Source organism: Elaeis guineensis, chromosome 8 (assembly GCF_000442705.2).
Source record: "Elaeis guineensis isolate ETL-2024a chromosome 8, EG11, whole genome shotgun sequence".
NCBI classification, from domain to species: domain Eukaryota; kingdom Viridiplantae; phylum Streptophyta; class Magnoliopsida; order Arecales; family Arecaceae; genus Elaeis; species Elaeis guineensis.
In genome coordinates this window covers 20,059,931-20,132,019 of record NC_026000.2, presented here as the reverse complement: position 1 = coordinate 20,132,019, position 72,089 = coordinate 20,059,931, and the positions used below count along the sequence as shown (strand labels likewise).

The window sequence follows — 72,089 nt, the reverse complement described above, 5'->3', positions numbered from 1 at the left end:
ACTTTGGGGACAGAATGAAGAGAGATGGGGCGAGAGATGTTACACGCACTGGAGAATGCGACTGAGAAGAACAGAGACGGGAAAAGGAATTTGCAGCTTGGATCGGCCTCCGGTTCATCCTGCCTGAACCGTGCTTTGCGAGACATGTATTTTCTTTTTCTCTTTTTCCTGACCCGCCGGGTCCTGTAACGTGTGCTTCTATCAAATAAAATAGTGATTTCAGTACCTTGTTTACCTCTCGTGTCAAATAATTGTCTGCCGAACTTCTTTCCTTCTCTTTGCCTGTGTCATGCCGTTCCAAGACCGTCGGCGACCTTTTCAGTTTATGTGGGGTCGTCTTTCGTCGGGCTTCTTTTCGGTTTTTTGTGCTGTTGGGAGATGTCCACTTGTCGGGTTTGCTGGGATCTTTCTCCGCTGGAGTTGGGGCTAGGTTCGAAGAAGCTCCTGGAAGTTGAAGCAGCATAGTTTTCATAAGAAGTAGGGCAAAGTTTTTCTGTAATCAAAGTCATAAGTAAAGTCTAGCTTCCGTAGAAGTCCGGGCGGAGCCTTTTCGTGGCGGAGCCCGGCTCCCGTAGGAGTCCGGGCGAAACCTTTTGGTGACGGAACCCGGCTCCCGTAGGAGTCCGGGCGAAACCTTTTGGTGGCGGAACCCGGCTCCCGTAGGAGTCCGGGCGAAACCTTTTGGTGGCGGAACCCGGCTCCCGTAGGCGTCCGGGGGAAACCTTTTGGTGGCGGAACCCGGCTCCCGTAGGAGTCCGGGCGAAACCTTTTGGTGGCGGAACCCGGCTCCCGTAGGAGTCCGGGCGAAACCTTTTGGTGGCGGAACCCGGCTCCCGTAGGAGTCCGGGCCTTACTCTCCGCTCATGTCAGGACGAGGTTCTCCTCCTGTTCCTGACAGGGCTGCGGGGGCACGTATGGGCGCTGCGAGGCCTCTCCCCCCATCTGGTCTAAAGGAACCGGGCCTTCGACTTTGCTCAAGTTAGGACGAGGTTCTCCTCCTGTCCCTAACAGGGCTGTGGGGGCACATATGGGCGTTGTGAGGCCTCTCCCCCCATCCGGTCTAAAGGAACCGGGCCTTCGACTTTGCTCAAGTTAGGGCGAGGTTCTCCTCCTGTCCCTAACAGGGCTGTGGGGGCACATATGGGCGTTGTGAGGCCTCTCCCCCCATCCGGTCTAAAGGAACCGGGCCTTCGACTTTGCTCAAGTTAGGGCGAGGTTCTCCTCCTGTCCCTAACAGGGCTGTGGGGGCACATATGGGCGTTGTGAGGCCTCTCCCCCCATCTGGTCTAAAGGAACCGGGCCTTCGACTTTGCTCAAGTTAGGGCGAGGTTCTCCTCCTGTCCCTAACAGGGCTGTGGGGGCACATATGGGCGTTGTGAGGCCTCTCCCCCCATCCGGTCTAAAGGAACCGGGCCTTCGACTTTGCTCAAGTTAGGGCGAGGTTCTCCTCCTGTCCCTAACAGGGCTGTGGGGGCACACATGGGCGTTGTGAGGCCTCTCCCCCCATCCGGTCTAAAGGAACCGGGCCTTCGACTTTTGTAAGATTGCGTTCTCGTTTTTGATACCGTCTGCTTGAATTGTCCCTAGACAAGTGGGCACACATTTTTCGATTAGGATGAAATCACTGGTAGTATATCCGTAAGTTTTCTGAGTTCCATGGTCGCGGGAGGTCGGCCCCTCCGAGCTCCTTAAGATAATAAGTCCCAGGTCGGACTACTTCTTTGATCTCATAAGGTCCTTCCCAATTTGGGGCTAGCTTCCCCTGGGCCTACGGCTGTGAAACAGCAGCTCGTCGGAGTACAAGATCCCCCGCTCTAAATGTCCTATTCTTGACTCGGGCGTTATAATATCGGGCAACCTTCTGTCTGTAGGCCGCCACTCAGACCTGAGCGATCTCCCGCCTTTCTTCTAGTAGGTCGAGGTTGGCCCTGAGATCTTGTGTATTCTGGGGTTCGTCGAATGCCACGACTCGTGCCGACGGGAGTTTAAGTTCGATCGGGATGACGGCTTCTGTACCAAAGGCTAGAGCAAAGGGAGTCTCTCCCGTAGGCAACCTCCGGGTAGTTCGGTACGCCCATAGCACATGGTAAAGCTCGTCCGCCCAAGTTCCTTTCGCTTTTTCAAGCCTTGTCTTGATTCCCTGCAAAAGGGTTCTGTTCGTTACCTCGGCTTCACCGTTTGCCTGGGGATGGGCCACTGATGTGAACTTGTGGGAGATGTTTAGGTCTTCACAGAATTCAGCAAATCTGACTCCCGCGAATTGCCGTCCATTATCAGTGATCAGTGTTCGAGGTAAACCGAACCTGCACACTATTGATTTCCAAACGAAATCCTGCACTTTCGCTTCTGTGATTTTGGCTAGTGGTTCGGCCTCGACCCATTTGGTGAAGTAGTCGATTGCCACAAGGAGGAATTTCCTTTGACCGGACGCCATGGGAAAGGGGCCAAGAATATCCATCCCCCATTGCGCAAAAGGCCATGGGGCACTCAGGGGTGTGAGCTCGGTAGCAGGTTGTCTCTGGACGTTGGCGTACCTTTGGCATCAATCGCATTTTTTGACATATTCGATTGAATCATGATGCATTGTGGGCCAGTAGTACCCTTGGCGGAGTAGTTTGTGGGATAGAGATCTGGCACCTAAATGGCTTCCGCAAACTCCCTCGTGCACTTCCCATAAAGCGTAGTCGGCTTCTGAGGGTCGGAGACATCTCAAGAGAGGCAAGGAGTACGATCTCTTGTACAATTTGCCCTCATAGAGGATGTACCGGGATGCCTGATTTCGGAGTTTCCGAGCCTCTTTCGCGTCTTGGGGGAGAATCCCATCTCTAAGATAGGTTATCAGCGGGTCGACCTAGCTGGGCTCGTGGTCAATATCCATTACGAGCTGCGGTTCTTCCGTACTTGGGTGCTTTAAAACTTCAAAGAGGACGCCTTTGGGTAATTCGGCCGGAGCCGATGTTGCTAGCTTGGAGAGAAAATCGGCTCTGGCATTCTCCGATCTTGAAATTTGCTTGATGTCGAAATTGTTGAAGGCGGGGGTGAATTCCTTCACCTTCTCAAGATATTTGGCCATACTGTCCTCCCGCGCTTCAAAGCTCCCGCTGACTTGTCCCACTATAAGTTGGGAATCGCTGTGCACCCGGAGTTGGTTTATTCCAAGCTTCTTAGCGACCCTCAATCCTGCGATTAGAGCTTCATATTCTGCTCCATTGTTTGTTGCGGGGAATCCGAAACGCAGAGCGTACTCCGCGATGACTCCCTCCGGGCTGGTCAAGATCAGGCCTGCACCAGCGCCCGCCATGTTGGAAGATCCGTCCACGTGGAGGGTCCAAAAGCCATCGAAGGAACTGGCTTCTTCGTCGGAGGAGTCCGGTTGAGTCTTCAGGTCGTCAATTTTGCTTTGCTCAGGTTCGGCCTCCTCAGGGACGGTGCATTCTACTATGAAATCCGCCAATACCTGGGCCTTTATTGCCGGCCTAGGCTGGTAGTTGATGTCGAATTCTGTGAGCTCGATTGCCCATTTCGCCATTCTCCCAGAAATATCAGCTCGGTGCAAAACCGCTTTGATCGGTTGGTCGGTGAGCAACGTCACCATGTGCCCTTGAAAGTAAGGTCGGAGTCTCCGAGCTGCAATCAACAAAGCGTAGGTCAGTTTCTCTAATTTAGTATACCTGGTCTCGGCGTCCCTTAGCACGCGGCTAATGTAGTAGACCGGCCGCTGGATTTTTATTTCTTCCTTGACAAGGACTGCCGCGAGGGATGTGGGAGAGACTGCCAGGTACAAAAATAACTCCTCCCCAGGTTCGGGCTTTGCCAGTAGTGGAGGTGAGCTAAGGTAGCTCTTTAATTCCTCGAATGCCTGTTGACATTCAGGGATCCAACAGAAGTTCTTCGGCTGTTTGAGGGTTTGGAAGAAGGGCAAACATCGCTCAGCCGACCTCGCGACAAAGCGATTAAGAGCTGCGATCCTCCCAGTGAGGCACTGAACCTCCTTGATCGACCGCGGGGCGGCCATCTCCTGGATGGCGCAAATTTTCTCCGGATTGGCCTCAATCCCACGCCCCGACACCATGAAACCCAGGAACTTTTCTGAGGTTACCCCAAAAGCACATTTGGTCGGGTTCAGCTTCATTCTGTATTTTTGAAGAGCGCCAAAAGCTTCCTCGAGGTCGGCAACATGATTTTCGGAAGATCTACTTTTCACGAGCATATCGTCCACGTACACCTCCATGTTTCGGCCGATTTGTTCTTTGAAGATTTTGTTTACCAACCGCTGATAGGTTGCGCCTACGTTCTTGAGGCCGAACGGCATAACCCTGTAGCAGTAAAGGCCGCGACTAGTGATAAAAGCAGTCTTTTCTTCATCTTCCGATGCCATCCTAATCTGGTTATAGCCGGAGAATGCGTCCATAAAAGTGAGAAGCTCGTGGCCCGAGGTAGCGTCCACCAGTTGGTCGATCCTGGGCAGGGGGTAGCTGTCCTTTGGGCAAGCTTTATTCAGCTTTTTGAAGTCGATACACATCCTCCACTTGCCGTTTGCTTTCTTGACCAAGACAACATTGGAGATCCACTCTGGATAATTGACCTCCTTGATGAATCCGGCCTTGAGAAGTTTATCCACTTCCTCGGCTATCGCCTTCTGCCTCTCTGGGGCATGACTCCGGATTTTTTCTTTTGTTGGCCGATGTTTAGGGTCGACCGCCAGATGATGTTCCATGACCTCTGTTTCGATCCCCGGCATATCCGCCGGGACCCATGCGAAAACGTCCGCATTACTTCGGAGAAAGTCCATGAGATGCGTCCGCACCTCCTCCTCCAGGTTGGAGCCAATCAACACCACATGCTCCGCGTTCCCATCATTCAAAGGAATTGGTATCAGGTCCTCGATTGGGCCGCCCCTCTCTTCAGTGAGGTCGTCGCGCGCATCCAACCCGTCGACTGGACAAAGATCCGCTTGATCGCTTCTTTGCAGGGCAATATTGTAGCAGTGCCTGGCCAGCGCCTGGTCTCCCCGAACTTCTCCAATCCCCTTGTCAGTGGGGAACTTCAACTTCAAATGATAGGTTGAAACAACGGCTCTGAGGGCATTGAGGCCGGGACGGCCAAGAATTGCATTGTAGGCAGATGGCGCCTTTACCACCAGAAAATTCACCAGAGCCCTGGACTGCTTTGGATGCTGACCCGCGGTCACAGTTAGAGCTATCGTTCCTTCCGTAGGAACGGCGTCACCAGTAAACCCTATCAAGGGGGAGCACATCGGCCTTAGATGACCGCCAAGAGTGGTCATTCTTGAAAAGGCGTTGTAGAACAAGATGTCAGCCGAACTTCCGTTGTCGACGAGAACGCGACGGACATCATAATTTGCTATGTTCAAGGAAACTACGACTGCGTCGTTGTGAGGGAATTGGACTCCCTGGGCGTCTTCTTCAGTGAAGGCTATGGGTTCCTCGACATTTTGCCGCTTGGGGGGTGCAGCTGATTTGCCGATCGCCTCCTACTGGGATTCCCCCAAGACGACATTAACGGAATCCCGCGGAGACTGGTCGCCCGACCACCCTTTATCGACGGTCATAGCCAGAGGTAGTTGTGTAGAAACCCCGCGAGAAGGCATCGGACAGGGAAAGGAGGCTTGGGTGCCGGAAAGGATGGCCGGAAGCGGATCCGTTGAGTGCTCCTTTAAGAACAAGGGTGCTGCGAAGATTCGCCCCCTTCCTCTAGCGCCAATCCTGTTGGTGCAAAAATCCGCCTGCACCGGAGAAGTTGGAGTTGAGGAGGCCGCGGTCACCGCCGGGACCTGCAAGGGAAGTCTAAACCGGAGGTGGGGTTGCTCCGGCAAGACCCTCCGACGCTCAAGTCAGTTCTCTGCCTCAACAAGAATGGAGTGCTCGAACGGAGAATTTAGCAGAGTTTTGAGATAAGAAAAATGAGCTTAAAAAAATAACGTATCTGAGTCCCCCCTTTTTATAGGTGGGGGAGGCAACGGACTGATGGCGACGTGTGTAACCGTCTGGTAATGGGCCGCCCACGGTCAGGGAAATTAATTGTGGAGAGTGGTGGGGTAGACTCGTGGCTGTTGTCATAGTCTGCCACGTATGGCCTGTTGCGGATAGTGGGGCGGCGTCCGTTGCCGCTAGCTGTCAGTGAGTAGTGGGATCGTGCAGCACCTGCCGTAGGGAGTGGGACAGAATCGTGGTCGTTTGCTACAGCCTGTCAGGGAGTAATGGGTCCGTTGCTGGAGTCGCGTAGAATCCGCTGTAGGACCTGGAACAGGATCATGATTGTTGTCGCGATCTGCCGAGGGGGTGCGGATCTGTCGATTGAGGTTCGGCCGTGGTTGGAGTCCGGCCTCCGTAGGAGCCCGGGCGGAACCGCTCTGATGTCGAAGGTGGAGCCCGGCTCCCGTAGGAGTCCGGGCGGAGCCGCTCTGATGTCGAAGGTGGAGCCCGGCTCCCGTAGGAGTCCGGGCGGAGCCGTTCTGATGTCGGAGGTGGAGCCCGGCTCCCGTAGGAGTCCGGGCGGAGCCGTTCTGGTGTCGGAGGTGGAGTCCGGCTCCCGTAAGAGTCCGGGCAGAGCCGCTCTGATGTCGAAGGTGGAGCCCGGCTCCCGTAGGAGTCCGGGCGGAGCCGTTCTGGTGTCGGAGGTGGAGTCCGGCTCCCGTAGTCCGGCTCCCGTAGGAGTCCGGGCGGAGCCGCTCTGATGTCGAAGGTGGAGCCCGGCTCCCGTAGGAGTCCGGGCGGAGCCGTTCTGGTGTCGGAGGTGGAGTCCGGCTCCCGTAGGAGTCCGGGAGGAGCTGCTGCAAACAAAGTCAAGGGTGAAGTCCGGCTCTGATAGGAGTCCGGATTGAGCTTACCAGCGATTGATATTGAGAGCGGAGCCCGGTTCCCGTAGGAGTCCGGGCGGAGCTGTTTTGATGTTGGCGGCGGAGCCCGGCTCCCGTAGGAGTCCGGGCGGAGCAGCACTTGCTGATGGCGGTGGAGCCCGGCTCCCGTAGGAGTCCGGGCGGAGCTGTGCTGATGCCGTCGGTGGAGCCCGGCTCCCGTAGGAGTCCGGGCTGAGTCTTTCTGATGTCGGAGGTGGAGCCCGGCTCCCGTAGGAGTCCGGGCGGAGCCGTTTTGATGGGAATTTCGGCCGCGGGTATTTTATACCCAACAGATAACATGAAGGGAGTAGTTGGACACATGTTGAGAAAGGAGAGGTGCCCCATGCGTGGGCATCAAATCTAACGGAGATATTTCTTACGAGGCCATGTCATCCTCTCCCTCCATGCATGTACTAAAAATGCAACAAATCGCTTTGTGTTGAGCACATGTGCAAAATTTGTTGTCCTCCTTTGTAAGCCCAACGCACCCCACATGATATGTCATGAGAATGGCACAATTACATCCTATACTTCATGCACCGTATGATCATGCATACAGCCAATTATAATTATTTATTTTTATAAATCTCATTCATTAAATACTCATTTCATTACATCTCTATAAAAAAAAATGGTTATGATTAACTGTGTGTATGACATATAATGCATATAATAGGATATAATTTTTCTATAAGAATGGGCGAGCCCTACTCCCCTGCACAAGCTTGCTTTCTATTTTCCCCAAAATACATCTATCTCAGCTACTCATACAACTCTCTCACAATCAAGACAATCCCTACATGCACCATAATGTGTCCGTACATTTGCTACTGTTGTTATCTACGTTGGCAGTATATTCATACCGGTAAGAAAGCAAAAGTATGTTCTTAAGGTTGTCAAGTGCTCATCAGCTCGTGACGGTCACATCAATTTCTTTTTCTAGGAGGTAATGCCGAAGAGAGGTTTTGCAACTTGCAAGGCATATTCATCAAAAAAAAAAAAAAATTGCAAGGCATAATTCCAAATATGAACCAATGTACTAAGTTTGCAGTGTTGAGCTTCAAAGTCTTAGAAACAAACCTGATGGAAACATGGAGATAATGGTGCTAGGAAATGTACAGTTGCATGCAATGGATGTCTGGATTGATAGAGAGCTATATGTGTAGCACAAGATGTCAACTCTGTCACATTCTAAGACTATGCTCTAAGAAATAATATGAAACCATTAATATAACGATGAAATATAAACAACATTAGTTTGTGGTAATGCTGTTGTCATCTTGTGGCGGACTCACGATCAGGCGCTGCATTAGCTTGGGGCCGGCGTGGTCGGGAAAGGGAAGAAAACGGAACGCGTCCAAACGTCTCCCAGACGGCTCCGTCACAAGCTTGACGGCACTGGACGAAACGCCGTCCCGTCCTCCGTCCGCGCCGCGACAAAACCCCGCCCACTCGGCGGGGACCACTGCAGTCGCACGTGAGGTCCATCCCACCCCTCACGTGCCTCCTCACCATGACGGCGACAGAGCGCCCTCTGCCCCTCTTTCCGCCTCTCGAAAAACCGCCACGAACCCGGTTTTCAAACCCCCAGGCTTGTGGGCCCCGCGGCGCCACCCGCCGTGAGTTGGCCACGTGATTCGGGTGGCGATGGGGCGGTGGGCGGGTCCTTTTTCCCGGTCGACTTTTTACTGACGTGACTTGTGGCCGCGGATCCGCTGGCCACCTGCCGGACCGCGAGATTAGCGGAAAACATGAGCTGGGGGTTAATGATTATTTACTGATCCCTAAGTGGATATACCTTACAAAGAGCAAGGGAATGTCCTTGGATCCAAACAAATTAAGAAGCCCCACCCTACGTTATTTATCAACTTTTTGAGACTCTTACTACTTTGTTTTCCATTTTTCTGTCTCATGACTTGAGGAGCCTTCCTACCTGTGTCCATGAATGTGGTGGTGTGCTTGTTGTAGGCATAATTGGTATCTTCATCTCTACCCTTTGTTTAATCTTTTCTCTCCTTTTTTTAAAAGAAAGTTGCGTGACTCTTTTGTGTGCCTTCCTATACTTTTTTTTAGAGAAAGATGTGAAGCAATAAGGAAAGAATTGCTTGATTAAATATGTGTAGATGGATGTATATATTTTCTGTTATTTGAGGTTCCGTTGGTAGGAGCCATGTGAATCTATTATTGCTAGCAGGGAGTTTGTTGTTGTTATAGAAGGGTGTTAGGGTGGGAATGTGCATGCTTGGACTCATGTTAACAAATGAATATTTACATGGGCAACTTGGCTGACACGTTGTGTTGTTTCCAAGAAGGATGTGATCATTATTGTATTCAAGAAAATGGTGTTGCCTCCTTGGAATGGGGTGGGATAAGGTATTCTAGCGATAAATTTGGTTTAGGGATATGTGAATGTGAAGCAAGTTGGAGTTACAAATAGACGAAGAGATTTAAGAAATGATTGGTACTGAATGGTTCTCAGATTCGGATGGTGTCAGTAATTTTAAAGAATAGTCGATAACATTATTTATTTATTTTTTTATAATAGTTGCAATATAGCGCCGCTAGATATTTTGTATCATAAGCAATCACTTTATGCCACGTTAATAGGGAACCAGCGAGGCAAGCGACTAAGATGCCATAGCCCATATCGTTTCTTTTGGTGAAAACAATCGAAGGACATGTGCAGCGCACAAGAGAAAAGAAAAGAAAAATATCCAAAGGAGAATAAGGATGATAGATAAAGATAATAACCAAGATTGAGTTTATCTCTTGCAATCTAAAGGGACCACGGTTGTATCCTTCATGCAAAAGAAGAATTCATCTTCCGTTATATGAAACCACTATTGGATTACCCACTACACATATCTCAAAGTGATCCAAATTATCATTCTTCCTCTTACACAGAACTCAAAGCGACCAATGGATTTTCCAATAGTGGATCCATGCAAATGTTTGAGAAAAGTGCAGGTTATATCTTTTGCATGAAAGAATGATTGATCTTTTTTTTACGGTGTGAGCCATTGGATTACACTCTGCATATCTTTCAAAGCAAAGCGTCTACCCTGTGATATGTGCTATTCGCACGAAAGATACAATCCAAATCCATTTGAGAGTCCCTTGATTTTGATTTAAATCTTTTCTCATCTCTTATCTTAATATTAAGAAAAGGTGATGAGTATAAATCGAATTACTATAATAAATGTTTTATAAATTAATTTTACAAATAATTTTATAATATTGTTACACATGCTTCACCACATTATAGTAGATCATAAATGCTTAATGTGATATACCATTTTTTTCTTTCATTGTGTTTGTTTCAGTTTCTTATAAAATGAATTCATGATGATGTTTTATCCATCTCTAAAATGAAAAAAAAAAAAAAAAATCTTATGATGCTGGATGATGCAATTGTTTTGAAAACTATTTTCACATAACTACTATTTTTAAACATGCAACAACTCATCACATATGATCATTAACAAGTATATCAAAGATAAGGTGTTCAATAAGGCTTTAAAAAAATTTCTAAAAGTTAACATATACTCCAGACTCTTTTTCTGTGGCGAAAGCACACTCTAGAATAATATTTTATATTTTTTTGGATAATGTTTGTGGATGCATATATTGGCAGCTTGCAAGTATCTGCTCTTATATGTCCCTCATCATAACATCCAGATCATATATTTTCTATCATGTCTAAGATAGTTTTACCGCATGTGATTGCAACAATATACAAAAGAGAGGCTTAACAAAATTAAGATTTTTTTAAAAAAATAGAATATACATTTGCAGGCTAATAGCTTGATGCCTAATTGGTTTGCTCAGTTGGATCCTTCCAAAGCTTTAGCAACATACGTATGCATGTAGCTCCATTCATTTGACATGACCTTAAAGTCCCATATCATGTTTTGATATAACTAACAAAAAAAAAGGCTTCAAAATCTAGGATCGATCGGTATGAGAGAAAACAATTGACCCTCTCCTTAAAGGATCTACAATCTCGTTTCTATGTGTACATGCCCTGAAGTTACCTTTGTGCGTGTCTGGGCGAGTGCGGGCCAGCACTAAACCTCCGAGAGAAAGAGAGAGAGAGAGAGAGAGAGAGGAAAGATGATGATGAAAAGAAAAAGGAATATGGAGAAATGAAATGAATATAAATCATAGCATTATGGTTTTTTCTTCAAAATTTGTAATTGATGTCCACTTCTTCTATGAGTAAAAGAAACTTCATGAGACCATAAAAATAAAAGAAAAAAAATAGTTTCTCCATATTACAACTTTGTAAAAATCATGCACTTAACATGTAGATGCTATGCCTACAAAAGTCGGCATACATCAACTGCAAATTAGAACGTGCGAATGCATAGCGTTAATGTCTTACAAATTAGCTATTAAAATCTTTGATTTGATATATTATTATTATGCCATAGAGAGGACATCTTTAATTTAGTTTCACATCAATTGTGAGTCAATCGAGAATATGGTTTATATGGAATCAAGACCAGCATCTCTTTCCCGATGAGGCACCTTTTAAAAGATAAAACCGTGAGGCCCAAAATGACTCATATAACTCCTGAGCTACGAACCTAGATCAAAGCGGACAATACCTCACACGCACATGTAGAAATCAAGCCGTCCGATCTATCTGAGCCACCTGACTCTTTGACTACAATATTGGCACCCACTATGGAGCAGCCTCTTGTCTACACACTTTCTCTTGATTGGAGGGCTATGTTGTGGTGTAGAAAGGATATCTTTAGTCTCACATCGGTTGTGAGTTAAAAAAGAATATGACTTATATTGGATCAAGACCATCTCTCCTCCAATGAGGCACCTTTTAAAGGATAAACCTATAAGGTCCAAAATGATCCATACAGCTCCCGAGCCAAGGGCCTAGGCCAAAGCGGACGATACATCTTGCGTACAAGCATAGAGATCGAGCCGTCCGATCTCTCCACTTTTCAGTATGAGATTCTTCGAACTGAAAAATGAGGGATAAGTGTTGGACCATATTTTGTCCACCTAATGATGTATCTGATACATGGAGACGCATTGAGCACATGGCATCATGACCTGACAACTTAGACTGTATGATCCAAACAACGTCATGCGGCACCTCAAAGTGCTCCACAAACCTCGGCTCTTATTCGACCACTCAAACAAGGTCGGCAGCTCGATAAGATCCACATTGTCGGGCAACCGTCAATCTCGCTTGGTCTCCACTTCAGTCCTCTGCAGGACACATTGAGACTCCGAAAGGCCTCTAGCATATAGGACGTTCCGATCTGATGCGTTAGCAATTTTCTCCCATTCGTGGAAGGCTAGTTCCATCAAAACCAACTGACACCCACTATTCTGACTTCCTGACAGCTATCTTTCCAGTGGATGGCGACCAATCATCTAACAATCCTCCACTCATAAAAAGAGTCAGGATCAACCCTACAGAGGGTCTCCTCTCTCGATCTCCCTCTCATATGCTCTCACTATTTTTTTTTTCTTACTATTCTCCCTCTTCGACCGATACTGACTTGATTGTCGAAGAATCTTCTATCGAAGAACCCCCCACCCTCTTCTCCATCGTTTGTGGACTTTTCTTGCACATTCATAGCATCTCAATCATGGACCGACTACTCCAGTATGGCAACGGGCAGCGCCATCGGATCTAGCTGCTCCTGTCATGTCATCCAGTCGGAGAGGCATAGTAATAATTATCAATATAAAAGTGAGCTTCTGTAAACTGATAAGACACGTCCATGTGAGTATATACTCTTTCCTTGGCAGTGAGAAGGGAACATGGGACGGTTCTGTTCTATAGAAGTAGAGGCCTTGTCCTATGTCCTACATCCTATATATCCCCCAAATAGTAGTTGTCCTATGTCCTATGTCCTATCCCCACACAGTAGTTGTATAAGCCACCACTCCCGCATATATTCAGAGATTTCACCAATTTTATATACCAAATTCTTGATCTCGCCAGCTTGGAAAAGCTCATGGTCTCCCCTCTCTTGGGTCGGCCATACTAAGGACAATGCGTAGGAGGCGGTGTTATTCACTATCTCTGCCACACAAAGCTAATAAATATACCATACATATATCCTCGCTTGGTGCAAGTTCTCTGCCTGGTCTCCTATACATGGACTTGCAATAAAAATTCTAAATTAGGATTCTATCAGGTTCCAGGAACCCAAAACGTGCCATAGGTGTACTCAGGAATTGATGCATCTTTGATGGAAACCAAAACACTTCGCACTCGTTTCTTTTTTTTTTTTTTTTTTGCATGGGATAAAATGGCATTATTTTTGCTTGGCCATCAAGAACACTTTATATCAGTTTAAAGCTGGTTTCAATTGTGGCATCTCTCTCCCGATGTTCCATAAGATCTTATTAGCTTCCTGATCAAAATACTGCACTTGCTGAAAATTAATGCTAGCACAAATGATTAATGTCATTTGATTAAGTACTACAAGCCAAAAGGTTGCAAGGAGACGTTAAACCCCACCAAAAGAAAACAAAGATGTTTCACACATACTCAAGAGATGGACCAAATCATCAAGGAGTGTACATGGTCACGCATGACACCTCAAGTGTGACACAGGATTTACAATGTGCATGATACTGATAACCGAGCCCGTTTGTCACCAAGTAGCTTTTCTCAGTTGCCAGATGGATGCTTCCAAAGTCCGTGCCCACCTGACCTCCTCGTGCTGGTTTCAGCCAAGTGGCTCTACAACCAGCAATGTCACTGTGATGTTGCAGTGTTAAATCCATGCAATGTACCGAACTCTCCCTTTCCAGTTCCATGAACCATTGTCTACCATCTTTGACTACCTTTTCGCTAAGAGGGTGCTTGTCCTCACCATGGATGAATAATGCCAACAAAGTTCTTCTTCGCGGTGTGACACACGGGGCAGAGTTTGATGGGTGAAGGTGGGTTAAAAAAAGAAGAAAGTGGAGAACCAAATGGGGGCGAAGGGGATGTCATTTAGGGGAGACCTCGTACATTCTCTCTAGTAGTTGAACTTTTCAGGGCCATGCACATTTTGAGAAATATGGCTGGTCTCACGTCAGGACAATTACCCTACTGTTTACGTGCCCAGTTCACACGTGTCCCAACCTACCATCTTCGAGTTGGGGGCCTGGCTCTGAGAGGCTCAGGCGTGGATCACGTCATGGATATCGTGCCATGCTTTAGTGCTTGGGTCGGTGCATGTGCACGCGCCGGTGTCAGCATCCATGGCCCACGGGGTTTGCTCGTGCTCGCGCTCGCGCTCCCCGCGCCTCCTCCTGTACTGTGCCTATCAGCCCAATGTGAGAGATGTATAGAGAGAAACCTTTTAAAAAAAAACAAAAAAAAAACAAAAACAAAAGGTAGAGGGAGAAAAATAAAGTTTGATCTACCAATTAAGGTTAATTTTCATTCAGTTCTCATTATAAGTTCCTATATATGTACCACTACCAGGCATCGACCAGTACAATATAATCTCAACTCTTATAATCTCCTTCAATATTTAGAAGTAATACATATCTACATTTAGATTGAGATTTTTCGATTTTACCCGTACTATTTCGAATTTTTTTTTAACCATTTGCTTTGCACCAATATTTAATAGTGATTTTACTAAGCTAGACAATGATATCATACTAAATTAGACATGTTATTGCTATCTTGATTCACTTCCTACACAAGTGATTATATTTTCCTAAATTTTTCCAAAACTTGTATTTTAGTTGCAATAAATTGATTTCCTGGTTCATCTTGATTTAACCATCTAGCTACTTGTCAATAAGTATCATGATCCAAAGATCTTGTGATGTACATCCTTTCAGACTATCCAAGAAGTGATACTTTTCTACGTGAAGCATGGTAGCTAGATATGTTGAAGATTTGTGGGAGCACTCATTAATGGCTATCCATTTTCTTAGATTTTAGATAAGATTATTTTTGGATGCTTGGATACTAAATCTTATACAGGTGAACAATTTAATTATATTCTTTGTTGAACACATGACATCACAGTCAAAGACCTCTTTTTTCCTTTCTGATGTATGCTATACTTGAGCAGACGACATTTTCTTGAGAACAATCTGAGCAAAAATTGCATGCTTGTCATGGACTCTATGTTTTATTCCATAAGTGTCATGACATGTTTACAATTTTTTTCTCACCTCGATCCATGTAAGTGATCTTGTGTTATAATTTTATCAAACATATATTGTTAGTTCTAATATTCCTTTTGGAAATCTGAGATGAATCTTATAAATGTAAATGATATCAACTTTACAGATAGGTGTAACTTAAATGCATGCATGTATATGCAAATGCTCAATTGAGCCGGTGAAAAGGTGAATTTCAAAATCAAAGTGATTTTTTCTGTATTGATGTATATATTATCAATCCATTTCCTAATAGTTCAGGCTTTTAAGGTATAATGGCTCTTGAAGGTTGTGAGTTCATATCTCCTTGCAGCCAATTATTTATCACACCAACTTGGTGGTTGTTTGCACTTGTTTCTAGACTTTTTTATCTCTTGATGTTATGATCAGTAGTCTAGACACTTTAAATCTAACTCTAGACCCCACATAGCTCTCAATCTAAGCTGAATAAAATTCAAAGACAATCCGTGGCCAAGGAACTTATCGATGAGGTCAGATTTCTATTTGATATTGATGGACTCAATCTCTTCATCAGATAAAAAACTACTAATTAGAATTATTGTTGAAGAGCAGCAATTTCATTCGCAATAGCTCTTTTTACGTCTCCGATCAAAATCTTCGAGAATCTTAGACTATCTATGACCATGAAGCAATTGGGGTCCATGGTTTTGAAGTCTCCATGGTCGAAATTTCTCTCATTATAAGAAAAAAAAAATTTTATGATAGACTAATTCACGACGGTTAATTTATCATCGCAAAAAATTTATTTGTGACGGCAAAAAACCTTCACGAATAAGATATAAATTTTAATTGCTATTTGCAACGAGAATCAAATTTTGTAGTAAAAAATAGAGTTTTTACGACAGTAATACATCGTGATAAATAATCTACGATTTTTACCACGATAGTAGACTGTGGTAAATAATTCATGATTTATATATATATATATATATATATATATATATATTATTTTTTTTTATTTTTTTTTTGAGACGGTATTTTGCAATGGTAAAAAATCGATCCATAATTTTTATATTTTTTTTGCGACGGTATTTTATCGTGATAAAAAACCTCCCGTCTATATTTTTTAACATGGTGCCTAATTTTCTTTTTTACGACGGCATTGTACCGTGGTAAAAAAGAATAAAACCCCATCCCACCGCCCACACTCAACTCTCAGCTTCTCCTCTCCTACTGCAGTCTCCTCTTCTCCTCTCCAAACCCTACTGCGCCTCCTCCCCCTCTTCCGCTCCAAACCTCGGCGTGCCCCCTGATCTCTCCATCATGCCCCTCCCCACGACGTGCCCCCCAATCTCTTCGGCATGCCCCAACCCAGTCAGGTACGATCCCTTCCTCTCTTTCTCGATCTCTCCCTCTTCAATGTCAACCGGATAGAGAGAACAAATGGAGAATATATATTTACGTTATCTTCTCTTTATAGCAAGGTAGATGTGCTACAGATGTTACTGATTTCAATATTAATGGTCTTTATCAATTGATCTCATTTCCTTAGGACAAAAGCCTCAGATCCTCAAAAGTCCTCTCCCTTGTCTTCCCACCGCCTTGGAGGGGCAGATCTCCAATCCCTCCAATATCCAAATACACTTCTCAAGGTTAGTTTGTTCCATCTTCCAGTCTTGGTCTCCGTTTAACCCTTAATTTTTTCTTCCGATTATTGTTCTGATTTTTCGATCATTGCAAGTCCTCATTAGGTTCTTTTTAGTTGGAATTCTAGTAATTTTGTGCTGTTTTACAGCCTCGAAAAAGGACATATCAAATTGATTTTTTGTTATCCATCCTGTCAGAATTTTTGAAGGTAAGCAAGGAGGAAGTGAGGAGGTTCCCCTTTGCATATAATATTATATAATAATTGTTGTTACAGACAGAGGGATGTGTACAGGGTTATAGGATTTGTATTTGTACCGATGAGGCGAGAGGAGGATGAAAACAAAATGCATGTGGGTGTCCTATAAAAAGGAAGTTGTATTACACAGTAACTTGTGGTTCCTAGTTACCCTAGGGTACCGTCGAGCTATCGAAGTAATAATTTTTTCTTTTGTCAAGGTAACTGTAGCTTGAATAGTTGGAGACAGAGTCTGGTTGATATTCCCAGAGCAGCAGGGTTGGACTTTGAAATAAAACAGAAGGCAAAAACTTTAGTTACCTTCAGTATAAAAGTCTGAAATAAACGAGCATAGGTCTTCTGTTTTCGAGTTCTTTGTCCAGTCTTTCGTCAAGAAACAAACTGTTTTTGAGTTCTTCTATGTTGATTGGAAGGTCTGTAATGTGGCATTTCTGTGGAGTCCTCTTTCACACTTTAATTAAGTAACTACAATGGAGCATGATATGATTCAGAGATTTATTGTCATTATAGCAGAACTGACATCTGTTAGGTCCGTGAAATCTTTTTTTCTCAAGGTTATTGGCAGTAAAAATCTTACGGTTATAGCCTAACCAATTGAACAGTTTGCATTTTTTAGGAATTGGGAGTTTCCGTATGATCTTTTTGAAAAGAAAAATCTTCCCACTATGTCCCTAACTCTTTGTCCATGTTTCTTAGCTTTCCCACCAGTCTTGAGTTTTTTCATGCAATAAATCCCTCAACCTTTGTCCATATTAGTTAGCCTTCCAATTGGTCCCCATTTTATGCCATGAAGTAAATTCCTTAAAAAGGATTTAAGCAAAGCCTACTATTTCGAGATTATTTTTTCTAACCTGGGGGAGGTTGGACGTCAACATCAGAGAGGTCCTTTGACACTACAGTGAAAATGATAAAAGGTGACGCTATAAAAGGTATTTTACGACGCTAATAAGTATCGAAAATAAGCTTTACGATGTTTCAAAAAACATCGCAAAAGCGTCGCCTATATAAGAGTGGAGACGAAAAGCGCCGACGCTTTTTAAAAATGTCGTAATATTTTCTAACGATGCTTTAAAACGTCGTAAAATTAAATTTTACTGATACTTTTTAGTGTCGTTAATGACAACACGTCCTCCACTCTATCAAGATACTTTTCGAAACGTCGGCAGTTAAGTCACTAGCGACGTTTATAAGCATCGTTAATCAGTCTATTAACGACGCTTATGAGCGTCGTTAATTTTTTTAACAGAAAAAAATATATATAGATTTTATATACAAAAAAAAAATACATACATTTCTGTATAAAATTATATCAATTATTCAAACATAAACCTGTACAATCACTACCATTCACACCAAAAGCAAACTTCAATAGCAAATTTAACCAAACCAAAAGATATTGTTTTATATAAATAAAAATAAAGTACTAATCGTTCATTACAATCAAGAGTTCAACCTAACTAAAAGCATACAGAAAATATAAGACTACAATAAAAATAAAATGATGTCAATCTGTAGGCGGAGGGTCGTCGCTGTCTCCACGTGACGTGCCGCCGTCTCTACGGGTGCCTAATGTGTCAGGAGCCTACAAGAAACATATGAAAAGCTTGATTTACATATCTATAAATAAAAATATATAGATTATTAAATTAATACAAAAATATATATTTAATAATATGTGTTTACCTGAGATGGACCATACATCTCTAATAAAGATGTAAGCCAATCAATCTGTCCCCTCATGGCCTGCAGCTCGGCATGGCTCTGTCGCATCTCCTCCATCTCAGTGGCACAACTCTGTCTAATCTCCTGTATCTCCACCTCGAGTCTATGGATGCGTGAATTCTGAGCATCTACTGCAACATGCTGCGTATATCTACTAACCTCAGATAACTGAGTGGGGGTGACTCCTACTCCATAACCCCTCACTCGACCATAGCGCTCTGGTCCCATCAACTCTGTGAACACTTCGGCCTCGATACGGCTCTGCTGCGTAGATACTGTGGACTCGTTGTCACGCTCCACAATTAGAGATGTAGTCCTCTCCTGTATTTATTTTGAAAATAAGAGTTATACATTAATAGCTAACAAAATTAAATTAAAATCATTGCAAAAAATAGAATATTAATAATACCGTACATATAAATCTCTCGACTCATCTCGAATAAAAGTACCATCCTAATGAGTATGAGTCATCCAGTAAAACTCCACTTTACCAGGTTCCCTCCCATGCTCATCCACCTACACAAATAATTTCAATTTTAAGCAAACAGTTATAATAATTTAAAAAAATATATGAATATCATGATAAAGACATGGTCCACGATACATAATGATATTAGTTATATAAATATTTCAACATAAAAATTAGAAGTTAATTATGAAAGTTTAAGGAACATACAAACTCCTGTCGGAGTCGTGCATAACTCTTCGACCCTGATGTATGAGGAACAGACTGAGCTGCTCGTGCAGCCCTACCAATAGTAGAATAAGCCTGTAAAATAAAGTAAAGAACTTGTTATATGTGTAATATATAATATACAATATAAATCAATATTTTTATAAAATATTTAAAAGAAAAGATAATGAGCAGATAATATACCTGTGCCCTCTCGGAGAACCAATAATGAACCAACTCCATCCACTGATAAGGGGGTATATCAGGAGGACAATTCCTAGCAACCTCCTCCTCTGTCATACCCTGTCTCATATAGTCCCTCTTCAATTGTGCTCTATATTCTTTTCATTTGCGGTTGAGAGACTTCATTACAAAATCATGAGTGGATGGAGGGAGAACAAACTTGCTTTACAAAAAAAAAGTTAAATGAAATAAATTATATAAGTGATTAATAATTAATATACAGTATGAATATCAATTCATTACCTCTATAACTCGGAGGAGCTCAACTTTGTACGTTGGAAGCATGTCATTCCATTTTGCATAGCCCAATGGACATAACTGAGGCCTCCGAGCAACAGTCCCCAAAAATGAAGTCAATAAGCAGACAGCTTTCTTAATTGGCTGACCTAGCTGATTGCACTCCATAATAATTCTCTAGTCCTCACGCATCTGCCACACATCTCGTACTACTGTGGATCCGTGTCTGGGGCGTACTCTCTCGGATCTGTCTGCAAAAAATACATAAAAGCAACGATATCATAAATATACATAAATTGAAATAAAAATAAAATTACATGAAAGACAATATATATCATGTACGTGTATCTCATCATCTGGCGGATGAACAGGAGGATCATGCTATGCTGATGATGAAGAAGGACAGGGCTCGGAATGCTGTGCAGCTGAATTGACCTCAGGCTGCTGTGCTGAAGAAGACGTATCGGCCTCTGTCTGTGAAAACTGAAACTGCACACCAGCATATCGTCCCCTACAATGCATAATGTCACCTAGCATTTATATAAATAAAAGGTAGAATCCGTTAATATATGGAGTAAAATAACACAATAATTAATGTAAATTATATACATCATAAATAATTATTATTAGTAACAATCAAGCAGTAGTGTTTCCTTCAAATTCTGTCCTAACCAACGTCGTCGTAGCATTTAAATCATCAACTGGCATAAAATTGTAAGGCATACATTGTGTATAAATATCATCGTCATCATCCTCCACTTGGTTTTTCATATCATATAAGTCTCTAGATTTTGTTTTGATGACAGTAAACCAATCTTTATCTTTTGCATCTTGTACATAAAATACTTGACTAGCTTGAGATGAAAAAATGAATAGGTCATCCTTCAATAACACACCAGTGTGTATCAACCTTGAAAAATTTACAAGTGTAAATCTATTTGCATCTTGTTTCAAACCCCTTGGTGAGTTTATGTCTACCCAATCACATCTAAATAATACTACTTTAAATTTTTCATAATTATCAACTCATAGATATCTTTAGTGCACCATAATAGGATTTTTCATCCGCTTCCACCATAACACCACTATTCTGTATTTTTTTAAATTTCTTCCATTCTCTAGTATGAAATTTAAAGTCATTAATTATGAAACTGTTATATCTATTCACAATCTTGTTAGATCCTCGAGCAAGAGCTATTAGTTCATCTGAATTATTTCTCTCCATCATCTTTGATACCTAAAAAAAATGATATGAAGTGCTGTTGAGTTATCTGATATTAAATATGTATCAAAAATTAATGTATCTCATAATTAAATATAAATCACACCTGATTCGAAAGCCACATAGGAAATAACTCGACCAACCATCGCTGTTTAATCCTTGCATTAGGACGAATGTTATGATTGGCTCGTCTCTGATAAATTAAAAATTCACTGCATAAAATATAAATATATCATTTAGAACATTATATCTAATATAAAATTTAAATCTTAATATCATGCCTTAAATATACTAACCTGCGATGGTCAGATATTATGTCACTATGAAGTAACACATAACGATGTGCTTGTCCTAAGGATTTTTGGTCAAGTACAATACTTTCAACGCTTCCCAAGAATTTTTTAGCAGTTGAAAACTTATACAGTTCTGCATTCTCCACAAACTCATTATACCATTGAGGTCGACTAAAATTAGTCTCTACACCTTGAAGATATCTTGAACAAAATGTCAAACATTCATCAGCAATATATCCTTCAACAATCGAGCCCTCGGGATAGGCTCTATTTTGCACATAATCTTTAAGACACACAAGATACCTTCAAAAATTAAATATTTATTAAAATATCAGTATGCTGTTATTTCTAATAATATTATCAAAAGCTTTAAGATTTACAATAATACCTCTAAATAGAATACATCCATCTATAATGTACCGGTCCACCAACTTTAACTTCTGAAGCTAGGTGAGGAGCAGATATACCATAATAGTGAAAAATTCAGAAAAAATTTTTTTTCCATCTGGCAAAATATAATTACAATATCAGACTCTAACTGATCAAGTTTCCGAGGATCAATAACTTTTAAACATAATGCCTTAAAGAATGACGATAATCGAAGTACAATTGCAACAACTTGTTTCAGCAATGATGATCTTAAAGCTATTGAAAAGATATCTTGCATCAATATGTGACCATCATGACTTTTAAGATTTAAAAATTTTTGATCTTTTAGATACACACATCGTGAAATATTTGATGCATATCCATCAGGAACCTTGATATTTTTCAAAACTTTCAAAAAATTATATAACTTTTATCCATTGTAGGATAAAAATGGCCAAACTTGCAACTTATCTAAAAATAAAAAAAATTATACAATCTATATTAATGCAATGAGTAAAAATATCAGTCATTTCATAAAATTCAAAAAAATAACAGCTATTATAGTTCATTATATAACTTGAAGACTCAAAAATATATCTAGATATGGTTTACATAGTAAATGCTTGCTATCATCAACTAATAGGTAAAGAAGGTCCAATCCCATTCAGAAAATATATTAATTCTATAAGTCAATTACAGTAATCAAATGATATGCAACAAGAGCCGAAAAAAATTTCGACAGTATTTTTTTTTAGTTCTCCCGTATAGGGAGAACAAAAGAAAAATACCATTCAAAATTTTTTTCGAACCCTCAGCATACCATTTGATTATTATAATGACCTATAGAATTACTCATATTTTTTAAACTGTCCATACTGGATAATCAATTGATCAATGTATATAATTCTTTTATCCATACAAAAATAAATAAATATATGGATACAATAGAATATGTATATTAATCAAAAGATGGGTCTATGATTCTATGCAATGTAATTTTTTTTAAAATTAATTCATAATTAACATTGCCTGGTATCTTTCATAATTTGATTTAGGTTGAACAGGCTCAAGAAATGGGCTCTAGCTTAATTTGAGTCAAGCCCATTCCATCCAAGTCAGGTTTATTAGATTTAGGATGGATCTTAAATTTTGGTTGGGTTTAGACTAAAATTAACATAATTTTTCAAGCTTAGACCTAATTGGAAGGCTTTAAAAAATTATTTCGTGCCCAAGCAACTAACTGGCTTGGCCCAGCCAGACTCATTTTCAGCCTTTTAAGTTACCATCCGGTATATTTTCTATAAGAGAGAACTTCAGCTTTCTTTTGTTCTCCTTTGTACACGTATGTTCATATATTCATTAATTACTAAAGCTTGAATAATCATTTATTTTTTTGATGAAACTAAAATAAATATCATAAGTGCTGGGGATGCAATCCGATACCTCTCCGCGTTGAGCTGTAGGGCATGTATTTGAAAAAATCCAAATGCTTATAGAAAAATATAATTGAATCACTAAAGATGCCGAGCCAGACCTCGTCGGCCCTTTACCTACAGGAGCTACCAAACTAGATTTCTGGTGGAATTCTGGGATTAATTCAAAGAGTATTTCTAAGTTATCATTATGAAAAATAAAGATGAGATACAAATTAATATCGAGCCACTAATGTATACTTTCAACTAGTATTAATTTTTATCTTGTGTCAGCTAGTCACATTTTCAAAAAATATTTCTAAGTTAGCTGTCTGAAATATTAAAGGCGATATACAATGTAATACCTAACAATTTATCATAAATATAGGACAAAATATTATTTATTGATATTTTTTAAAAATATCACTACAATAATGTCACGAATAATATAATGAAGATGAGCTACAAACTAATACATGAAAATTTATCATGAATGTGGGGCACAATGATATTTCCTAATATTTTTAAAATATTATTAAAATAATATCAAGGATCATATGATAAAGGTAAGATGATCCATGGATTTGATCCAAGACTGGGTGGAAGGGAGAGTTCATGCCTCTCAATAATCATTTTCATCCATCCAAAGCTTATCAAACAATTCCTGTCCTTTAAGAAAATATTGGAGGATTATAAGATTATTTTATTTGAAAGTGCCAATCTCATTTTCCAAAACTTAAAGCCAAGCCTCAAACTTTGAGTGGAGAGCAAAAATATCCCACTCTATCTTTGACTCCATATCCTGAATATGCCAATGATTATCTTTATCTGTATCAGCTCTGAGAATATACATAGCATTTCCAGCTTTAGTCTTCCAGTTTCCTCACATTTGTATTGTTAGAAGTTTTTGATAGTATCATCACATCCATCTAATTCACGATCTCTTATAAACTTTATCTAATTAAATAATACTTAATGCAGATGGTAGTAACATCAATCATAATGATTCATGTCTTGAATTATCAAATAAAAATCTATATTCTTGTACTGCCACACAGTAAGTTATCGAAAGCTCTTAACCATGCCAAGATACGAACATACGATCCCAAATCTATCTCTAATACCATATAAAATGGCATAATATTTGAAGTAGATTGACTACACCAGTCTGGGATCCAAAACAAACATAAAAAAAAATAAAGAAAAAAAGCAAATACCACAAAAGATATGCTGAGAAAATTTTAAAGAGGAAAAAAAATTATTAAAATTTTAAGCTACATAAGAAAGCTCCCTTTCTGTTACACCTTATCAAAGAAGATGCCTCAAGCTAAAAACAAAATTGCCATCCTCACACTCTTTAGAAAGAACTCTCACACTCAATTTGGTTCCTAGCCAAATTTAAAAATCAAAAGAAAGTAGAAAACTACGGCCAGTGGTTGTCGGTGAAGCAAAGAAGAAGAGGAAAAAAAGCAGGAAAGACACTGTTCCCGAACATCCGGCAACTTGCCGGTCCAAAGCACAGGGGCTATAGGGGCAGAAAAAAGGAAAGAGAAGGAGGCAAAGCGCGGATACCTTAGTCTGGCGAAGTCAAAAGGCGATTCCACGAGCCTTTTCGATGCAGATCCGAAAGGTGTATGGTGTCGGGGAGGGGGATGGTGGGATGCGGTCGGGTCGGGGAGGGGGACCGAGGGGGTCTTTTGGGCCTGCGAAGACGGCCGTCGAGAGGGGGGAGGGGAGGAGGGCCGGTGGGGTCGCTTCGAGGAGGGCGGACAGTGTACGGCGTGGACGGCGTGGGTGCGGCATGGACGGATGTGACAACAGAGAGGAGCGGCAGACAACGGTGCGGCGTAGACAGCAGGTGCGGCACCGACGGTGGAGAATTGACGGAGATGGAGGCTGGTAGGGGATCAGGGCACGGGAGAATGGGAGGAATATGGGTGGGAGGGGACGGCGGCAGATAGATTAGGGTACGGGAGAATGGGGGTTAAGCGAACCTAACGGCGCTTTTTAGCGTCGTTAAATAATGACACAAAAAAGTGTCGGTATTTTCTTTATTTAACGATGCTTTTGCTAAAAGCATCAGCATTGACAATGCTGAAATTTTACGACGCTTAAAAGCGTCGTTGAAAATACGATGCTTTTTAAAAGCGTCGGCAGGTCTGCGCAACCTGCCGACGCTTCTAAAAAGCGTCGGCAAAAAATGGTGGTTAACTCACCCTTTTACTGTAGTATGATATTTTGACATAATTATTTTTGTATGAACAATAATTTCTTCAGAGAAAAGAATGGGGCCAAGGTGATTAATTTGCTTTTATTATGCTAGTATGTCATGTCATATATGTGAAAGAGATTTGCCGGTATATTTTTCTTTTTCTTTTGAAAGGTCTAAACTTAGATCCTCCTGCTTAAAGTTTACTTAGTATTTTATTCTTCTTTTATTTTAAGAGATCATCTTCATATTACTAAGAAGTTTGTATCTATTTCGATATTTATCCTCATAAATTTTATTTTTTTATAATTTTATTTTTTTTTTGATATTTATAAAAAAATTATTGTATATAGTTTTCAAAAAATACATAACGATAACAGTATCAGTGGATAGTAGTTATGGATAAAAGTTAGATTGATTTGCGAGAAAGGACTTCACCGACATACATTGAGGGGGTCAATAAATTTTTAGACTTTGCATATGTTAATCAGACAGACGATGCAAAGATTTATTGTCCGTGTAAGAAGTGTAAAAATTATTTTCTTGAAGATCGATATGTAGTGAAACAACATATTATTACAAAAGATTTCTTGACGACATATAAGATTTGGACTTATCATGGAAAGACGTACTATTCTACTAGGTCTAACCAAGACTGTGGAAGTAGAGTTTTTTTGATACGAAAGATGATATGGTTGGAATGATACAAGAGGCAACTAGAATCTTAATATCAAATGATAATATGAAATTTAATCATTTAATGCAGAATGAGGGTCACGAGGGGTCTAAATGGATGGACAGAAAAGTCATTTACATTGTTACTAGAATTGTTGAATGTATTTTCAGAAGGAGTATGCTTGCCAAATTCATATTATCAAGCAAACAAAATCACCACGAATTTGGGTTTCACTTCTGAGACATGGGATGCATGTCCCAATAATTGCATATTGTTTAGAGGCAAAGATGAAGGACATGATAAATGTCAAATATGTCAGAGCTCTAGATACAAACAATTTACAGAAGATTCAAATGATGATACTACTAAGAATAATCAGATTGCTGCAAAACAAATGCGGTACTTTTCATTGAAGCTGAGATTGCAGAAGTTCTTTATGTCGTCAAAAACTGCAGAGTTAATGAGATGGCATGAGGAGGAACGAACAAAAGATGGTGTTCAAAGATATCCTACAGACTCAATTGCTTGGAGAACTTTTGATGAACGGAATCCATCCTTTGCTACAGATTGTCAAAATATTAGACTTGGTTTAGCAGCTGATGGATTTAATCCATTTAGATCAATATCGATAGCTCATAGCACTTGGCCTGTTGTTCTAATACCATATAATTTACCATCGTGGATGTCTATGAAACAACCTTTCTTTATTCTTTCTGTGCTTATTGATGGACCAAAAGGATCGGGCAATAAGATTGATGTTTATCTACAACCATTAATTGAAGAACTAAATGAATTATGGGAGAGAGGGGTACTTACGTATGATGCATCAAAAAAAGAGATGTTTCAACTTCATGCTGCATTTTTATAGACAATCAGTGAATTTCCTGCATATGCAAATTTGTTTGGATGGAGTACAAAAGGTGAACTTGCATGTCCTTCTTGTTACAATCAAACAGAATCAACATGGTTGTCACATGGTAGAAAATTTTATTATAGAGGGCATCGACGGTTCTAATCGAATACCCACAGATTTTGAAGAGATAGAATATCTTTTAATGGTCAAGGAGAATATAGAAGGAAGCCTGTTAAATTATTAGATTGTGATATACTAAATCAATTGAATGGAGTACTCACAGAATATAAAAAGAATGACTGTTGCTCCTAGATTGATTTTGATGATTACAAAGCAGATTGAAGGGATACAAATAATTTTAAAATGAAAAAATCCTTATGCTCTTCAAGGGCAAAATCATAATTTCACTAAAATCCTAATTTGATAGTACCATTTGGTAGAACAAATGATTTGAAATCTATTGATGAAAATTTCATTGTGTTTGGACTTATATTTTTGAAGTTATGAAGGTTTGAAGTGCATGAGTCGACTCATGAGTCAACTCATGGCACTGTAAGCTGATTGGCACGCAAAAATTCTCCTTGGCACGCTAGTTTTCTGGCTTGACATGACCTGTGAGTCGACTCATGAGTCGACCCACAAGGCATGAGTCGACTCATGAGTCGACCCCTGCTAATTTGAGCCAAGAATTTCCAGAAATGCATTCTCTGATTTTTGCAACAGAGGTCGACTCATGAGTCGACCCCTGAAGCATGAGTCGACTCATGAGTCGACCCCTGCGACGGAAAATGTCAGCAACGGCTATTTTTTTGTCCATTTTAATTGCCATTTATGCTTCCTAAAAATTCTCTAACGGCTCTTTATCTACCTAAATTATTTTCTCTTGCTTCTAATGCTACAAAATGCTTAAAATGATGAAAGAAATTGCAGATTAAATAGCGGATCAAACGTGAAATCAAAAATGAGAAGAAGAGAAGAGAGGATCCGAAATCTGCACGAAAAAGTCTGAGATCAACGAAAAATCCAAAAAAAAAAAGAGAGAGGATCCACAATATACCAGAGAGATTGTGAAAGAGAAAAGCAAGATCTTTCAAGGAGAGAATTCTTCACGCCTATTGTTTCAACCTTGATCTAGAGATCGTTCAAAGCTTTCAAGAGATCTTTAATCAACAATCAACCTCTTCTCAAGCATTCAAGCGTTCATCCACTTTGAGAAAATCCGAAAAAGGGGTTCTTCATTTGAGTAAAGCTTTTATTGTTATATTCGCTCATTTAAGGAGCTGTTATTGTATTAATCTGTGCTCAAAAATTTCTAACTCTTTGTAAGTTTTTGTTCTTGTGTTTGGAGGATTTCCAAAACAAGGAAAGGTTGATCCGAACCTGAAATCGGAGTGTTTTGGGTTTACTTGTACCCGAGAAATAAGTGTTCTAGCTTGAGATAGCTAGTGTCGAAGTTTCCGACATTTTGTATTCGGGTTGAATACAAAGGATAGTGGATTGAAATTCTCAAGTAGGATCTTGGGGAGTGGATGTAGGTGCAAGGTTAGCACCGAACCACTATAAATCCTTGTGTTTGTGGTGTGCTTTATTGCTTTATCTTATTTCTTTATTATATCCTTGCAATACTGCTTTAGGTAATTAATATTGATTTAAAGTCTTAGTTTTGTTCTTCATAAGTAATCAGTTGGGCTTAAAATTTTTAGAAACCCAATTCACCCCCCCTCTTAGGTTGCATAGCTGGGCAACAAGTGGTATCAAAGCCGGTGCTCTAGCCCTTCTTTGATCTAATAATCAAAGAGCCAAAGATCTATGGCAACCCATGTTGGTACTTCTCTAGCCGAGGGGCAATCAACAAACCGACCTCCACTTTTCAATGGGTCTAATTACACCTATTGGAAAGCTCGGATGAAGATTTTCATACAAGCACTCGACTATGATATATGGAGTATCATAGTGAATGGTCCTCACACACCCACCAAGATTATAAATGGTGAGGAGTCAACCAAACCCGAGAAAGAATGGGATGAGGTTGACAAGAAATTGGCACAATTAAATGCCAAAGCCATGAATGTTCTTTATTGTGTACTAGATGCAAGTGAATTTAATCGCATTTCTACTTGTGCATCTGCTAAAGAAATATGGAATAGGTTAGAAGTCACCCATGAGGGAACAAATCAAGTAAAAGAGTCTAAAATAAACATGCTTGTACATAAATATGAATTGTTCAAAATAGAGCATGATGAATCCATAACTGCTATGTTTACTCGTTTTACTGATATAATCAATGGTTTAAAGAGTCTTGGCAAATCTTATACTAACAGTGAACTTGTAAGGAAGATTCTCAGGTCACTGCCAAGAACTTGGGAAGCCAAGGTGACTGCCATCCAAGAAGCAAAGGACTTGAACACTCTACCTCTAGAAGAGCTTCTTGGATCCTTGATGACTCATGAACTTAGCATGAAGCAACATCAAGAGGATGAAGTCAAAAAGAAAAGAACCATTGCCCTCAAATCCACAACTTCGCCTGATTATGAAACGGATGAATCTGAAGATGAAGAACAGGATGAAGAGATGGCTCTCATCATCCGAAAATTTAAGAAGTTTCTAAGAAAAAGAAAACAGGGGATGAGAAAGAAATTCACAAAAGGGGATCAAAGCAAAGAAAAGGAGAAAGATCAACCCCCTATATGCTACGAGTGCAAGAAGCCAGGACATTTCAGATCCGAATGTCCACAATTGAAGAAAGGTCCAAAGAAGTTCAAAAAGAAGGCAATGATGGCGACCTGGAGTGCGAGTGATGACTCAAGCTCCGATGAGGAAACCTCAACAGAACAAGCCAATCTGTGCCTGATGGCACATGAAAATGAGGTAACTTCTGAATCCACTAGTGAATTTACTTTTGAAGAATTGCATGAAGCTCTCTATGATTCAATTGATGAATTAAAGAAACTAGGGAAGAAAAATAAAGAGCTGAAATTGGAAAATCAGTCCTTAGTGAAACAAGCTGAAAATCTTTCAATTGAAAAATTCACCTTGATTCAAGAAAATCAAAACTTAAAGGATGAAATGAACAAGCTGAAATCTATAGTAGATAAGTTTACCTTAAGTTCAAACAAACTAAATATGATCCTTGAAAATTAGAAAGCTATATATGATAAGGCTGGACTTGGTTATAAACCCCTGAAGAAACAAAAATTTCTGAAGGATATTTATTATTCAAGTAACAAGTCTACAAATATTACTTATTTTAAATGTGGAAGAATAGGACATAAATCATACACATGTCTTATTAACAAATATGCAAACACAAAGAAAATATGGGTTCCAAAAGGAACCATTCTGACTAACCTGAAAGGACCCAAGAAAGCTTGGGTACCTAAGACAGAAACGTGACCTTTGCTTGCAGGTGTGTCTAGCATCCCAAGAAGGAAACAGAAAATGGTATCTTGATAGCGGATGCTCGAGACACATGACTGGTGATGAATCACAATTCATCACGCTTGATGCTAAGGATGGAGGGATGGTCACCTTTGGAGATAATGGCAAAGGAAAGATCATCGGGATAGGTAACATTGGTATCACTCCCTCCAAATACATTGAGAATGTTTTATTAGTTAAAGGTTTAAAGCATAACTTACTTAGCATTAGTCAATTCTGTGATAAAGGATATAAAGTAAGTTTTGAATCATCTGTTTGCATTGTGACAAGTCCTATTAACGATGGCATTAAATTTATAGGACATAGGCATGGCAATGTTTATATGGTAGACTTGAATGACTTATCTAAATTAGACATGCAATGCCTAGTTTCCTTAAATGCTAAAATAAATGAGACTAGTTGGCTGTGGCATCGTAGACTTGCACACATTAGCATGCATTCTCTTTCAAAATTAATCAAAAAGGATTTAGTTCTCGGTTTGCCAAAATTGAATTTTGAAAAGGATAGAATTTGTGATGCATGCCAATTAGGTAAACAAACTAGAGTATCATTTAAATCCAAAAATACTGTTTCAACTTCTAGACCTTTAGAGCTCTTACATATGGATTTATTTGGACCAACAAGAACCACTAGTCTAGGAGGAAAACGATATGGATTTGTAATAATAGATGATTACTCTCGTTTTACTTGGGTTTTCTTTTTAGCTCACAAAAATGAAACTTTTCAAATTTTCACTAAATTTCATCGAAAAGTCTCTAATGAAAAAGGGTTTTCAATTCAAAATATTAGAAGTGATCATGGAACTGAATTTGAAAATCAAGATTTTGAAAATTTTTGTGATGAAAATGGAATTGGCCATAACTTCTCTGCTCCTAGGACACCTCAACAAAATGGGGTAGTTGAAAGAAAATAGAACCTTAGAAGAAATGGCCCGTATCATGCTTTGTGAAAGCAACCTTTCAAGATATTTTTGGGCGGAAGCTATTAACACAGCATGTTACATTTTAAATCGTGCTTTAATAAGACAATTTTTAAAGAAAACTCCCTATGAACTTTGGAAAGGAAGAAAACCAAATATTGCATATTTTCATGTTTTTGGTTGCCGATGTTTTGTATTAAATAATGGAAAAAAAAAACTTGGTAAATTTGATGCAAAATCAGATGAAGCAATCTTTCTAGGTTACTCCTCCACTAGTAAAGCATTTAGAGTTTTCAACAAAAGAACTTTAATAGTTGAGGAGTCCATACATGTTGTCTTTGATGAATCTAACGATCTTCCTTCAAGGAAGAATGAGGGTGTTGATGATGCAGATCCACTAATAAAAGGTATAAAGGAGATCACTCTGAAAGATTCAGCAACTCCAGAAGACAAGGATCAAGAAGACGAACAAAATGAAAGAGGTGAAGAAATTCAAGAACAACCTCAAGGTACAAATGAATTACCCAAGGAATGGAGGTATGTTCACAACCACCCTAAGGAGTTAATAATTGGTGATCCTATGCATGGGGTAAAAACACGTTCTTCACTTAGAGATGTACTTAATCATTGTGCATTTGTATCTCAACTTGAACCTAAAACTTTTGAAGAAGCTGAAAATGATCATAACTGGATTAATGCTATGCAAGAAGAACTTAATCAATTTGAAAGAAATAATGTTTGGACCTTAGTAACAAGACCTAAAGATTATTCAATAATTGGCACAAAATGGGTCTTTAGAAACAACTTAGATGAGCATGGAAATGTAATTAGAAATAAAGCAAGACTGGTTGCTAAGGGATATAATCAAGAAGAAGGAATTGATTTTGATGAAACTTTTGCACCTGTTGCTAGATTAGAAGCCATTAGACTTCTACTTGCTTATGCTTGCTTTATGAAATTCAAACTATTTCAAATGGATGTTAAAAGTATATTTTTAAATGGATATATTTCTGAAGAAGTATATGTAGAACAACCCCCTGAATTTGAAAATCATGCTTTTCCCAATCATGTCTTTAGATTAAATAAAGCTTTATATGGTCTAAAACAAGCACCTAGAGCATGGTATGAAAGGCTAAGCAAATTTCTACTAAATAATGGTTTCTCAAGAGGCAATGTAGATACAACCCTATTTATTAAAAGAAACCAAAATGATATGCTAATTATACAAATTTATGTTGATGACATAATTTTTGGGTCTACTAATGAATCCCTTTGTCAAGACTTTGCTAAGCTTATGCAGGGAGAGTTCGAGATGAGCATGATGGGAGAACTCACCTTCTTCCTCGGACTCCAAATCAAACAATCAAAAGAGGGAATCTCCATCACCCAAAGCAAGTACACCAAGGAACTACTCAAAAGATTTGGAATGGAGAACTGCAAACCAATTGGCACACCAATGAGTCCCTCAAGTAAGCTTGACAAGGATGATGAAGGTAAAAGCGTAGACTTAAAATACTACAGAGGTATAATTGGCTCATTATTATATCTAACTGCAAGTAGGCCTGATATCATATTTAGTGTTTGCTTATGTGCTAGATATCAATCTAATCCTAAGGAATCTCATTTGAATGCTGTTAAAAGAATCCTTAGATACTTAAATGGCACACAAACTATAGGGTTATGGTACTCTAAGGACTCACAAATTAATTTGTTAGGATATTCTGATGCTGATTTTGCTGGATGTAAATTAGATAGAAAAAGCACAAGTGAAACTTGCCAATTTCTTGGAGTTAACCTAATCTCATGGTTTAGCAAGAAACAAAATTCGGTGGCATTGTCTACGGCTGAGGCCGAATACATTGCAGCCGGAAGTTGTTGTGCTCAAATCTTATGGATTAAGCAACAACTCGAAGATTTTAGAATCAAACTTAATGAAACACCAATAAGATGTGACAACACAAGTGCCATAAATCTATCTAAAAATCCAATTCAACACTCAAGATCTAAACATATTGAAATAAGACATCATTTTATAAGAGAACATGTTCAAAATAAAAATATAATTCTTGAATATGTTTGCACTGAGAATCAATTAGCTGATATCTTTACAAAGGCCCTTAGTGAGGATAGATTCTGTGAAATTAGGAGAAATCTAAGAATTTTAGATCCATTTGTCTGAAATTTCTCAATTTTCAAAGAATAGATGTCAAAAAAATCTTAGAGCTCAATTTTCAACATCTATCCTGGTCCCAAAAGCTCAGATTTATCACTCTAAAAATTTATCATTGAGCAAAATTCCTTCTCCCAAAATTTTAAATTTTTTTGGAATTTATTTGCATTTTTCCTGAATTTCTGAACTTCATGAGTCGACCCCCATGAGTCGACTCAATGGCAAACTTGTAAATCCCACCAACTTTCAACGGGTTCATTGTTTTTATAAGGGTTACTGTTTGTGAGACGACTCATCTTCCCATCGTTCTTCTTCCAAAAGCCGTCTTCTCCAACTCTTCTTGCTCCAAATCCAAGGATCAATTCTGAGGCAATTCTCCCTCCTACTCTCCACCAAAAATCGCCTCCTTCAAAAGGATTTTCTGTGCTTTCTCGCTTTGCTTGGCGCGGTTTGAACGTGCCCTAGCACTTCACCGAACTTCCAAAATCCACTTCCTTTCTCCACTAAAATTCCTCTTTACTCTCTTGTGATCCCTCCTCCTTTCAATTCAAGTCTTCTTGTCTGCTACTTTATTGGATATGGCTCCAAAGATGAAACTTCCCCAAAGAAGGAAATCAATCCGAGAGCCTGAGGAAATTGTCCGAAAGAAAAGGCATGCTCAGTCTTCCAGTGTTCCCGATCCAGTTTCAGTACCTGCTCAAGGTCTCTCTCAATCCTCCATAAGCCCCAGTGTAAATCCTCTTTCTGATAGAAAAGTAGAAACCGGGAAAAACATAGATTTTCGGTTCTTTGAGAAAGAAGGCTTTACTTTTGCTACCAAGATCAAAAATCAAGGATGGAAACTCTATTGCTCTCTTATGGAAGTCACCTATGTTGATCTAGTCAGAGAGTTCTACCAGAACCTAAATTATGGAAACGGGTCATGACTTCAACAGTCAAGGGGATTGACATATGCTTGGATTCTAGGATATTGGGAGATATACTTCAGTTGCCTAGTGAAGGATATTCATATATGGAACTCCCAATTAAAGAAGAAGGAATCAGAATTATCTTAGGAGAAGCTTTTTCAGGAAGTTTAAACAGATTGGAAGCAAAGCTATTGTCCATTGAGATGAGGGTCCTGCATCAGATTGTAACAAAACTCTTTTTTCCTAGGAGTGGTAGACATGACTTACTGTCTGGCAGAGATGTATGTGTCATGTTTCATATCATCACTCAGACCCCCCTAAACCTCCCTGCACTTATGATAGAGGCCATGAGAGAAACTTTGAACAGATCCAAGGCACACTTGCCTTATGGTATGGTCCTTACTAGAGTATTTAGGAGGTTTGGAGTTAGCAGTGAAGGGGAGACACCTACCAAGCTCTCACATGTGGACACTTTCAACCAACACAGCCTGCACCGAATGGGAATTACAAAGACTGTTGGTGGTTGGATCAAGGGCTCTGAAGAAAGAACTGAGGAGAGAGTTGAGGAAAGAGCTGAAGACAGAACTGAAGGCAGAGTAGAAGAAGAAGGTCCATCTTCTCCTGTACATGACTTCAGGGCAGCTTCACCAGATACCCAGTTCATTCCTGATACTGAGGCTGGCCCTTCTGAGTTTACTAGGATGCCCACACCAGTGTTTCAGCCAGAGAGCAGAGCACCTCATTCAGAGTTCAGACTGGCTGACGATCAGATCGAGCATATTTCACAGCGTGTGGCTTCTTTGCTGTCTAGTCAGTGGGGTAGTACTTCTTTTGCACCTGGTGCCACTTCTTCTGATCAGACCATTACTCCTCACATCTCCACTATGTTTCAGATGATATCGGATCAGTCCATCAGGATACAGCAGCTTGAGGACACAGTCTGGAGACTTACTGGCAGAGTTCTTGACTTGCAGGGGCAAGTCCTTGCATTGGCCCATCCCCAGCCACAGGAGTCTACTATTGAGGTCACAGACCTCACTGCAGAGGCTGGCAGGCTCAGAGGAGCACTAGAAGGTGGATATGAATTACTGAGGAAAGAGATCCGAGGATCAAGTGAGCATGCTACCACCCAGTTCACTGCTCTACTTCAATCTGTTTCCAGAGCACTGAATGTACTTGATTCTATCAGACTCATGGTATCAGCCCTAGCATCTCAGCATTCTCAGCCACCCAGTTCATCTCGCTCTCCTGCTCGTGGCAGAGGCAGACGGGGTAGAGGACGCACTTCTGATCCATCATCTCCTCACCCTATATCTGATGACTCCGATCATTGACTTATCTTGATCTTTACTAGGTCCTAGGAGTTAGTATCTTGTTCTAGGATCTATACCTTGGGGCCATGTATTGACAATTAGCTGGTTGAATTTTATTTTCAAGAACTATGTATTGAAACAATTATGATATTAATGGAATCATCTTTTACCTATATTTCTACCTCTTTGTAATGATCATATTTTGGTTATATATTTTCTTCTTATTGAAATATTGTCTTCTCCTTGTTGTTGTTTGCTGTTGATAATTGCTATATTAAGGGGGAGCAAACATCTGTGAAAAACTCTAAAGGGGAAGAAATTAAAGAATGTTTCAGAAAAAGGAAGAGTTAACTATGTTTGATGATGTCAAAAAGGGGGAGAAATTAAACAAAAACAAAAATTGAAATTAGACAAAAAGCAAAACCCTAAATTATGAGAAAAAGGGGGAGAAATTAAACAAAAACAAAGATTGGAAGATTAAAACAAATATTGGAGAAATTAAACAAAAACAAAGATTGAAAGATTAAAATAAATATTGGAGAAATTAAACAAATATTGGAGAAATTAAACAAAAACAAGGATTGAAAGATTAAACAAAACCTTGAGAAATTTGGTATCGAAATTTGGTATCAGACAGAACTTAAAGCCATCCATCAAAAGCAAAATCATAAGTACAATACAAATAAGTATTTTTTTTTTGCTCTGATATATTTCAAAATTCAAACTTGCTCTGATACATCTTTTGAAATTTTATTCACCTTGATACATCTTAAGAAATTTGTTTTACTCTGATACACCCTAAAATTTCTTTTAACTTGCTCTGATACATGATAAAATTTGCTCTGATACAGTGTGAAGGTTTCTCTGATAAATTATAACATTTGATCTGATACAGTGAGAAAGTTTCTCTGATATATTATAACATTTGCTCTGATACAGTGTGAAATTTTCTCTGACATTTGCTCTAATACAGTGTGAAATTTTTTCTGATATATTATAAAATTTTCTTGCTCTGATACATTGTAAAATCTTTTCTGATATCATTGTAAAAATTATTTTTCTTGCTCTGATACATTGCAAAATTTATTTATCTTCTCTTGCTCTGATATATCTTAAACTCAAAATGATCTAATACCCTTTTCAAATCTTTAAGAAAATGGACAAACTATTTTTGCATTTATATTACATGCCAAAAGAATCAAACTCTTTTCAAGCATATACACCTATAATGGATTCTTTTGAAATTAATGCATTAACATAAATATTTTTGTTCAAATATTTTGTCATCATCAAAAAGGGAGAGATTGTTGCTCCTAGATTGATTTTGATGATTACAAAGCAGATTGAAGGGATACAAATAATTTTAAAATGAAAAAGTCCTTATGCTCTTCAAGGGCAAAATCATAATTTTACTAAAATCCTAATTTGATAGTACCATTTGGTAGAACAAATGATTTGAAATCTATTGATAAAAATTTCATTGTGTTTGGACTTATATTTTTGAAGTTATGAAGGTTTGAAGTGCATGAGTCGACTCATGAGTCAACTCATGGCACTGTGAGCTGATTGGCACGCAAAAATTCTCCTTGGCATGCTAGTTTTCTGGCTTGGCATGACCTGTGAGTCGACTCATGAGTCGACCCACAAGGCATGAGTCGACTCATGAGTCGACCCCTGCTAATTTGAGCCAAGAATTTCCAGAAACGCATTCTCTGGTTTTTGCAACAGAGGTCGACTCATGAGTCGACCCCTGAAGCATGAGTCGACTCATGAGTCGACCCCTACGATGGGAAATGTCAGCAACGGCTATTTTTTTGCCCATTTTAATTACCATTTATGCTTCCTAAAAATCCTCTAACGGCTCTTTATCTACCTAAATTATTTTCTCTTGCTTCTAATGCTACAAAATGCTTAAAATGATGAAAGAAATTGCAGATTAAATAGCGGATCAAACGTGAAATCAAAAATGAGAAGAAGAGAAGAGAGGATCCGAAATCTGCACGAAAAAGCCTGAGATCAACGAAAAATCCAAAAAGAAAAAGAGAGAGGATCCACAATATACCAGAGAGATTGTGAAAGAGAAAAGCAAGATCTTTCAAGGAGAGAATTCTTCACGCCTATTGTTTCAACCTTGATCTAGAGATCGTTCAAAGCTTTCAAGAGATCTTCAATCAACAATCAACCTCTTCTCAAGCATTCAAGCGTTCATCCACTTTGAGAAAATCCGAAAAAGGGGTTCTTCATTTGAGTAAAGCTTTTATTATTATATTCGCTCATTTAAGGAGCTGTTATTGTATTAATCTGTGCTCAAAAATTTCTAACTCTTTGTGAGTTTTTGTTCTTGTGTTTGGAGGATTTTCAAAACAAGGAAAGGTTGATCCGAACCTGAAATCGGAGTGTTTTGGGTTTACTTGTACCCGAGAAATAAGTGTTCTAGCTTGGGATAGCTAGTGTCGGAGTTTTCGACGTTTTGTATTCGGGTTGAATACAAAGGATAGTGGATTGAAATTCCCAAGTAGGATCTTGGAGAGTTGATGTAGGTGCAAGGTTAGCACCGAACCACTATAAATCCTTGTGTTTGTGGTGTGCTTTATTGCTTTATCTTATTTCTTTATTATATCCTTGCAATACTGCTTTAGGTAATTAATATTGATTTAAAGTCTTAGTTTTGTTCTTCATAAGTAATCAGTTGGGCTTAAAATTTTTAGAAACCCAATTCACCCCCCCTCTTGGGTTGCATAGCTGGGCAACAATGACCTCGTAAAGAAAAAAATTAAAAAAAATCAAAAAGGCACTTCAGGTGGAAAAAAGTCTGGATGAAAAAAGAGGAGTATATTTTTTGATTTACCATATTGAGAGCATAATTTGATTCAGCATAATCTTGATGTCATGCATATTGAGAAAAATGTATGTGACAATATACTTTGGACAATATTGGGGGTTACAGAAAAATCCAAGGATAATTTAAATTCTCGATATGATATGCAAGAAATGGGTATAAAAAAAGCATTACATCCATAACAACGAGTGTCTGGTAAGACTTATTTGCCTCCAGCTTGTTTTACAATGTCCAAAGATAACAAAAATATCTTCCTAAAAGTGCTAAAAAATGTTAAAGTCCCTGATGGTTATGCATCTAATATCAGTCATTGCGTACATTTAAAGGAACGTAGTATTTAGGGATTAAAAAGTCATGACAATCATATTTTGATGCAACACCAGAACTAAAAGATCGTATCTTTGTGGAGGTGATGGGAGAAGATGGACATGGACGGATGCGTACTTAGAGTTCGAGCATGACAAAACGACGTTTGTATCAGCAATCTAATCAAGCACCATCAGAGGAGACCATTAGGAGGATTCGGGATGAGCTTCGGACTGAGTTTGATGACAAAATTTTCTACTTGGAGGCACAGCTCCATCAGATGCGTGCTCAGATGGTGAGTGGATCTTTTGCGCATAGCCCAGTAGATACTCCTCGTTCGGTGCCATCCAGTAGTGGATAGGTATGATTTGTTTATTTAGTTAGATTTATATTATATATTAATTGATTATTATTTATAATTAATTTTATATCTTTCAATTTTTTATAATATATAGGTTCCAGATGCATCTAGTGCTCACCAAACACATGCATCGAAAAATGAGAGATTCACTCAGGTGCCTGATGAGGTTTGTGACGATATTCTTGTTGTCTGGATTCTCTTTTCTTTTAGTGTGCCAGGCTACATCATTTTAGTTGTTTAGAGGATCCTGGATCCTGTGAAATAAAGATCACAAGCAGACCCCACTTGGTTTTTTTGGTGAATTATATTATTGTTGGCACATGTTCATATTGTTGGCACAATGATCGCATGCATAATATTTTTTTCCCCCTCCCCTCTAAAGTTCCCATTTTGTTAGGAAAAAAGAGAGATTTTGAAGGGTTTGCTTGGCTTTTGGGTCCTAAGAGGACTCACGAATAGCTGTTCCTGGGGTTTTAAGTCTCTAAAGGTGAATGGAGTAAGGACTAAGAAATTTGATTGGAGTTATGCAAATCTTTCAATTTAGAATCACTAGTCCGGCTTTTCGTCTTGTTTATTCTTTGTCTGAAATTTGTAGAAGTTAGGGATTTAATGATTCCTTATTTTTTCACAAATAAGTTTGCTTTGTAAGGTGTCTGTCTCCTGATTCTGTTAGTTTGTATTCCCTGTAGCAAATCTCTCTAATCAATCTTGCAGCCAAAGAAGTGCAACTATATATATAGGCTTTTTTTTTTTAATAAGTAAATGACTCATATCAATTTAGGAACAAACTATGGAATACTACTTTTCATTTGGCAGAGACCAAAATTGAATCTGTGATGCAATTTTTGCATGTTGTTTACTTGAACCACTTCCTTACAGTGATAGCGAAACACCTCTAATTCTTTTACTATATTATGTTTAGTATTTTATCTACTCCTATTTTTTTGTTTTCACCTCTTTCTTATTGCTTCTTCTCACCTGTTCTTGAAAATGTTAAGTATAAGAATGGAAATATTTTTAGCTAGCCAACAATTTCCTAAAGTCATTGTGGCCTAATCCATCCCAATCTTGCTCAAACTACTTTTGCTTACTCATGAACCCAGATTCAAGAATGTATTCTCTTAGTTTTAACATGATTGCCTATGTTGTTTCAGAAGCATAGAATTATTTTTCGAGGTGAATGTGGTGGGATACTTGCATGGTTCCTGTGATTAAATTAAAGACCTTGTGCTTATGAGCATAATGATGATTTGTTGAGAGAAAGCATTCATTGTATTGGTCCATTAAAAATGTAGGTTGGGTTATTATCTCACTGTTGAATCAATACTTGCAAGTGATTCCAGAGGCCTTTAGCTCATCACAGTTCAGAATATCTTAGGTTGCAGAATTGATTTCCCATTCAAGTCTTTTGAACTTTTTTGGTTTCAGAGCTACCGACTTTGGTGTCGACAGAGGGTACAAGATGATACTCGAATGGTTACAGCCATTTTAATGAGGAAGATAATAAAAACTGAAATATTATGCATGATTGGTAGCTTCAAGTTGGCTGCTAGTTTTAAAATAAATCTGACCATTGTATAGTATAAAAAACAATAATTTCTTGCATTAGACCTTTGTGCCAACAATATGAACATGTTCATATTGTTGGCACATCCTCTGATACAGGAAGTCGGAAATTGTAATTGAATTCCATTGTAACCTTTGTTCTAAAAAATTTATTTTTATTGATGATCTCATTTTATATTTTTTTTATAATAATTTATTAAATTAATATATATTGTTTATTTATTTTCAAATTTAGGTACAAGTCCATGAAGACGAAGCAAGCAAATTTCTTGTTCTATTTTATTTTTTATTGTATTTTGGACAATGGATATGTACTTAGATACTTATGTTATGTTTGGGTAAAATTTGGATGAATTTTTAATATTGGATAATACATTTCAAGTTATTTTTGGTTGAATGGATTTATTTTTAATATTTGAGTATTATGCTTTATTTCCTTTCTAATTGATAAGCAGGTGTATCAATAATGGTTACAAGTTCACAGACATATTTATATAAAAAAATAAAAAAATAAATATAATTAATAAAAATATAATTTATATTTTTTACGACGGTATTTGCTATCGTAAATAATGTATCGAAGATAATAAAAAAAAAAAAATTCTACCACTATTTGCGACGGTAAAGTGCTGTAAAGAAAAAAATTTTTTGCTACCACTATTTGTGATGGTAAAATGTTGTAAAAAAAAAATTTTTTTGCTACCACTATTTGCGACAGTAGAGTGCTATACTAAAAAAATTTTTGCTATCACTATTTGTGACGGCTATAGTTGTCGTAAAAATAAAATATTTATTTACGATGGCAAAATACGGTGGCAAAAAATTATTTACAACGGTATCTTCTATCACAAATAAATGTCACAAATACATCTTATATGATACTTTTTTATGACGCAAGTAATTATCGTCGTAAAAAATTGTCGCAAAAATTTTTTGCGACGGTATTCCACCATCGTGAAGTTTTTACTGTGGCTGAAACGACGACGGTTAAAATGCCATCGCAAGATCATCATAAATATGCTTTTGCGACGGTGAGTCATTATTGGCGACGAAAAAATACCGTTGTAAAAAATATATTTTCTTGTAATGTCTAAAGAGGTGAGGAGGCGTTTCCATCCACCAAATCCTTCTCCTCCGACTAGATTGCCATTGAAATCCTCTGAAAATTGGATAAATCAAGGCCCATGGTAGTCCTCAATGCCCTTCTTTGTCCTTTGAGAGGGTGATTTCGAGAACCTCTTCTCATTTTTTTTCTTTTGGACATTCACGGAATTGGGGCTTTTAGGAATTCTGTACATTGTTTGCTTATTTCTCAATAAGTAAAGCTTTTGGAGTTGTGTTAGAGGTGAACTTGATCTTCATTTCCTATATATGAGTGCCAATGGCCATCACAGAATGCGGTCAATGGTATTAAATAGTAATTTTTTTTTATTGTTAAATATGATCCAATACAGTGAACCTAGTCTTAGTCTGGAATGAACTATCAACTTTAGGGATTCCAGTGAAAACTATATATTGAAGGTGGAAGCAAACTATTTTAATGACATACATACAAGGCTCTAGATCTACTTCACTTGGTCAATAAATGTTTTCTTCCATTCATTTTCTAAGAGGTATAATGTTTTAAATAATCTACAAAGGTATTCTTTCGCATGAACATAATAATCAGTGATGCAGTCTATTCATTTTAGAGCTAATCATGTCCCTATCCGTAAAACACACAAATTATCCATACCTTAACTTAATTCCACGTAAAATATTATATCAGCCGTGACGTGCCGTGCCTCGAAAGATATATGGCTTGTAATGACCCATCTTTGTCATCACAGACACGAATTATCATGGATGTCACTCTCCATATTTGCGGTAAATCAGATAATCTGAGCAGATCTTAGGATGTCTTTGCTTATTCTTTTAGTCTGTCGCATTCCACCTCAGAAGAGGCATCCGTCTACGTAACTCAACTTAAATGTTCACAAAGGTGGCAGCTAAGTGTACTTTGTCCTTTTTTTTTTTTTTAGGTGGGGGGCGTTAAATGTACTTTATGCTTTTAAACATAGTTAATCCTCATATTATATTATCCGTTCTTCCGTGGACATTAAAAATCCTTTTAATTGACTTTTCATGTCAAAACATGATGCCTTACCTGGAGCCATTATTTTATTTTATTATATAAATAAGCTATATAAAAATATATATATATATATAATTTTAGAGAAAAAGGAGATATTTGTGTATTATATTATATTATATATGTAATGAAAAGCTGGAGGGAGGTGGAAGGGAGTGGAGGAATCTCACGCACATGCAGCCTCCAAGGGATGCCCGCAATTCCCGGTCATGTGGCTCGACGGAATGGGCCCCAGTGCAACCTGTCACGCTGGCGGCCCGTCACGTGACGTTTCCCCGCGGCCCCAACGCGTTCTACTGCGAGCTCAGCTCCCCCTCTTTTGTTCTTATTTAACACACTTTTTAATCGGGATTAGCGTTTATTTTTAACTCTCCCACCAATAACTCTCTTTGTCAACGCCCGCCAACCGCAGTCAACTCGTCGTACGGCACGTGATCCCCATTAAACACCGTGGGTGTATCTTCACCGTCTGATCGATCTAGATGGTCGGTATTTGTTCTGCTCTTTCCCTCGTAGAAATCCAACCGTCCGATCTGGAGTAATTTTAGTTGAAAAGATCTATTAAGAATACACCTCGGATAAGCTTGGGAAAGAGGACAGGGGATGGTGTCATTACGGGCGTTACTTTCGTTTGAGCGGCGTGAGAGACGCCGTTGTGCAGCGACGGAAAAGGAGGAGGGAATAAAAGGAGGCGAGGGGGGCCGCAGTCCTTCCCCTGGTGCTCCTCCGGAGATATATCGATCCATCTCTCTCTCTCTCAGGTAAATTTCCGCGAATTCCAGCCAAACTGCGCTGCATTCCATCCCCTCGGCTCTCTTCTTCGCTCTCCTAGATCTCTTTCTCTCTCTTTCTCTCTCTCTCTCTCTCGATCGAGCTAGGGTTTGTGAGAGATCTGTCTTTGTTTTGTTTGAGATCTCCTTGACAAAGCCGAATTCCGTGGAGTTCTGGGCATTTGGGTTTGAATTCGACAGAAGTCTTCGAGTTGGAGGTGGAGCTTTCTCGCCTAGTGGAGCTCCGTGGTATTGTATACTATTCGATAGAGCGGATCGCTTCCACTGTTTTCCACGGCGGAGGCTCGAGATTGGATCCGGAGGCCTTCTAACGGAAGGGGTTCAAGATTATTTGTTCTTGGAATAGATTTGCGTAAGGATCGGAGGATCTATCGTGCCGAAACTGTGGGAGAATTTTGTGGTTAATTTGCGTGGCTAACTATTTGAAAAGATCAATAACAATCGAAGAGTGTAGTGTGGCGACGTACGGGGATGGAGCTTCAAGGTTTCGACTACAAAACAGAAGCTTTTTTTTTTTTTTTTTTGTTGGTTTTATTATGTTTATTTAGTTTTTGTAATTTTGGAGGTGATGGTATTTAAAATATTTCAGGTAAGAAAGCAACTTACGATTTCCTTTCGCTTTACAACAAGGATTCGTCTTTCCCGCACCCAGATCCAAGGCCTCCTTCCCAAGGTACATGTGAATCTATTTTATAGATTGTTTGAATTAAAAGCAACTCTGAGATTTTTATCAGAACTCTCCGCTGTAATTTATATCAGTTTTCCTACCATTTTTTGAAAATAACTCATGAATTCTCGTAACTTTAACAAAACAGCGTGCTTAGAGAGCTTCTTTGCTCTTATCTCTTCCCGGACTCTTTATCACAAGACATCGTTAATCTAATTCAGAAACTGTCTCTCTCGGTCCCTTGCTCCTTGCTATGATCACGCTAGGGACGTACTTGGAAGAAATGCTTTCCAAATTAGGCAGCGAAGTTAGCATTCCGGGAAACAGCGTCAATCCTACCTCTCGTAGTCCCTGACATCTCTTATCTCTCTGGTCTACGGACTCTAGCATCTGGACCTTTATCCTTCTACGTGATAACTAATACAAGAAACAAATCTGATGGATGGGTTCCATCATAGCACTCAAAGTTGTCTAGGATCGCGGGGTGCAGTTCATAATCACCGTTTGATCAATCTAATTACATTACTATATCGTTTGTTTAATTCGCAGGCTTTTTTCTAACGACGCACGACTTCTTAAAGCCGCTGGAGCGGGCTGACAAGGGCCACCGACACGAGGCGGCGAGCGGCGATGCCGCCGTCGGCCGTGTGGGCAGTGCGGCCTCGGTAGAGCATGTTCTACCGGGCGGCATCGGGACGTACAGCGTCAGCCACGTGTCGGATCCCGTCCCCCTGGCCATGGTGAAGCCGGAGCGCGGCACGTGCCGAGGCGTCGACGTCGAACGGAAACCCGAGGCCTATTACGACAACGGCGTCAGTTACGGCTCCCCCTTCCCCGCTGCCGTCCCGGTCACGCTGTGGGACGAGTCCGCCGCGAAAGACCCCTGGTCCAGAGGTAAGGTCCCATCGGACGGCCCTGATTTGTTCTCTCAGGCTGTCCAATTTAACCTGGAATGCCGTCACCGTTATGTCTGACGGGATTGGTTCCAGCTCATAAAGGCTCGTGCGCCCGTAAAGAATAACGTGACAACAATATTATATTTGATGATAACGGATGACGTGACCCGGGGGGCTGGTGGGACGTGTAAGCTCACAAATCACCCCACTTCGAAAGCGGGGAGGTGGGACCCACATTCACGTGACATATTTTCTCCGAAACGGAGGTGGCACGTCGCGAGGAAGGAAAAAATAAAAAGGTTTGGTGAGGCTCACGGAGACCACGTGATTGGCACGTGACTTCACGCGGCTCAGGACAAGATCTAGACCAGTTTCCGCCGCGCCACCCCATCCTCCCCCGCCGGGACGTCGCCGTCGGGTCCGGTCCAGTTGGCCGTCCGATGCTGCGATGAATACTTATCATATAAAAAGAAGCGGGAAGATGAAAGAGAGACCAATGGGGGAGGTTACCGACCTCCGACCGGCCGGCGGCTATTAATTATTCCATCCGTATGATTTTTTTTTTTGAAATAATATAATATTTTAAGTAAGAAGCGAGTCGCTCAGGTCATCGTCGTTGGTTGTTTATGGTTTTCCCGGGCGTCGCAGGGCAGTGGCCGTCTCCATTCACCGCACGCGGCAGCGGCGGCTTCGGAACGCTCTCCGACTCCAGGTCGGTGGCCCTTCTCCTCCTCTCACCATGGCCGCTTCTTCTTCTTCTAGGTTTCTTGGGGTTTTCTAGGGTTTCTTAGAGTTTTGATGGGTGGGTGGTTGGGGCAGGAATCACCCGGCGCTGGAGAAGAAGCGATTGATGGAGTCAGCGTCGAGATCCAGCAAGGGCTTCGACGAGGAGGAGGAGGAGGAGGAGGAGGAGGAGTCCGGCAGAAGGGAGGGCTCCTCCTCGCATAAAGGTCTCTCCTTTTCTTGTCCTTTAATGTTTTTGATTCTTTCCTTTCCCCTCCTTGGTTGGGGAGCATGTTAGCGTGCTGGTTGGAGAGGGCTAACGTGCGCGCAGGTGGTCATTGGCGGAAGTTTCTAGTGACCTTCGGTTTTCTTAAGGAAAATAAATTTTTAAGCGTAAAAATCCATTTTCTCGAATTTGTAATGTCGCATTTTAGCGAAATTCATTTATTTAGGCCTGTGGAATGCAGAAAATTATGCTCCCGCTGTTTTTTTTTTTTTTTTGGGGAATTGAAATTCCTTATAGTTTTTATTTATTGCAGAGTTGACCGTGAAAGTAGATGGGAAGAACAGGGGTGACAATGATCAGAAGCCCGGCACCCCAAGATCAAAGCATTCTGCCACTGAGCAGCGGAGAAGGAGCAAAATAAATGACAGGCAAGTTTGTTTTGGATGAAATATCTGATTACCTTTCCAAATTCAGCAGTGATCCTTTTCTTATGCTGTTTGACCTTTTTTTCAAAATTAAGCTTTAAATAACGTATTTTTGTTCTAATTTGAAGTTGTTTCTTTGGTGATTTGCCTTGTGGAATGCTTGGAATTTTTGGCCAGTTTGGGTCCAACAAAGAGTATTCTGGGGATATCAAAGTATTTTATACTGGTAGATTGAATAGTTATCTCGAAGTTGGTGAACCTTTGGTCCAAGAAATCTTTTCAGACTTTCTAATATCAACGTTTGTATTTGCCTAGGCAAGGATCTGAACACAGTTGTCGAGAACCACGACAAGCTTTTGCTTCTTTGAAGCTTTTTGTTTCCGTGGAGAATTGTATTAAAGAATGGTTGCATATGCTAGATCTTTTTTCCTTTTCGTTTAACCGATTTATGATAAGCTCGGTTGATTTCATATATGATATTTGTAAATTTCTCCTCTTAGGTCTTTTCTCATTCTATGTGTATCTTTGTATGGATGTTCTTAATGGATGATGAGAGGTGATCAATCTGGACTTTCAGAGCTTGAGAAACATTAGGAAAGCGCTAGAAGTTTCCATAACAGTGTAAGAAGTGAAAATAATTTCTTTTTTTGAAAGTTCTAAATTCAAGGAATAAGGAATCAGGGAGGAACAAAAAGGATATTAGAGCACAGATTCTCTTTTTGAAATAAGAGAAAATCAAGGGCGGATTAGATTAATGCGAAATTAATTGAATAAAATCTTGGTTTGACAAGAATTGGAAAAAAAATAGGTTGCATTTTACAGTTATATAGAGATTTTATAGATAGAAGCAGGGAATGATTAGCTTGAGAAGAACCATAGAATTTTACTCTTTTACAGCAGGTTCTGTGTACGGAACCTCTAAAAATATGGATGTGTGCATGTTCATACCTCATAAGAATAAAGATGCCCATTGATCAGCTTCTTAATGACCTTTCTGCAGTGTTAACAGCTATACTTGAAATAGTGAACCACAGGTTTTGGTAAAATTCATTCACTTTAGGAATATGGCTTTTCTTCAAATCCTTAAATTTAGTAAATTATCTTTTAAGAAGATGTTCCTTATAAAGATAGGCATGCTTGACACCAGGGTGGTCATTTCATTTATCAACAAAGGAGATATGGCAACCAAGTCGATACCTTTCACAGGCATTGGTGTTGTAATTTCTTCCTTCGAACTCTTTATTCCCAAATGATATTTGAAGAAAGCTGCTGATTTCTTGACTCTGTCTGCATTTGTACATTGAGTCACACCAAGACTTAGTTAAGCTCAAGAACTGGATAACAAATCAACGCATCTTTCTTTTTCAAACCTTCTAAACTTCTTAAAGAAATCTCTTCGATATGGTAAAAGTTGAGGTGTTATTTGATTTACAATGGAAAATCTTATGCAGTATTCGAGGGTGCATATTGATTTGGGTGCTTGTGAAGGACAATATTTAAAAAAAAAAAAACAGATAAATTAGGAGATAAAAATATTGTTTTCTTCCCCTATTTTCTGGTTATAAGCAATGCTGGTGAGATAAATTCGAAAGGTTATTTCCAGAACATAGAGGGTGGCAAAATACAATTATCATTATATATCATCACATTGATTTTTATATGCGAACCTTAATGTGGACTCTTCTGTACCTTGGCTTTATGCAGTCTACCATATATACAACTTGTTTGCTATGCAACTTTCCTGAACAGTACAGAAAACACAAATAAAGTCTTGTTCATTTTTTGTTGAATTATTACTGTTTGATGCACTTAGAATGGACCATGGATCTGTCATCAGATTTCAGATACTTAGGGAACTCATACCACATACCGATCAGAAGAGAGATAAAGCATCATTCCTTCTGGAGGTATGCTGAATCATCCGAAGATTATTTCACCATTGTTTTCCACCTTTTGCAATTAAATTCATTGAAAATGACATATATCATTATATCACTTATGCAGGTTATTGAGTACATCCGGTTTTTACAAGAGAAAGTTCAGAAGTATGAGTCCTCGTACTTGGGATGGAATCAAGACAATGCAAACTTAATGCCATGGGTAATGTGCCTTCCTCTATATGCATAGCTGAGTGTGCATACTTTAGTTGCATCAGATGTTCTATAGCGAGTAGGATTAATAGGTGTGTGTGTGTGTGGCTTGTGGGGGTGGGGTGTGGGGGGGTGGTTGGGGAAGATACCCATTTGTATATTCTTAGATCTGCCTTAATGTAATTTTGCTTAATTTTGCATGAATAAGCACAGCCACCTAATTCGTGTATCCCCATATGTCCAATTGAAACACTGGTGGATATGGTCTGGATGCTCCATATTTCTATATATTGTTATACAGCACTAGGTAAACTATGCACGTGCCCCTTAAGTTCATTTACTTGCAAATATTCGGAGCAAGCGGAAATAGTGATGCTCATAGGAACTCCAAATGTCGTGAAAGCTACCTTGGGTCCACATTATGATGTTCTGTCTCTTAAACAGGATACTGTTATCTAAGCTTATTGTCATGCAAAAGCATGCATTCTGGAACAATTGAAGATGTTAATTTTCACAACTTTTAATGGGGACTTGAGATTTTTTTTATTTGGACTACAAACAAGTAGAGTCAGTATAAATTTCTTGGAGGATATATCTTCTTTCATTATCTGTCAATGTTCTTATGGTACATGTTATTGGTAAACCTTTGATCTGCTTGTGCCTTTTATATGGTATTGGTTTTCATATGTTTTTATAAAATGTTATAACTGTGAATACAGCTGCATTGTAAGATTATGCTGCTAATTATGCTGATATTGTTGGCTTTGTAAAGTTTTGCGAAAGTCGACTTACGTTTTGCAATTGTTTGCGCCCAGCCCTGCCTTTGTTTAGTGAAATGGTACTCAGTGAGTAATTGTATTTTCGGTGAAATAAATAACTACCATATTTAAACCAAGTTAGACAAACAATTTTGATAATGAATGAGTGTTCTTTTAATCTCTTGGTTAGTATTCGTGTGTGAGTGCTAGACCAGTTGTTAGATCGTATTGTTTCAAGACTTCTAGGTGAACTTTTAGCTGGTCCCAACAAATATTGGATATCTTAATCATTTCTGCAAACAAAAAGAGTTTTTATTGATTTTCGCTTTTTGGTTCTTTTGGCAGGTAAAAGTCTATTTTAGATCATTCTGGAAAAATGCACGGGTATCTGTCATTTAGTAAACTTTGACAAAACTGGACATTATATGCATGTTTGTCATTGGAAAATTTCTTATGATGATATTCTTCTGTTTAATGATCTTATTCAACCATTCCTTTTCTAACCTGTGCAACAGAATAATAACCAGTCTACTGGGGATGGTGTCTCGGATCCCTCTCAAGTTATCAGAAATGGTTCTGCTTCCCCTGGATATATGTTTTCTGGGAATGACAATAGCATCCCAGTTGCACCAGCAATGCTCTCAACTGCACAGACTCTGACTGAATCAGATATGGCTGCTGGAGTCTCTCACAGAGCAGTGGAAACTCCTGCAAATTTTGCAAGTAAGATGGCTGCTACACCCCCCTCTTTTGCTGCCAAACTTGTATTCTTATGCTGGAAGAGAAACTAGTATTGCTCAGTTACAGCAGAGGCTGTTTTCAGATGCAGATAACATGACAACCCTGGCCCAGCCACGATGGTTAAGATCATCTGGTCAGCTTGACCATGCTGTCAGTCATGAGATTTTGAATGAACAAGAAGAGCTGACAATCAATGAAGGAACAATAAGTGTGTCCAGCGCCTACTCCCAAGCGTATGTGTTCAATATTTTTTTTTCTCATCTTTATTATTAAATATCACGAATACATTTCTTTCAGGACTTCTTTTTTTTTTTTTTTGATTTTTCTCTCTCTAGGCTCTTAAATTGATTATCTATCTGCATATTCCTAAATGTTGGAATGATGCCTGTGTGACACATTCAAATCTGATGCCTTCTTTGCGGTTTTTTGGATAAGTGTCATATTATTCTGTTTTTCTTTGGGAATTCTAACAATTTTTCGGCTTTGTCCATTCTTATGAACTTAGGTTTATGCTATTGTACTTAAGAATTCAGGAATCACTGTGGTAATCTTTGTCAATGTCTTCTTTATTTGACCTTTTACTATTCACATATGTTATGCTTATGTAATTTTGGATAGGATGGATGCTACTGATATATTTATAGAGATAATACCAAGTTGTCTTCTGCCCTTTTTTCTTTGATTCCATTCATTTTTCTGCTTAAAAATCCAAGCTTGATGCTCGGTTATCAGCCAGCAGTTCCAACGTATTATTCATTATTTAGAAGGTTTCTTAAGCTATATCTGTACACTAAGTGATAAGTTTCATGTTGAGCTTGTCAAGGAGCATAACAATTATTTAGTAACTCTAGTTTCTTGACTTGGAATCTATATAACCCACCCGAAAATTAAAATATGATTTTTGGATTTTCTTTTTGGGTGTAAGACAGGCTGTTGACTACACTAGCTCAGGTGCTACAGAGCTCTGGTATAGATCTGTCTCAAGCCAGTATTTCTGTACAGATCAACCTTGGCAAGCGAGCAATTAATAAGAGACTTGCTGCCACTTCCAATGCCAAGGTATGGACTCTTTCTTCCTGTGAACTTATCTATTTGTTTTTGCTCTGAATCAGTGTGAAGGTCAGGGTACATCTCGGATCTGTTTCTAGAGCACAATTGATAATTCATTTCCATCTCCCAGTATGAACCGTAGACTGCTTGGACAATCCATTTCTACAGTCCTGTTGCCTTGCATGAATCTTTGCTACTTGGCTAATTGTTTCAATGTACAACTTTGATACCATTATTGAATATATGTTGAGGATCCTTCTTTTTTATAATGAATTAGTTCTTTATCTCATAGAGTATATCACTCTTTCAGAACTTACACTGGAATATGTATTGCAAAAAATGTCAGCATGGGAGGTTCTTTGTGCTCACAACATCAGTCGCTACTTATCTTGATTAATTATCCACTTAGCTGTTAAGTGATCCATTTAATGTATATAGTGCATTTCTCTAACCTAGTCAATAATATGAATGTAGCCCCATTTATATTTCAGCAGTCCTTTAGGTTTTCAACTGGATCTCACGAATGCTGTCGTTACTACGACCAGAAAATATCCAGTCAACTTTGCCATTATATGGGATACTGCCATATGTGCTGAATCACATTAACCTGACCTTCTGGAGCCCATGTTTCATTTGTATGTCTGAGAAGTCATGGTTCTAGGGGCTTGACCTCAAGCATTATTCTTATGGTGATGTTCCAAAACTCAAAATGCAGTCAGTATTATTATATTCTAATGTACTTAACTCCAGTGAAAATCAACTCTTTCCGAAGTGTACATTTCGACGTCATGTTTGATTGATTTATAATAGTTTAGTATGGGGCTGCTTTAAAAACATCCTTATGATCTAAAATTTCGTAACTCATGATTGTTCATGCTCAAATTCAACTCACGTTTTTCTTGTTAGCAGCATTATCACTCATATGTTCTATCTTTACTCTTGATGCTCATGTCTGGTTTAAAATCTGATTAATATATTAGTTGTGGATGGTCTAACTTGCATTTTGCATCTCTGGAAGTAAATTATTGTTTACACTGTCATAATATGTATACATGCATCCACAAACAAGTATCTGCTCTTCTTAATGGCATTCAGGTTCTCATACTTTGTTATAAATCTAACAGTTCCTTTATTTTGCTTGTAGGACCATGAAGACCCTGCATCTACTAATCAAGCAATGGGACACTCTACGTTGGGAAGCAATGCCAAGCAATCCTTGCAAACACGAAAAAGGAGAAAAACAAACAACAGCTAGTGCTATCATACTCGGTTTTATATTTAACTTTGTCATGCCGCTGAACTCCTCAGATGAATGTATATTCTGTTTTGTTTGGCTTTTACTGCTCTTGGTGGACAGACAAAATCTATGGGGTATTCTTTCATTGGTGACTACTTTCCAAAAGAGGCTTCCATTACAAATTGTGAAGCTGCTTTTGTTACAGGCTTCCATGCATGAGAAGTTTTGTTCTGTCAAGGACTCCTGTTGTAAGGTATTTTGGATAATTTCTAACCGTGTTTTAATAGCAGTATATGCAAAATAGATTTTTTTTTTAAGTATACTCTACAACTAACAATGTGACGTATTGATTGACTGTTTGCTCCAAATTTGAGTGGATTTTGTAGATCAGTAGATGCAGCTCAATTTATGTGGAATGTGCTTGAATATTTTTCGCAATTTGTTCCTGCAGTTTTGTTGTGTTTGACATCCATGCAGAAGAGTTGATTTTTATATAATGCTCTATTGGTAGTAAGTTGGACATTTGTCCTTTTAAGGTCTCTTTCACAAGCATTTTGTCGTCTATGTAGATTGGACATGGAACCCTGTTCTTCGTTCTATATAATACCTTAAGGGCTGCTCAGGAACTCAGGGCATCTCTGAAAACTTCAAAACCTCGGATCTTTTGAACTTTTTTATCTGTGCTGTTGCCAGATAGCTTTCTGAACACTCTAAAGGCCACATATTGGGCTGGAACTGAGATCGGACTGACCTGATTTTGGATCGAGCTTCGGATAATTTCGAAACAGTTTCGGCCGGATTTGAGCCTAATTATAAGATCCGTTTGTCTTTCGAATCAGGCTCGTGTATATCTTTGGCTCGGTTTGAACCCAAGCCCGATTAGAAGCCCGATTGTACGTCAAATCTCATGGTGAATAACATGCCACGTTACCCTCTGTTTCTCATGGTGAATAACATGCTGCATTACTCTCTGTATTTCACCAATTCTCGATTGCACACTATCCATCATGTGTATGCTCTTAGATTTGCTCTGGTAGATGATCGAGATGAGGATCAAATATCTGATGGCCATGCTAAACCAAGACATTCGCTCCTTCGATATTGAAGTCCGCACATTTGACATCGTGTATGCCATCAATGCGACACAATCATCATTTAGAATGCCATCAGCGAGAAGGTGGAGCTCCATTTCCATTCCAAGAAGGGAGCACATTCGTGTTATGGAGGGTGGCGGTGGTGGTGTAAGCCGGATGAGATTGAGTGCGGAGGAGCCATGGGCGTCGGGTGCGGGGGGGAGGGATTGAGGGCTGAGTTGCGAGCGAAGAGTGGCGGAAGAGCCGCAGGTGGTGCTAGGGGCGGGGGGATGGGCGCAGAGTCATGGGCGGAGGGAGGTAGATGAGCTACAAGAGGATTTACTGAGGATCCGAAGGTTAGGGCTTTATCTTTTTTTTAAAAAAAATTAAAAAAAAAAAAAGAGAGCTAATGTAGCTGAATACCTGATTCGATTGGCCCAATTGGATTCGAGCCGAGCTTGGATCCAAGTTTTTCAAGAACTTTAGGACCTAAGACCTGTCCAAAGCTAGAAAGAAAATTTAAGCTGGGCTCAAGACAAGGGTGTGCCCGACCCCGGCCAATTTCCAGCCCTAGCCACACACCTTACTTTTTGTTAAACCCCAGCCCTATGTTTGGTTGAATTTAAGGACCAAATCCATAGGATTCCAGGAGGTTATTTGGTTGACAAATATTACTAAACCAAATTTATGTAAAATTTAAAATAAATGCAGTTTTACAAAAACGATTTGGCTTTTCTTTTTTTTTTTTATGAAGTTCATTTTGCTTGAACTGGTCAAACTGAACGGAGTTTGCGAATGGAGTGCTTTTAAGCTGTAAAATGTCGGACATTCGAACTAATGAATGTTTACATGTGATGCGAAAGATGACATGTTATCAACGAAACAAAAAAGAAACAGAAAAAAGAAAAAGGGAATTTACATTGAAGACTCCAGTGTAAAATATTTGCTAAGATAACGCTGTGGTTGTGGTTTTGACTGCTTTGGAGCCTCGTTGAGACTACAGTCAAAGTGCCCATATGATTGAAACCATTTGTACAACTTTAAAGTTTGTAGACAGTTGGACATGTTGCCAGTCCATAACAATTTTAATTTTCAGGGCCTTCAATATTATTACAATTATATACGCTGCTAAGCTACTAAAGGATGCTCAATTATAGTCCGGGCAGGATATTTGGGTCTGGTACAAATAGCAAGGTTTCAATAACGCCTGCATTTCAGATAACAAATATGCCTCCAAACAATCATGTTCCATCCCAACGACATTTCTGAACATTATTTGCCAATTTGGCCTGGACTGGATTTATTTGAAAACAAGATATTAGCTACTACGACGGCTGTTATTAACTGTCATAATAAGAAAATTAGAAATAAAAAGTAAGTTTATTTAAAAAATTACCATACCCTGACTATTTTTTCCCCAATAGCAGGTTAACTGAATGAAAAGTAACAGTAACATATAACAGTTGTTATAATAGTATAGCCTCGATGTCGAAGGTTTTATTTCTGAACTAAGGTAGACATAAGGATGGAAGGTTCCCTGGAGAGCTTAGACTATGTAGTATACGTAAGTAGATATTGCCACATGCACCCTACCTTCTAGTGCATTCACGTTAATAGACCAAGTAATTAGACACTCCAATAAATAAATAAAAGTAATGAAGAATGGCATATAACCTCGGCAGCATTTCATCCATATCATTTCAGATAAATGTGTTCCATTGGTCTGCTTCCGAACAAAACTTTTCATACTCAAAATGCGAGCAAGCTGTTCCAGATACCGTCCAAACCAAGGATTGTCCTTAAAATCAGCATTACAGTTGACACAATAAAGACTTATTATTTTCCAAAAAAAAAGGTCAATGATTTACGTAAGCAAGGTAGTTTATAGAATTTCTTTCAGTGCAAATTAATGCATTGCTTCATAAAGTTGTCCTCAAGTTACAATGAGTGATAAAACCTAGCGGTAACTCAAGGAGGATGACATTTTCTCTGATTTTAGTACCAGGCTTATCCATTAGAAAGGCCAAGCCAAGATTTTTTTTTTTTTTTTTTTTTTTTAAATACCGTAGTAGAAAGAATGATGCATATACATTGATTTTATATCAAACCAGAAAGAGAAACGTAATTAAATTCCTGTTTTTCTCAGTTATGTGCCGGTCAACAAGCTAACAGAAATATAATGATCAACACCATTTTCTTTAAAAGTACTGGATATTTGCTTCTTCTAGACACAGCAGTTTCCAGTCTAGCAAATCTGACCAAGTATCTCTTCAACCAATAACCTTTTTCATATCCTTGCAATAAGAGGCCATCTATCATTTACAATATCATTGTTAATCCATATCAGCTGGTGAACCCAATTCTACAGACAAGAGAAGTAAATTTGTACTCTTGGGGAAGAACATCCTCACATTTTTCATGTGAAAATTTCCGGACCTACCACAAACACCATCAAATGAAGATCCTGATTGGCCTCAAAAACTATGATTAATGAGATCAAAGTGTGATATACTTGATCATATCAGTGTTGAGTAAAAAAAAATGAGTACATACAGTAGCTCCTCCCATTGCTCTCAATAAAGAATATGTTTGACTTCTTTGAAACCTTAAGTGCAATCATCTATGTAAAATGTCTACGTCAAATGTAAATGAGAATCCTAGCACAATTGGTACAAGCTCATTGGTCCTTATCAAAGGCAGGTACATTGAAAGTAGTAAAAAGAGAAACTTAAAATCATGTGTCTCCTTCTCCATCAAAGGCTTCTTTGATCTCACCAACTTCTTTAACCTTCCAATCCGAATACAAGTCTTGAGACCCTCTGGCTCCAGGACTATCCACGTCTAACATTACATACACTTTCAGATCACCTCAAATATGTCCCTGACTAAATTCTCAGAAGCCACTTCTCACCTGCCTCTCATACCTATTTTTATTATTCATCCTACCACTATTGCAGCATAATCCACCTTGGCATGCCCATCTTATTCTTACAGAACCTAGTTCAAAAATACATAGTGCATTATAGACGAGTGAGAGACAACTGTAGTAAAAAGTTCCCTTAATTTCTCAATAGTGCATGACACCTGTGGGGTATCTCCACTCCATTCACTCTATCTTCACCTATTTGAGAGCAATCTCAACATATTTTTTCCATCCTCGTATCCTTTCATAGACTAGAAACAAGGAAGCAAAATCATATGTCTGGGAATATCTTGTTCCTTGACTAGAGAATCCTCATCCCAATCATATTAACACCAAAGCTAGATTCATAAACCTTTTCTCCTCTCATGGTTATCGTTCAAACGTCCGTCAACTATCTACAGAAAATCATGCTTTTCTATATAACTTAATTTAAGAATTAAGAAACCCTTAAACAAACCTAGTCTTTCAGTAAGCTGCCATGCAAAACTTAGTAAACTGGTAATAATGTTATCAACCAAATGGGAAACATAGTCAGCCAGAACAAGGTTTAAAAAAAAAAAAAAAAAAAAGCTCGGTACTCAATTAGTGAAATCTGCAAAATCATTGCTGTTGGCACTGGTGTCAATTCTATCCAGTTATAGAGCCTATTCCAACAATAAGTACCATCAACCAGACCCAAACAGAAAGCTTTTTCAGTGGTCATCAAAAAGCAATATGCTTTGGCTTCAGGATCTTTTTGGTACCACTTTTGTTGGATTGTCACTGACATTGTTGTTGCTTGCCCAAATTGCAACTAACAATCTTGGAACAAGCCTCTTGGCTGCTGAAAGATCAGAAGTAAAAAGTCTCATATCGAATATGACCAGACACGTACTTTCTAATCAAATGACATAAGGAAAATTATGAATCCTGTCCACAAGATGTCTGTGCCAAGCTTTTGCCATTAGTGGTACATTGATGTGTCTTCGATGTTAATATGCATATAGAGCAATGGTGGAGGTTGCTTCAACAAACTGAACTCTTTTAGAAGACCATGAAGAACAATCAAATGACTTCTGAAGATACATCTTGATGAAAGAATTATTTAGATTTGAATAAAGAAACCCATTTAGATGCAATGAACACAAATGTGTCATAATATCTTATGAGCCATAATATGTCTACACATGCTTCTCACTGAACAACCAATGAGTAGAAGGGTTTTACTTTGGTTCCTTTGTATATTTATATGTTTATTATGTCTGCTAAAACTAAAGCCTTTCATTTGCAATAGGGGAAAATTGGTATTTACCTTGTTCTCTCATTTGACCAATTAGTGATTTAAGTAATTTTAATTTCTCTTGGCTTAAGAGAGGAATCAATCACCTATCTAGTGCTGTAGCTCCACCATTCCTTCATCATACGATACAAAATTGAGATATTACAGTTTGCATTCATTATTCTTTCTCACTTTTGTCTCTCTTGCATTTTATTCTTCAAGAACTCATTGAACAACCGCAGACCTGCCATTGCTCCCCCCTCCCTCTCCTCGCTGTTCCCAAGCAGTCATCTCAGCATTCATTCCCTCCCTCCCTCTCCTCCCTTCTCTCTATGTGTTTCCAAGACCTTGATGCCTACCCACTTTCCTGGTTTTAGTCTGAGAGCTAAAGAGGGCTGGGCATAGAACTAATCAGAGACCGTGAGCCACATTTGGCCACAGCTAATAGCCTAGCAAGCAAATTAGTGGGGGAAAGTGGGGAGGAGGGAGGGAAGGATTTTTTTTCTTTTTTTTTTTTTTTGTAGAGGGGAGGGGGGAGGAAAAGACAGACAGACACACACATGCAAACGCGCGCGCGCGCGCGCGCACACACACACACAGAGAGAGAGAGAGAGGAGCCAGAGTAGATGTTGTGGTGATGTTTCTTCTGTCTAGAGTTGTCAAATTGCATACCACGGAGTTCATCAACAGTTGGAAAGGACATCGAAAGCCAAAATCAAATCAACACCATTTAGATACCTTTCAATGTATCACACAAAGCAACCAGTTCAAAGTTTAAATCCTGCTTAAAAGATAAAATGACATAGAAAAAATTCTGCACGCTAAAGCATCTCCCTAACTAGAAAACCTCCATATTGTCAAAAAGGAGGGGATAAGTGATCATGGACCATAATATGACATACTCAATCTAACCAGAAGAATCTTTGTTAAGGACATAAAAGCATTTTTGAGATTAAAACAACTGATAGATTGAGAAGCTCACCCTTGACACAACTCTTTTTAAAGTTTCTTCCACCAAGAAAATAAATTCGAACAACTTAATTCCCTCATATTAATCCAGATTAGAACATGATGATGAGATAAGAAGGGAGGATTGTATCTTTTCATAAAAAATTTTACTCTTTCATCAGAAAGAGTGAACAAAAAAGACAAAACTCTCCAACGATATATCTTCTTCTTGATATGTTAATCCATTTGAGAGTGTTCAAAATCACATGTCATAAGCGAAAATCCTATATCATAATGCAGCATATCACCTTTTAATTTCTCCAATCTTGCATAGCCTGCTTAATGTTATTTCTCATTCATACTGTCTTGGAGAAGAAATTTTGCTCATGCCCAAAAGAACTAACTTGCTCCAAATACTGAAACAAACTCACATTAAAAGGCATTTGAAACATACTATAATGATGCAAAAGAAGAGAGAATATAAGAACAAAGAAGGAAGAAGTTTGGAGGATGGCGAGAGAAGGGAGGGAGATCCTCGACTCAAGCAACATGAGAGTTATCCACTACATGCTTCAAAGCTTCACCATACAAAATATAATGAAATCCAACTCCCTACAACCTTAACATGTTCCTTATGCAGATTTTACTAAGACCCAAATTATATCTAGACCTTTGGATATAGAAGCCAATCACCATCATTAAAAGTAAATCAGCAACCTTATAGAACCATATAAAGCAAGTTGACACATTTAAAAACAAATAAGGCAACAAAAGTCTGTTATGCCACCCAGCTTCCTAAGCTCCCAAAAGTCTTGTTACCTATTCAACGGTTCAATATTTAATCCATAGCACGATGTACCCTCCATAAATGACTAGAATTGTTTTGGAAAGCTATCAGGAAGTACAAACCCCAGCCTACATTCAGGGGCAAGGGTTTGTCTTTCTAAAATGGGGCACTGGTATCCATTCATCTCTCTTCCAGTGAATAACTTAGCCAGCCTATGCCCATGTTCAGCAAACAAGGTTTATATTGCCTTTAATCACTTCAATGCTAGCTTAGCCAAATATAAAGCTCAAATATGCAAGATGGTATTATCAGCATCCAGCAAAACTTACCACCAGCATCCATGAATGCATATAGATAACCAGTATAAACAACAGAAGATGCATTTTATTACCATAGACATGAAATAGACAAGATTCTTAAACAAATAACTTCAAGCATCTTGTGAAATGAACTGACAATATTTGCTGAGAAGAATCCACTTCCCTGGGAAAAGATGACTACTTTAGAAGGTGATATAACTATTGACTAGAAACAAAACACAGTAGTACGAGCTAACCTACATGGCAGAAATCCAAAATAATTCATATTTGTTCCAAGGAAAAAATTCTTAAACATATGCTTCCAGTTACACATACACATCAATCATCCAAGACAATGGTTTGTAAGCAAACTTGATGAAACGTCATTAATTGTTAGTGTTACCTTTGAGGGAAGTGCATAACAATCCAGCGTATGTCAATTTGCAAAAGGGAGTGCACAAGGAAGAAAAAATAATAACCATCACTACAGTCCAAACCATCAAGCCGAATTTAACCTAACTAATAGTAATTACTAAACTTCGAATCCCAGAACTAAAAACTAGAAATGGCATGTAAGAACGAGCAACCAACAAAGACACAGATCTTCCAAACCTCATCCATCTCAACCTGGCAGAAGTGCCAACTCTCCCCAATTTATCACTACTATTAGCAAGGAGAAGGGATTTCCCCATCCCTATAGAACAAAAGAGCTGAATTTTCAGTTTAGAGTATGGGATTGATAAACCAGCAGCAATACAACAAGAATCGACAAAACAACCCAACCCGTCTCTCAATTCCACCCAATCTCATCGCGAAGCAACATTTTTGGGGGGAGGGTTCATCAAGAGGCAAAATGAAATTGCTCTCCCTCCAATTTCCCACCATTATCAAGTATCGACCCAAGCCACCAATTAGAGGTCCAAAAAAGCGTTCAAGATCGAACCTTTCCTAACCGGAGCAGCTAGAAGAGAGGAGGGCAGCGGGAAACTCACATGACCTGCCGCTCGGCAGCCTCGGCGACGATTGGCAACCTGGGGATGTGGCCCAGGAGGCAGGAAGTCGATCCGTAGACCAAGGAGACCAGGAGGAAGAAGAAGACGGTGCTGTCGACGCTCTGAAGTAGTTCAAAGCCAAGGCCTTCCCGGAGGTTGAAGGTGCGCTCGAGGAGATCGGGGAAGATGAGGAGGACGTCGAGGACAATGGCCTGCATGGTGTTGAAGCGGACGTAGTGGCTGAAGGCGGACGGATTGCGGACGATGGCGAAGTAGAGGGTGAGGAAGAGGAGGAAGCCGTTGAGGGGGGAGGCGCGGAAGAGGTGGATGGCAGGGAGGAGGGGCTGAAGGAGGACCTGGAATGCCGGGAACTGGGTCAGGACGTAGCGGCCGTACTGGACACCGTCAAGGAAGGGGTAGAGGTAGCAGGCGGCGGCGAGGAGGCGGTCGGCGGGGTCGGCGCCGGAGTTACCGTTCTTGGCCCGAGACGCGACGGCGAGGCGCGGCTGGCGGCGGAGGAGGAGGTGGGGTTGGGAGAGGGTTTTAGGTGAGAAGGAAGAGGGGAGAGGGCTAAGAAGGGATAAGGAGAGGAGAGAAGAAGCCATGCTCTCTCTCACGATCTCTGTAGCTGCGATATCGATCGCCGGATAGGGTGGGAACTGGGATAGGAGGCCAAAACGCCGCGATCTATTGCTGCCCGGATGGAGAGTGTCCAGGCTTACCTAACCGACGACTCCGCAATCTTTTGTTCATCCGGGTCAGCTCAATGTTCTAACTTGGGTTGAAAACATGTCGCTATGATTTAGGTTAGGTCAATATGCACTTGGATTTGGGAAAAAAAATGTCATCGGGAGATGGATTAGCCACAAAAAGAAAAACTTAGAGCCTATTTGGTATTATTATTATTTTTATTTTTTTTCTTCTGCAAATTTGTGTAAGATCAAGTAGAGATTGACGTTTAACTCAATTATTATTCCTTGCATGGATGTTCACTCTTTTATGAAAGTAATGAATCTTTGTTACAAAAAACTCTCAGACGTTTAACTCAATTATTCCATCATTTTTCAACCAAATATTTTTTGAAACGCTTAGATTAGGTCACTTTTAAAAGAAGAAAATAGGTTATATGAAAAGTTAGTACGCAACTTCTTGCCTTCTAAACCTATTTACCTTACTTAATCTTGGAATAAATTACTTTATCATTTAGGAGAAGATCAATCTATTTTGGAGTGAGGAGTAGCAAGTAAGTTAGCCCATTTGCTTTGAGTTAACTTGCACTTAAGTATAATTATTCCATCCTTTTCCAGCGACATGCTTGTTGGAGCACTTGGATTGAGTCATTTTTTTAAAAATAGTAAAATAGGTATTTCAAACAAGATGGTACACAACCATTTACTTTCTAAATCCTTTTATTCTATTTAATCAAAAATAAATTACTCTACCACGTAGGTGCAAGAACTTTATTTTCGAGTAAAGAGTAGCAAGAATAAATTGACACTTCAAGTTTGCCTATTCCGCTTTCAAATGCAAATGTTGGAAAAAAAAAAAAAAAAAAGAACAAAAGAGTTTCATCATGTATGTTGCCTTATCTAGTCATTTTTCTTCTTGGATTTCTAGAAACAAAACTGAAAGACCAAAAACAAAAGCATACAGAACAAGCCCTTAGTTGACAAAATTCTAATCTGATTTATGCAGCAGGAGAGTCATGGGATTTGGATGTTGCATTGGCTTTGGATTGGCCACACATATTGCTTCAAAAAGATATGTTTGGTATTGATGATCTGAGATATCAGACCTTGCATTATTGCAAATCACATCATTGTTTATTTTCATCTTTGCACCCCACCCCACCCCGACCCCCGCCCCCACCACCTCCCACAATATATATATCGGCATGAATTTCAATGCAATACTAAAAAGTAACAGCCAGGTTTGGGAGATGTTAGGCTGAACTGGCATTATTTTAAAAAAAAAAAAAAAAGAAATGCATTGAATGGAAAATGGGACTCACACATCTTTTGCTTGGATGAAGTAGAGAGTTTGGAAAAAAAAAAATAAAGCAATGCGTTAATGGGGATGGGACATAAAAGAGAAGCTCTCTGGTTTAGCCTACGTGAGGTGAGATGGCATTTGAAAATAATAAAAAGAAACTTTTCTCTCTCTTGTCGGCAAAAAATATTTCATTCTATCTCTCTCTCTCTATTTCTCATCGGCAGAACACCTCTAAAAACCCCTCTCTCTCTTTTCGATACAAACACCTCTGTTTCTCGCTCTCCATCTCTCTCTCTCTATTTCTCATCGGCAGAACGCCTCTAAAAACCCCTCTCTCTCTTTTCGATACAAACATCTCTGTTTCTCGCTCTCCATCTCTCTCTCTCTTTGATGCAAATATCTCTCATTCCTATTTTTCACTCTTTCTTGCCAGCAAAATACATTTCTTCCTCCCTCTCTCCTTCTGTTCCTTTTCGGAAGAAACTTCTTTTCCGTCTCTCTCCGATGTAAACACCTTATAGCTCTCTCTCTTTCCATTGCAAACACGTCACTAGCTCGTTCTTTCCATCACAAACACGTCGACGGCTCTCTCTCTCTCCATCCAAAAGGACTTCATCTAAAGATTCTCTCAGGATAAACAACAAGAGAGAAGGATAAACACTAAGTCCTATAGAACTAAACACAAACTATAGAAGGATAAACATAAACTTCAAATAATAAATACAAACATGCCCAAAATAAATAAAAACTGCCCAGGTTGCTCTCTGTTTTTTATAAACCCATAATAGGATAACACAAATAATCTCAGAATAAACACAAACTTCATATAATAAATAAAAATTATGTATAATAAATAAAAACTCTGGGACAATAAACAGAAACTGTCTAGGATAAACACAAACTCAGGATCAACAATTGAGTCATCCAAGGATCCTCCCAGGATAAACAATAAGAAAGGAGAATAAATACTAAATCCTACAAAAATAAACAAAAATTATCAGAGGATAAATATAAACTCCAAATAATAAATACAAACAGATCTAGAATAAACACAAACTGTCCAATTTGCTCTCTACCTTTTATGAACCCATAGCAAGATAAACACAAATAACTACAGAATAAATATAAACATCATATAATAAACAGAAACTATAAATAATAAAAAAAAAAATTAGATCAATAAACAGAAACTGTCTAGGATAAACACAAACTCGGAATCCAAAAGTTGAGTTATCTAAGGATCCTCCTAGGATAAACAGTAAGAGAAGAAAATAAACACTAAATCCTGTGAAAATAAACACAAACTATCAAAAAATAAATACAAACTCCAAACAATAAATACAAATAGACTCAGAATAAATACAAACTGTCAGATTGCTCTCTACCTTTTATGAACCTATGGCAAGATAAATACAAACAATCCAACAATAAACACAAACACTTTATAATAAATAGAAACTATAAATAATAAATAGAAACTCTAGGATGATAAATAAAAATTATCTAAGATAAATACAAACTCAAGATCCAAAGTTGAGTGATCCAAGAATCCTCTTGGAAAAACAACAAGAGAGGAAGATAAACATTAAATCTTGTAGAAATAAACACAAACTATCGAAACACAAACATAAACTCCAAATAATAAATACAAACTGATCCAAAATAAACATAAATTGCCCAAGTTACTCTCTACCTTTTATGAATCCATGATAATATAAACACAAACAATCTCAAAATAAATATAAATACTTTATAATAAACAGAAACTATAAATAATAAATAGAAACTCGGAAGCAATAAATAAAAATTATTCAGGATAAACACAAACTCGAGATCCAAAAATTGAGTGATCCAAAGATCTTCTGGGATAAACAATAAGATAGGATGATAAACACTAAGTCGTACAAAAATAAATACAAACTATCGAAAGATAAATATAAATTTTAAATAATAAACACAAACAGACTCAAGATAAATATAAACTGCCCAGATTGCTCTTTGTCTTTTATGAACCCATGACAGAATAAATACAAACTACTCCAGAATAAATACAAACATCATATAATAAATAAAAATTATGAATAATAAATAAAAATTTTGAGATGATAAATAAAAATTATTCAGAATAAATACAAATTCGAGGTCGACCCCTGCTAAGCAATAGGTACAAAGTTTGTGTTTATCCTGGACAGTTTCTGTTTATCATCATCGAATTTTTATTTATTATTTACAGTTTTTATTTATTATATGAATTTTGTATTTATTATGGGATAGTTTGTATTTATCTTGCCATGGGTTCATAAAAGACAGAGAGCAACCTGGATAGTTTATATTTATCCTGGACCTATTTATATTTATTATTTAAAGTTTGTGTTTATTCTCTGATAGTTTATATTTATTTCTGCAGAATTTAGTATTTATCCTCCTCTATTGTTATTTATTCTACAGAACTTAGTGTTTATTACTTAAAATTTATATTTATTATGAAATAATTTATATTTATTATGAATAGTTTCTATTTATTCTATGGTAATTCATATTTGTCCTCTCAATGGTCTCAAAAATAATGAGAAATAAGATCATAAACGCACAAGAAAAATCATTCCCCAATAAATAAGCACAAATTGACCTGGGATAACTTCGAATACAAAATCATCTAGAAAATAATTCTCACACCAATAGCAAAACTGAATAATTATTGGACTTGTCAATAAACATAAACACAACCTATAAAGAAACTTGAAACAATATAAAGAACAAATCCACATGTCCATAAATTCATTGCATCAATCATAGAAAATAAAGTTAATTCATGAGGGGATACAAATTCACCTGATAGAGCAAACTCAAATTTCTGAATGAATAAGATTAAAACTCAGTAATAATGACAAACACGATCCTAAATACACAACAAAAATCACTTCGTACAAAAAAGCATAAATTCATCTATCATAAGTTTGAATATAAAATCATCTAGAAACAATAATCACACCAACTCCTGAACTCCATAATTATCGAGCCTATCAATAAACATGATAACAATTTGTAAACAAATTTAAAGAATCACAAAGAACAACTTCAGATGTCATCAAATCCATTGCAACAATCATAGAGAACAAACTTAATTCATCTGTTACAAAATATTTTCATATATAGAAATAATAGTTTCATTGCAGCAATTAAATTATTAACAAAAAATTTTATACAATGTTTATTTACAATACATCTATATGTTTTGAAATATCACATAAATAGACACAGAGTCGAGCCAACATAGATATGGTCACAAAGATAGCACAAAATAACTATGATGATCCAATCTCATGACCCTTCATGATCATCTACGTAGCATATCTGGCACGTAACTCTAACACACGAACATCCGTAATTGTCATCCGGGCCCCGTCATCATATTCTTCATAAAATACATGACGTAGATGGTATAATCAGACCTACAAAATATTTCATACTTACTATCAATAGAATAAATAAATGATATGCTGATTAATTAGCATAGATCTGTGTTGGCACATATGGGACTGAAAATTAAAAATTCATTTTTTTTAATGATATAAGAGGCATAATGCATTATTTAGCATGGGGCAGTAGCAGACAAATGAGTCATTTTTGACATAGATTATTAATTGACACAGTGTATTACTTGGCATGGAGATGATTCCGCATGAAATATTAGTTGGCACAAACAAGCTTAGTTCACATACTAATGCATTATTTTGCACATTCAATTATTTCAAAAAAAAAAGCATCATGCCTCTTTATGTGTATAATGTAAAGAACATAAGAAACTAAATTATTGTAACTATCCAGCACCCTGCTGTGGGCAATCAACAAAAAAGAGTGGCCAGCTATCCATATCAATTGAGTAGACATCTCGTGCCATTTCAGTGAACCAGGTCACCTGCAAACATAAGATTAGAAATCAACCATATTGTTAGTAATACATGAGTATGCACAATATTTGATAAATATAGTCATTACTCACGAATCTTCTAGTGACGGCTCTATACTCTACACCACTCACAGATATGTAGTGTCTGAAATATGTGTCCTCTAAATCCATGATAAGCAGGTGCCAATGCGAAGATAAGCATATAGGCATGAATATCTGTTTGACTTCAGTCAATGAATGAGACATAAAGTCTCGTATAGCTTTATCGAGAGCCTTCCATGTGCCTAGCAATATGCTCTAACAGAAGAAAAAAATTAAAAGATATATTAAAGTACACAACACTAGACCAACATATGATATTGCATAAAAAAATATAAAATAATTACCATAAAGAAGGATCGCAACATAAAGGTAGACTCCAAATGTATTGAAAGATCAATCAATATACGCTACTGCAGGAAAGACCAAAAAAATATCCATGACTTGTATAGCCTGTTCCAAAAAATAGAAATTAACTTGTATATATCTTTGATTGTGTCAACTTAATACATGATACTTACATTATCGTCAATTAAATTTTCAGATAGGATGTCACGAACTTGCAACTAGTTGTTGAATTTCACTGGCATATTTTTGCAAACAAAGAATAAAACAATAAAATTTATAATGAATTTTTAAATTATTTGGCAAGGGCCAGTTGCAATATATGGTAAGGTTGTCAATCAAATATCGTCAGAGATGAAAAATAATTCATAAGTTATATATTATATCATCTTCTAATAAAATGATAATTTCAAAAGAAATTGACTGTGATATGATATTATGATAATATTTATAAACAAAATACTGATGCAAGAGTGTAAAGGATATGTTAACTGTTAAGTGTATAAGGACAAGATATCTAATAGCAGACAACTTTGAGGAGCAGGTGTTACGTTCTCCTAATATTTTAGTATTAGTTTTATATTAAGTGATGATACATATCCTAATTCCATCTGTATCTGTGTATATTTTGTGTATGTAAGTGGCTGTGTTTGTGTTTTATTTGGTGCACAAGCATAATATTTGGTAGTATACCAACTGACACCTTCAAGTCTTTCTAAACTAATTTCATGTATGAATGTATGAAAATAGAAGGCAAATAATAAAGAATGGTATCACAATTGGTATATGCATGGCCTTAATAGAAACTGCTACCTGAACTAAAATATCAAGATTATGTAATCAGCCAATATAAAAAATAATTTGCATAAGTAATACCTTCAGATGAAGTCGGAGGCTGCTGTGATTGAGAAACTCCTAAAAAATCCATAATGGGCCGACAGCAGTAGGTGATGGTGGTCGGATGGCTGCAGAAGTCTCAAGAAAAAGGCTTGATGGCCGTGGGGTGGTGGCAGAAATCATAAGCAAAAGGTGTGGTGGCGATGGACTAATGGCAGAAGTTATAGAAAGATGCGACGGGGTGGGGTGGGGCTTGGGGAAGTTCCAAGAAGGCCAACGGCCCGAGGAAGGGGGTGGTGGTTATTGGGTCCAGGGAAGAGCCACCAGTGGTGGATTTAGGAGAGAAGGGGGGAGAATGACAAGTGGATGGAGGATTTGGGAGGAGAGGATGATATCAAATGGATGGGGGATTTGGGAGGAGAAGAGGGCCGATGGGTGGGTTTGGGAGAAGATGAAGAGGGTCGGTGGGTGAGGGTTTGGGGGAAGAGGAGGACAGAGGGGTTAGGGGTTTGGGAGAAGTTTGGGAGGAGAGGAGGACAGCTTAGGGGTTTGGGAGGAGAGGAAGATGGCGGTTGAACGAAGAAATATCGGAGGAGATGATGACGGTGGTCGATGGCGGTTTTTGTGACTCGAGCACCTCATCAGCTTGGAAGGAGAGGAGAACCGCAGCTATCTCACAGAGAAAGAGAGGAGAGAGGAGGATGGCAGGTTGGGAGGAGAGGATGGTCGGCTGGATTTTTTGGAGAGAGGGAAAGACGGTCGGTCGGTGGGATTCTTTGGAGAGAGAAAAGAAGAGAGGAAAAAAAAGAGAGGAGACATGGGCTTGGAGAGAGGGTTTCAAATAGATTTTGAAAAGGAGAGAGAGGAGAAGAGATGGAGGAAGAGGGCGCACGCATGGCCGAACATCGCATCCCATTTAATGCATTCTTCCTTTTCTTATTAAACAATGCCATGTTAGCAAGACGGAAACCAAAACTCCTCTATTAGCTTTTATACCTAACTTTGAGATGCATGCCGATCTAATGGATAGAAAGTCAATCGGATATGGACTGAGATCCGATCAATTGGAGCTTAGTCTATCTCTATGCATGTGTGTGTATGTATGTATGTATGTATGTGTGTGTGTATATATATATTATGAAGGTACGTGACTGAAATATATAATATCTTGAACACATAATAATCATTTATCTTAAGATTTTAAAATAATACACTTGGTAGCAAATTTGATGTTGTTTTGTAAATATTTACAAAATGTTCAACAAGTACATGGAAATGTTACCCGGAAAATTTGCTTTTCACATAAATTGTGACACTAGATGGTAAAATTTTATCTATAGTTCCGACTTGCCATGCATTTCCTTCGTATGGCTTCTTTCATCTCTCTTCCACTGGCTGAACATCCAGACGCAAAGCACGTGCAAAATGCAAGTTAGTATTCTTAGCCTCGAGACTTTTTATTTTTTGTTAATATCACCCGCCCATGCATTATTTTCCACATCCATCCATGATGCACAACATGTGACATTTAAACATCCACAAAGACTCCATGAATTAAGACACCCAGTAACATATAGCAGGAGCCATTTTATAGTTTTACCACGATTGATTGCGGACTATTCGGGGTGCATTATTTGTAACCAAAAAGATAGTATGAACCCCCGTGACCAAAATACTGACATCGTGCCCTTAGTTGGCAACAGAAGTTCCTAAAAAGGTTACAATTTCAAAGCCAATTCAGTCATTTCAGACCCCACACGGCATACTGATGTAGTCACGCTTCGGCCCTCCTTCCGACTGCCAGTTGCCCAACTCTGCATTTTATCATGACAGCGGGTCCGTGCTCTGCTCCCCTGAAAAGCCGACAACGCAGCCGCCCTACCACTCATCATCCGACACGTGCTTTCTGTCTAGTTCCGTATCACCAAACGACACGACATCTACTCTGCCGCCTACCATTCGTACAAAAGGCTATCCACGAGATCCCGGGGTCCAGATAAAATAAATAAATGAGTACAAAGAGAGCCAACCGAGAACGCGCAATCTGCCGCCGGCCTCCATGCCGTACCGAACGCGCCGATACGGCGCAAAAGAGCATCGAGATTCGTGCAGTACAGCCATTGCATGCCTCATCCAACTCATACGGGGGACGTGGCGATATGCCAATCGTTGGCATGACCCGCAAAAAATAAAAAAGGTTAGGTACAGTGCCCGGATTTTTTTTAAAATATCCTTTCTTTAAAACTTATTTCTCACCCTACTCTCGAACCCAACTTATTTAACTACGGTGATTTGGCAGTGACGCGACTAAATCACATATTAAAGACAAACAAAGCATCCCATATCAAAATAAAATAAAAATAAAATCACATATGGAATAAGTGACTTCAGGTAAAATCATATATATATATATATATATATATATATATATATATATATATATTTTTTTTTTTTTTTTTTTCTTTCTTCCATGCATCGTGCAGTCGGTCTTTATTATTTTTTTTTTCACTTCGTTCTATCGAGAAGTGCGGACGAAAAGGTGCAAGCGATCGTCGATGCTCGCATAAAGTCTAGGAGGCTCGAATTTACTGGGGCCGAGAGAGAGAAGGAGAGGAGACGATGACGGTCGTCGGGGCCGCGAAGAGTGCGAGGCCGGTCACACGAGGTGCGGAAGGCGTGGGAGATGCTTGCGGCTGGAGAGAAGAGGAGAGGGAAAGGAAGGGGGTTGGTAGCATCGGAGCCAGGAGATTCGAATTCGTCGGGATCGGAGGAGGAGGTTTGGTGGTTTCACGGAGCTGGATGCAGCAGCAATAGTGAGTGCGGCGTGGATGACGGGAGGGCGAGGCCGTGGCTTGGGCCTCACGAGGCAGCCGCAGATCGTCGAGGGGGCAGCGATGGGGGGTGGCAGAAGAAAGGGAAGGGAAGAGAGAAAAAATGGAAAAAAAATATTTTGGTGAGAAAAAAAAATATATTATTATTTAATTATTATTAATAATTTGAATAATAATAAAATATTATTATTTTGTTATAATAAAATATTATTATTTTTAATTAATAGTAATAAAATGTTATTATTATTTTTGATTATTTTTTATTTTTAATAAAATAATAATAAAATGTTATTATTATTTTTGATCAAGAAATTTAGATTGTTTAAATATTTTTTAAAAATAATATTTTTATTAATAATTTAAAAATACTATTTGTATAATAATATATTATTTTTAAAAAAATATTTCAAAAATTAGTAATATAATATTATTTTAAAAAAAATATTATTTTTAAATAATAATAAAAATATTATTTTATAATAATAATAAAGTAGTATTTTTAAAATTTTAAAAAATAATACTTTAAAAAATAAAAGTAGGAGAGGGAGAAAAGATGAAAATAATAATAAAAAATATTATTTTTAAAAAATAAAATATTATATAAAAAAGGTAACGTATAAGTGAAGAATCCATAGGTTTTTCTATCTCCCTCGGTCGGAGGATGGTGGCGGGGGCATCGTAGGCGAGCAAGAGGGTAGGTGGCAAAATCGAGGGAGCAAGGGAGTGCTAATAGTTGACATGAGTGCAGACGGAGGATAGAGGGGGCGCAGGCTGGAGACGGAAGGGCATGTATTAGCCAGAGCCAGGAGAGGCAAAAGAAAGAAAAAAAATAAAAATATTATTATTTTATTAATAATAATAACTTAAATAATAATAAATTATTATTTTATTAATAATAAAATATTTTTATTTTTGATTAATAATAAAACATTATTATTTGATCAATAATAAAATATTATTTAGTAATACTAAAATAATATTTTATTATTGATCAAACAATAATGTTTTACTATTAATCAAAAATAATAATATTTTATTCTTAATAAAATAATATTTTTTATTATTATTTAAATTAATAATAATAATAAAATAATATTTTTTTCTCTCCAAAATATTTTTTTTTCTTTCTTTCATTTTTTTCCCTTCCCTTCCTCCCATCGCCACACCCCCGATGATCCACAGCCACCTCGTGAGACCCAGTTCACGACCCCACCCTGCCTCATCATCATCCGCACTGCACCCGTCACACCCAGCTTCGTGCGGCTACCAAACCCTCTCCCCTCTCCAGCCTCAGATGTTTTCCATACCTCTCGCACTCCGCACAACCTTCCCCCATACTTTTTGCACCTCCATCGCTGTCGTCCCCTCTCCTTCCCTCTCCCGGCCCGACAAACTCGAGTCTCCATGGCTCTGCACGAGTATCGATAACCGCTTGTGCCCCTCTATCCGTGCTTCTTGATAAAGTGGAGTGGAAAAAAAAAAAAAAAAGGCAAGCCGGCCATACGATGTGC

The 72,089-nt window shown here is 38.7% G+C and overlaps 2 protein-coding genes and 1 long non-coding RNA gene across 11 annotated transcripts; 1 reads left to right on the top strand and 2 right to left on the bottom strand.

Annotated features, from left to right (window-relative positions):
• The first annotated feature begins 43,372 nt into the window (after window positions 1-43,372).
• Window positions 43,373-52,661, top strand: LOC105049975 (transcription factor BIM2). 7 transcript variants are annotated; one of them, XM_019852513.3, is made up of 13 exons: window positions 43,373-44,015; window positions 44,121-44,204; window positions 44,748-45,092; window positions 45,743-45,806; window positions 45,914-46,044; window positions 46,357-46,471; window positions 48,282-48,375; window positions 48,473-48,568; window positions 49,662-49,700; window positions 49,832-50,039; window positions 50,146-50,290; window positions 50,987-51,116; window positions 52,252-52,661. In XM_019852513.3, the coding sequence occupies exons 1-13, from the start codon at window positions 44,003-44,005 to the stop codon at window positions 52,360-52,362; spliced, it is 1,575 nt and encodes a 524-aa protein (XP_019708072.1). In that variant the 5' UTR covers window positions 43,373-44,002; the 3' UTR covers window positions 52,363-52,661. The 7 variants fall into 7 exon arrangements, with proteins under 7 accessions (XP_019708072.1, XP_073118171.1, XP_019708078.1 ...); XM_073262070.1 differs by having other exon boundaries at window positions 43,382-44,015; window positions 50,140-50,290; XM_010929816.4 differs by having other exon boundaries at window positions 43,392-44,015; window positions 48,306-48,375; window positions 50,140-50,290.
• Window positions 52,662-60,254: 7,593 nt separating this feature from the next.
• On the bottom strand, window positions 60,255-61,364 carry LOC105049974 (protein TIC 20-v, chloroplastic). The gene has a single exon (XM_010929815.4). It carries the CDS (start codon window positions 61,227-61,229, stop codon window positions 60,621-60,623), a length of 609 nt encoding a protein of 202 aa, XP_010928117.1. The 5' UTR covers window positions 61,230-61,364; the 3' UTR covers window positions 60,255-60,620.
• Window positions 61,365-65,807: 4,443 nt separating this feature from the next.
• Window positions 65,808-68,672, bottom strand: LOC105049972 (uncharacterized). Of its 3 annotated transcripts, none has more exons than XR_012143480.1 (5): window positions 67,787-68,672; window positions 66,913-67,018; window positions 66,620-66,823; window positions 66,448-66,535; window positions 65,808-66,068 (listed from the first exon to the last, which is right to left on the bottom strand). It is a non-coding gene; the product is annotated as an uncharacterized lncRNA (long non-coding RNA). The 3 variants fall into 3 exon arrangements; XR_012143481.1 differs by having other exon boundaries at window positions 66,913-66,978; XR_832922.3 differs by lacking the exon at window positions 66,913-67,018.
• Window positions 68,673-72,089: the final 3,417 nt, after the last annotated feature.

Coding starts and splice junctions, on each gene's coding strand:
- LOC105049975 (XM_073262070.1), top strand. Junction 46,045..46,356: donor GGGCTCCTCCTCGCATAAAG/GTCTCTCCTTTT, acceptor TATTTATTGCAG/AGTTGACCGTGAAAGTAGAT. Junction 46,472..48,281: donor AGGAGCAAAATAAATGACAG/GCAAGTTTGTTT, acceptor TGATGCACTTAG/AATGGACCATGGATCTGTCA.
- LOC105049974 (XM_010929815.4), bottom strand. CDS start 61,229: ATGGCTTCTTCTCTCCTCTCCTTATCCCTTCTTAGCCCTCTCCCCTCT.